The sequence below is a fragment of the Sparus aurata genome, chromosome 4 (assembly GCF_900880675.1).
Source record: "Sparus aurata chromosome 4, fSpaAur1.1, whole genome shotgun sequence".
Lineage (NCBI taxonomy): Eukaryota > Metazoa > Chordata > Actinopteri > Spariformes > Sparidae > Sparus > Sparus aurata.
In genome coordinates, this window is record NC_044190.1 from 38,763,020 (window position 1) to 38,826,420 (window position 63,401).

Consider the following 63,401-nt stretch of genomic DNA (forward strand, 5'->3'; position numbering starts at 1 on the left):
ACAATGTAGCTCACTGAGCACTTTAACACAAAACTACACAAGGTTTAAACTTTAATTACAACAAACTGAGACTTTATTCACTTGAAATATTATCTTTTAAACTGACAAACATCATCTGTACGATTCATGACACAATTCAAACAGGATCAATACATGATTTGTCTCTTCATTCACAAACATTCAGAGTTATTCTGAGGTCGTGACTTCACAGAGATGTCTGTAAAACACTTTTAACTGCAAAGAAGCTCAATTATGATTTTTGGATCCATGGAGGTTTTATGAAAAATCTGTGATATCATCTCAGTTCAAAGTGGTTTTAATCTAGTGACTATTCTGTATAATAATCTGTATATTGATCTGTATGAACATCATTGATTATCAGTTAAAGGGCTTCATCACCAGTGAACTTCAGACAGTCTTCCAAAGAATCATGCACTTTGTGATAAAAGCGTGAAATTTGGTAAACTTATAGCCAAAGACAGTCCAAAAAAAATGTGATATCGGGCCATCACATATTTTCAATATGGCGGCTGTGGCAGCCATTTTTCAAAATGGCCACCATTGACTACCATTTCCATGTGAATTTTCTTTTGTGTGTTGATTATAATATGATATTGATTATATAGTTAGCTACATGTATTTACCTTTTTGGAGTCTGCACATGAACGATACAAATACTTTATTTGTTATACTGTTATTTTTCAAGATGGCCGCCATGACCGGTTTGAAAATGATTACGGCTTCAAAGTTGCATGGATTCCTGTGATATGAATGATATTGGGGTAAATCACACATTTTTATGATTAGGAATTCACGTGGCAACTTTAGTATTTAGCCTATTTGGTAGTTCACAATGCAAGATAGGCCGAACTGACAATAGTAACTGTACAAACATGGGGTCAACCGAGGAAGACTCTCAGCAATCTCCTCCACAGTAACTGCTGTGCAGTCTAAGGCAGCTTTTTTGCACTTACACTGCTTAACACAACCCTTCTTACATTTGCAGGAGATAAGTTCATAGCTGGACTGACCTGCATCAGGCAGGCATGTCCAAAATGCTTCATAATGACCCTCAGATGACCAGCCCCATCTACAAGGAGAAGGAAGCTCTGGTGTCGACACCAGCATCTGACCCCATACATGACCTCCTTGATAGTCTGCCCTCTGAACATGCTCCTTTAGGGCAGCCTTTGTTGGAGGGATTGACTGCACATTGTGCCTCTTTGCAAATAACTTCTTCCTAGCTTGGTCTCTGTCTGTGGATGTGTTGGTTCGATCATAGAACAGGATTATAAACCTTTCAATAGTTGCCATTACCTCCTGTAGAATGTCATGTGGTTCAGAAGACAATTTATTTATTTTTTTTGGCCTTTTATGGCTTTATTGATAGTACAGCTGAAGATATGACAGTAAACAGGGTGAGAGAGAGAGGGGGAGTGACACGCAGCAAAGGGACCCGGGTCAGGAGTCGAACCCAGGTCCGCTGCAGAGCCTCGGCACATGGGACGCGCGCTCTACCAACTGAGCTAAACGGCACCCCGCAGAAGACAATTCTAATAGGGCATTTGTAAGCTCTGGAAAGACAGCCCACACAGCCCATGCAGTCTTTCCCCCTGGCCAGCAAAGCTGGATACTGTGTCACAGCCGGTCAAAGCATGAAACACTGGAAGAGCGCGTGCCTTCTCAGGCCCAAGTGCAGCTGGGATTTCATGGCCTGCTAGGTATGGTAAACTCTTTCCAGTACCAAATGCCAACCAAAGCTCTTCCTCTGCCTTTAGACCTCGAGCTGCTGCCACAGCTAGAACCACAACATCGGTATCAACAGTTTGGATCATAATTTTCTTGTGACCATTTCGTACTGCATGGGCCCCATGTCATAAAATGCGAGTGTCAGCTTCATCATGTGTGCATGGAGAAATTGCGGACAGATAAGCGAGGGGTGGCTTGCCGAGCATAGCAGTCCACCATTTGAAACGTTGTATTAGCATGTTAGCACGTTAACTATTTATGTGGAACAGGGTGTTAATGGGAAAATAATAATAAGTGTTTTTCTAAAATAAGTTTAATTTATCTATTTTCAAGCCCAAATACAGCAGACATGGTTCTGCGGTATCTTCCTACCAAGAAGTGTTATATTAACAGTAATCCACCATTTGAAACGTGCTATTACCACATTAGCACATTAACTATTTATGTGGAACAGGGTGTCAATGGGGGAAAAATAAGGGTTTTTCTGAAATCAGTTTTATTTATCTAGTTGTGAGCTAACTGTCATAACAAAATAAGATTTAAAATAAGTTTAATTTATCTAGTTGTAAGGCTACCTAGAGCCGAGTATATAACAAGAATGAACTCGAGGCATGTTGCAATGGTCAAGTCATATCTGATCTTTCCAATGAATTGAAGGACTTGAAGGTGACATCAACATGTCACTATTTTTGAGACTTAGATATTTGTGAAGTTTGAGCAAAAAGACTGAAATTAAACTAAATTCCCTTTAGCTGATTTTAACTAGCAGCACTTTACATTTGTGTGTGATATCTGCAAGTAAATGGTGGCCATCTTGAATTGTGAGAACAAAGGAAGATTCTGGGCTTATTACACATTGCAGATTTTATTTCTGCATGATAAAATGTATAATATATTTATGGACCATGAAACGTTATTAAAATTACAATGTTCATGGTGATCGTGGCAATCATCTTGAATTTTTATTGTATACATTTCCTTAAACTAGGTATGGTAAATACATTTATCTAACAAGATCATCAACATCATATTTTATACCATGCAAATAAGAAAATTGATCTGAACACCGTTGTCAGTGGCGGCCACTTTTAAAATGGCCATCACGGCCGCCATGTTGAAAATTCACGATGGCCCGATATCCAGTTTTTTTCAGACTGCCTTTGGCGTTAACTGTACCAAATTTCATGCTTTTATCACAAAGTGCACGATTTTTCAGCTCAGCCGCCCCACTAATAAAGAACTAAATCTTCATGACACTTTCTTGGTCTCGTTTCTACACGGTGAGACGTTGAAAGGAGCAGATGGCGACGTCTTGTTGGCCGTCGACTTCTCAAACTCTGTCAGGAGCTTCTTCGCCCGGGTCGAGTTTCCATCCAGACACATCTTCCTCTCACACACAGTTGTGACTCTGTCAGAAACACACATCGTTAGAGGCTCCCGCCACAACTGAGTTTCTCTTCTGTTCTCCCATCAATCATCTGACGAACCCCAGTTGTGACAGATGTGATTGAACTTAAACACCGTAAAATACCTGTAAACAATTAACTCCTGTTTAGTTTTTGGTTTTAAGGATGTTTACACATTTAGTAAACTGTAAGATCACCTAAAACATGGTTGAGCAGTGCTAAACTATGAAGTTATAATGCTACATTTTTATTATACAATTTAATATACATATATATTTAATATATATTTGATTAATATTTAATATGATAAAATGATTATCATTAATAAAACATTTAATTATGATTGAAATATATTTATAATCCTGCATTCCTGTATATGTGGTCATCATGTGTCGTTACAACATCTGCTCACACAGCAAGAAGTTGATAAAAACACTTTTATTCATCGTGTCTTTGATTAAAACTTCCAGGATTAAACTAAATATTTGTGAATGAACAAACAGATGTGGCTTCAGAACCAGAACTTCTGTAAGTGACACTAACTTGGTCTCTTTTAATAAATGTAGTTAAAGCTTCAAACCTGAAAGTAACAGAATCATACTTGACATGTAGATTCAACGTCTACTGTCGTAACTTTTCAAGGATATTTCTTATTGTTTCCAAAATTCAGGGAAAATTTGTAAACAGGAAAAAAAATTGTAAAGTGTCAGATTATTTTTTAAAGTGTAATTTTGACACTAAGTGGATTTTGCTGCCAATTCTTTTGCGCTGTAGTTTTTGGATGCACTGGTACTTTTACTATAATAAAAGATCTGAATACTTTAGTTTGAGTTTATTAAACGTTATAATAATAAGAATAATCAATGCACCGTCTGTTTATACTCACATGACTGCTGTGACTGGACACTTGCTGTGGCTCCTCACGACGTTCTGGATCCTTCCTCTGGGAATACGCACACTGGTGGCATTTGGACAGCAGGATTGGTTTATGGACCCTGGTCCGACCGGAGCTGTGAACACACATTTAACACTCAGGCTGCAGTTTGGATTGAGGCTCTCAGAGAATCAGAGCAGAGTGACTGACCGGCAGAGTTTTGATGCAGGAGGCCGATCAGAGCGAGCAGAGCGAAGGTCAGCAGAGTCTTCATGTTTCTGACAGAGACAGACGAGCTTCTGTTTGAAGGAAGGACTTTAATCTGCAGCTGATCCGAGTTCAGTGTTCTGTGCCCAGAGCTGATCTGAGCTTCCTTCTCTGCTTCTCTTACTGCTCACTCAAGGTCACTTAACATAGTTGATTGTTGAGTCTCATTCCCAGGACGTCTGTTTCAGTGTTACAAAAATTATCAGTGCATATTTGCTCACATAAAACACATTTGTTTCCATACATGGAAGAAAAGGGTGGAAGTGGTGGTAACTGTTCGCTGGCTTGGAGGCAAAATGAGACAGATAACCATGAATCACATGATTAATGACCGGCTTATCAAGGAGGCTTGTTTGACTAGAAAACAAAAAGCCATCTGGAACATGCAAACATTTACACACAGATTGAGTCAATTACATTTGAAAGTGATACTCATGTGTAATATTTTAAGCACAATCTTTGCTTCTACAAAGCTGCACTTAGTTTTCAGGGAGAGATCAGCAGTAACTCAAAATAAACTCCAATGTTAGAGTATTTTATTTAGCTTTATGGACAAAGTGACACAAATCTGAGATCAATTCTATGCACACCATAATTGCACACAATGTAAACAAGATTCAACTAAAGCACAGAACAAATGTGGGAACAAATATTTAAGACAAACAAAAATAAGGCACATGTCCCTAAAGAGAAGACTACAGCTTAAATAAAACCATGTAGTGAGAAAGTCTTCAAACTTTGAGAATTTTCTTGGAACTCTGTTGCAAACAACTTCTGATTGGAAGCTGTGCAGGTCTCCACGCCGACGCGACCGACGGTGCAGCAAACACGAACGATTAAAAGCAACAAAACCACAAAGATTGGATCAAAAATTATAAAAACATTTTATTAAAAAACTAGTCAAGTTTCTCCACAGTAATCATCTAAAAATAAAGTGCAAGTGAAGCGTCCTCTGGTAAAAGGCGAGTTGGCCTCAGGGATTGTTGAGCACAGCAGCCGCCATGTTCCTGACGATGGACGACTGCAGCTGAGGGATGAGGCTGATCTTCATCAGCTTGCTGCTCGAGTACTTTCTCTTCACAGCCTGCAGAGGAACAGAAACAAAGGTTTGAATTTGTGTTCAAATCAAAGTTTGAAGTCATTGTCCTTTTAGTTGATCCCCTCACCTGGAACTTTGTCTTCCCCTCGTTCACCGTCACAATGTTTTTGGCGATGTGCTGCATGATGGGCTTCAGATGGGCCTCGTCGTACGTCGAGTAGTGTTGCTGTGTGGCAGACTGCGACGAGACGGAACGGTTAGAAACTAACATGACAAAAATACAGCCATGAAACCAGACGCTTGAAGTCCAGCAACTCACCCACGGCAGTCCTTCGAGCAGCAGCTGGGAGAGACACAGGGCGGCAGCAGCGACCTCAGACGGCCGATAGTGAACCATGTTGTAGTCGATGAGGGTCAACTCCATCAGATACTTGGCCAGAGTGTGTCTCTCTACATCAGACTGAGACAGAAACAGACCACTGTTAGTCACTGTCACACAAAAAAGGTCAGATACGTTTGTGAGCACATGTCCTGGCAAATTAAAGATACATTTTGAAGTAAATAAAATATGAAATTCTGCTTGAGCAACATTTTGTTAGCAGATCATTGGACGTGACTAGGGATCGATTTTGACATCATAAGTCAGAGCCTGCCTGCGTGGCACTAATGTGACAGCAGTGGTACTTTGGTATAAAATGCCAAATAAACAGCATTCTGGACAATAAAGCCCGTGTTGTTTAGACAGATTGTTCAATGTACATTTCCTCCTTCGTTCATCATTTGACAAAACATCACAACTAGCACTGTTGAAGCTTCTTGCAGTTTAGGCTTTAAATAAAGTCAGAAGCAAAGTCTCAACATTAAACTGATCACTTCCCAAAAAATTCATGCTACAACTCACATCGGCCACTTTGGAAGCTCGTCTGAGGAAGTGCAGAGGAAGAGGACGCCCGAGCGCAAACTTGAGGGTCTTCAGAACCACCTGCTCCATCTCCAGAATCTGAGCCTTTGTAAAGGCGTTGTCAGTGATGTAGGCGAAGTCTCCGACCTCTGGAGCGTACATCTCCTCGTATTTACAGGCCACCAGCATGGCGGTCACACCGACGAGCTGCAGCTTCCTGCGAGAGACCGGCTGGACCTGCAGCACAGAGGGAAAGTTTTCACACAGCTCACAAAACCCAGAGACAGAAAAATCAAACTACTGAGACCGTTCTCACCTGGAGGAATCGATCCAGGACTGCAACTGTGAGGTACAGAGTCTCCTGCAGCAGCTGGAACCTGGAGTGAACCTGGACCAGCCAGTCGATCAGAAGCGCTCGCATGCGTTCAGTGATCTCATAACCCTGCATGTAGTTGGCTCGTACAGCCTGCTGCTCCTGTGGAGGCAGACAGCCATGAGAACAAAGTACAACACCGAGCAGAGAGAGAGTCTGAACGACGGAGGGGATGAACTACCTCCAGCACGTGGAGATATTTATAGATATCTTTGACGTATTGTGAGCAGAGCTGCGGCTGGTCTGCGTCCTGCTCGTCCACGTCCTGCACGGTGAGCAGCGCCTCAGAGAAAGCCTGGCACAGCGCCTCCTCCTCCTTCATGGACACGTCGGCCGACTCCTCTGAGACTGAGGGGAGAGGGTCTGCAGGAGCTGGGACCTGGACTACTGGATGCAGCACCTGGACCGAGATGGGTCTAGTGTTCTGGGCACAAGATGGTTTGGATGATGCTTTGGCTCGTCCCGGCCTCTGAGGAAACACGGCAGGAATGAACATTTGAGTTCACTGTCACTACAAGGTCAGAGGCATGTTAACAGTCCAACATTACACATGCAAACTGCACAGACAGTGAAAACATGAGCATTAATGTTCCTCTACAGTTTCCACTCTTCTGGAGAAAACAAGTATTTATCTTTATGCACTAAAGGTGTCCACATACTTTCGGCCACACATTCCTGCATGTGTCCAGAGTGAGTTGTGTAACTGTGACTCGCAGCACTGAGAACAGGTGAAACCTGACAGCAGCTGTCCTGTTGCTCCTCAGCTCACCTTCGTGTTGACTGCTGCTGCAGTGTAGTTGGTGATCTCTCCCAGAGCAGCTCTCCTCGGACCTGCTGCGGTGGTTTTAACCATCTTCACCGGGTTCTCTGCGGCTGGAAGCTGCTAAAAGACAACGACACGAAACTTTAAACCCTCAGAGAAGCTTGAGAAATGTTATCTGGTGTGAAGAGTCGTTATAAAAACCACAGGCGAACAAAACGCCGAGCGAGAAGCAGGCGGTGATGTTAGCCAACGATGCTAGCTGGTTAAGCTAACTTTAGCAGGCAGCTAACGCAGTGGCCGTGAAATAACTTCAGTTTACTCACCACACCGAGAACTTCCACAGACGACATGTTGAACTTCGACAGCAACGAGTCCAAACTGTGACTCAAAGAAACGACGCGGAGATTTATTCAGCGAGCAGCTCAGTTTAGACCAGATCCGTGAGCAGCGACGAGTCAGTGCAGGTAAACAACACGGAGACCTGCAGCTTTCAAATAGCGCTCCGTCAAATCTGATTGGCTGCAGCGCCTCAGGGACGCTCCTGATTGGCTGACAGGCGTGGGGTTAAAAGTTCAATTTACGGTCTTTAAAATCGAAGAATTATAATCAAATATATTATTATTATTATTATTATTATTATTATAACATGGAGATGATAAAAAGTTGATGATTATTTGTATTATTATTATTCTTTTTTTTTATAATAAATTAAATACATTTGCAGGAGTATCCACAATGTTTACTTTATTCTCCTGTTTCATCCATAGACATATAAACGTTTTTCTATATTTATGGATTCATCTTTTGCATGCATATGAGCTGTGATATTGGAGCAAACATAGCTTGTTTGTGCTAATTAGCCATTAGATGATGTTAGAAAAATGCACTTGCCTTTCAATTAAATTTAGATCAACGAGTAAAATGTTCAAGAAAATGTATGTCAGGAAGCAATCTTTGTAAATTCTTTTAATAGCTCATAATATTTCCATTGCATGACATTTTTTTTATCTGTTATGATTGAAAAACACGCAAAGAAAGAAAATAAATCACACAGTCAAAAGTCTAAGACTAAAATCACACTTACAAACTGTTTGGAATAAAGAAACCGCTCACATATAAATTGTGTTGTCGTCTTGTTATTGTAAGCATGAACCAAAATTCAAATCTAGAAGTTCTCGACACTTGATTTCCTCTTTAAATCCAGGATTTAGAATCACAGTCATACATTTGACCTCCAAAAACTTCCCAAAACCACCAAAAAATGTACTTTATTACATATTCAATTAGAAACAGACATGTGAATCTATGCATCTCTATTGAAAACTGGAAATATGGCAAATTCAATCCCTTTCAAGTTCTGTCAAAGCTCAAAATTGTCAAGTTTTTGGGGGAAGTCTGGTCGAAATTAAACACAACAAAGCTTAGAAGCTTTATTTAATAAAAAATAATCAGTATTTCCATCAACACTCGTTGAGTTCACACCCATTTCCTGGTGACATATTGCGGTTATCACATCTCAGCCATCATTTATAAAATGCAGAAGTAGTTGCCAGCATTCAGAACAAGCCGCTTTATTGATTATAAGAAACATCATACATGCAGTATGTATGTATGTTTTCCATTAACTAGGCCACTAAACACACAGCTCACCGTTTCCTGTATGAAATCATCATTCATCCATATTATCTGTTATGTTATTGCAGAAATGTAATTATCTTGTCAACAGATGACCAGTTTTATTTCTTTAAAGGAAACCAGTTGGAGTATCTTCCTCTCTGAAAGCCTTACGGCAGCTGTGTTCTAACAAACCGTGACATTAAATACATCAACAATACAAAAATACATGATCCTAATGGACGGTTGCATTATAAAAAGCTCCACATTAACAGAGGATTTAAGCAGTTTTATTTTCCCAGTGTGACGAGAAAGCAGCTGAGCAGATTTAAAGGAGACGTCGGGTCATTTTCTACATTTTCATGATCATCAACAAATCCCACGAAAAGACAAAAACCAACAATGATGCTTTTGTGATTTGTTGTTGTCTCACTAGAGCACCAAATGTGTGTTAATCCTCCTCTGAAAATAGTCCCAGAGAAAGCACTATTTCCTCTTGTTTGACTAACTTTTGTTAAAAACTACAGTGAGCAACTGCTACTGAACCCTTTTATTTACTTTTTTTTAGGTGAAACTTTTTATCGTGTGAGCTGTTTTGTAAAGTCACAGAGACGCCGACAGATTAACCGACTCATATCCTGGTTTTGGTCTTTCACAGGATTCGATGAAAACCACAAAAATACAGAATATCACCAGCCTCATCCTTTAAGATTGTATAAATCCAGCAAAACTTGAAAGAAGAATGATTCAAAAAACACTCAAAATTGATGAAAATGTGTAAAAAAAAAGTCTGAATTACCTAAAATGTTCCAGGCACACACACATCATTCATACAGTAAACATCAGTGGAATGAAACAGAGAATTTGATAATCGATCACTCAAACGTTGGTCAGATGTGATTTTAAATTGAATATTTGGGGGTTTTAGACTGTCGGTCGAATAAAACGAGCACCCTGAACACATCTCTTTGTGTTGTGACTAATTATAACTTGAATTTTTCAGTATTTTCTTCCAGCTTTAGCGTGTAAGATTTAGTTGAAGATTGCAACCAACTGAACACACCTCGTCTCAATCTCGCCTACAAAAAACTATGAAAGTTCCTCTCTACAGCTGTTTGGTTTGTCTGTAGAACATGGCCGACTCTGTAGATATAACAAGCTCATTCTAAAGTAGCGAAAACACAACTAATCTTAGTTTGTCATGAGTATTTTATTCTATTTGCGCCAGAAGATCCTCCTAAATCCTGCACACTGGACTTAGAATTGATGTTTTGTGGAAATGACCGGCAGATTAACTGATGTGGATAAACGTTAGCTGCAGTTTCTCCGGTGTCTTCAGCCAATCTGATCTCTCAATTTAGTTACAGACAGCTGACAGATCACAGGAAAAACTAGAAGTTCAGAAACAAAACAAAACATACACGTATTCATGCATTTGTGAATCAAATGCTGCGGCCTTCAGTCAAAACATCTCATCAACACGTGAGGAAACGTTTGATGAAGATGGTGTTTATCCCTCCAGGAGAGTTCAGAGATTTGGAGAAGAAACATTAAAAATTAAATCTTTAATTTGTAATTAATTGTAAACTCACACATGATCCTTCAACCGACTGGCATTATTACAGAGTTTCAATCGAAAGCATAATTCATGTAGAAAACCTGTGGAGACGCTGCTAGCAGAGCGCTAACAGAGCGCTAACAGAGACTCATTGGCTCTCATCATGAAACTTCACATCCTCTCCTGCACTCTTCAATTTTAACCGTCATTCTGAAATTCACCTTGAACAAAATGAGTCATTTGGAGTTTGATTTTTGTTGTTTTCTGATCCGAAACAGATAATCAGGAGACAAACGATGACCCAGCATCTCTGGCCTTAACATTTATTCTGCAGTACTCTGTAAGGTGGATGGTTTGGACAATTTGTAAAAAAAAAAAAAAAAAAACACACACTCAGTTGCCGTTTTGGTTCATCTGAAGATACTCATTGTGTAGCTTCTCCTGGGCCTCGTAGAGCTTACGCAGCTTCTTGGCCAGACCTTTGCTCAGCTCCTTCCCTTCAGCATCATGAGTGGGGAAACCCTGTGACAGCAACGCAACAAACAACAGGAACATTAACCTCAGCACAAGAAAAACAAATCTAAATCAATACACGTTTGGGCGTGAAGGAGAAATACAGTGAGTGAAAAGTACGTGAGAGATTTACCGTTTCATCAAATTGGGAGTACTTGTCAGTTTCTTTGCGAAACATTTCACATGGCGAGACCTTCATCTTCTCCAGTTTAGCCATCTGAAGAGGAGAAGAAGAGAGTGAGTGAACGTGTTCATCGTCTGAGAAACAGAAGAAGAGGATGAAACATCGCTACGTGGAAACATGTGATCGACCTCTTGTTCTTGTTTCTTCCTGGCAGCTTCTTCCTTTTTCTTTTTCTTTTCTTCTTCAATCTGAGAAAGAAGAAAACAAAAAGTTACAGATACGCGTTTTATTAGAAATGAGCAGAGGAGACGAACACAGAGCTCCTTCACTGGTGTCCAGTTTCTGTAGCTTTGATAACAGACGTTTTCTCCTCCTCCTCCTCACCTTCGTCTTCTCCTCTCGCTCCTTCAGTAATGTCTCCTTGTCCACCAGCTTCAACACAGTGGGCTGACCTGTCACACATCACGTTGTGTTGTTAAGAGTTTCAGATCTTATTTTCCTGAAACAAAACATATTATAACAACAGAATATTGACATGTTGTTACCTTCATGATCTTCCAGTCGGACTCCCAGCTCCGGTAATGTCTCGTCACGGACAACATCACACATCTGCAGCAACTCCATCACTACATAAGATTAGAATAAGGACTTTAATTAGACCGAGAAGCTAAACTCTTCAGGTAAAGTGTTACTGTAAATGGACAACATTATAAGCAGCTTTTATAGGACACCACTTCTTACCCTTCTGCTCTCGGGCGATTTTGCGGACTCCCTCTCTGAACTCCGACAGCACAGACAGGTACGGCATCACCGTGCTCTCCAGCTGAGAAACAACACCATCAATATTTTACTACGATGGGTTTAAATACTCACAGATTAAACATTTTAATCTGAGCATGAAGCATTTCGTGTTTTAATTTAGAGCAATTTGCTTTGTCCAGAAATGTTATAAATACACATTTATGGCTCGTCTGAATGTGCACAGACATGTTTGAAAACACAGACTTTATATTTTTGGTCACTAAAACACAGGAAATGTTTCAAAGGAAAATAAACTCCCTACACGCGGACAAAATGTTCCTCTCAGGTGTTTGTTGTATGATTGATGAGATTTTGTCGCCACCTACTGGCCCAACATGCTTGTGTGGGATAGTTCACGTGTTCTGATGATGTGGAGAGGATCTTATTTTCTAACAATGGGGCAAAATATCAGGTTTTAATAATACAGTGTGTTGAGAAGTCATTCAGTAAGAGGAAAATCTAAAAATCGGCGTGAAGCAGGAATCAGAGTTTATGTTGGCAAGAATAAATGACGCCAAAAATGAACTCATCTGCATTAATACTGGACATCATGAACGTGACACGTGTGTGTTTGATGTGAAGTCGAGTGACAAAAACAGTGAAAACACAGAAAGCGTCTCTTTACTTACGTCCACGTTCTGACTTTGTCCTCCCACTGGGAAACCGATGGACGCTGATTCTTCAATGGCACCAAATATCTACAAGACAACGACACACGTCACTGTACAGTCACTGCTCGTATAAAACATTACAGTTACAGGTGGCAGGGTCCGCCACATATAAACAAAGTAAAACAGTATAAATTGTGTTGTCCTTTAGGGTCAGAGGTGTCCAGCTTACACTGCCATCTAGTGGTGGCTACGTGATCTGCTCCCAGTGTGGTAACAATAAAGACATTAACACTTATTTTATACAGCGTGATGTGACTAAATAGAAGGAGTCCCTGCAAACATACCAACACTGCAACTTCAGATTATTTTCATTATCGATTCATCTGATTACTTTTAATAACATATGTGGATTAATTGTTTACTCTATGAAATGCAAAAGAAGAGAAAATGCTCTTCACAGTTTCCAGTGAAGGAATCTACTCAACTACAATTTTTTACTCTAGTATTTCCATTTCTGGTAGTTTATACTTCCACTCTACTACATTTTTACTCTACTACATTTACTTGTTAACTTTAGATATTAGTTACTTTGCAGATTACAAAGTACTTGTACCAAAGTAATATTGTAACATAATATCATTACTTTTACTTTTTGTATGACTTTTAGGTACTTTCTTTTCTTTAACACTGACAATTTTTTTTTACTTGTTCAAGATGGAACTGGACAATGTTTCACTTTCTAAAAAGTTTGACACAGTTAGTAATGACTTTTCTTTTGATCGACTGCAGCTTTAATACAGACAGTGGGTCATCATAATTCCTGTTATCTTTATCAATAATTGATGCTGCTGGTTTTAAGCTCAAAGTCTACTGTACAACTCTAAATCACAGCCAGTAGTACGTGTGTGTTTGGTGTGGCGAGAAGTTCATGTTGCTCAAAGTTGCCCTTTCGCTTTCACCAGTATTCCGTACAGAAGCACACGACCGTTTGTGGAGATCAACAGGAAGTTAAAGCAGGTAAAACTTCTGCTCACCTTCAGCATGTTGGTGAGATACACAGCGATACTCTCCACCAGCAGGCGGTTGGGTCTCAGCTTGGCGTTCTTCCTGCTGGCGATGTAGGTGTTGCTCTGACCGACCAGAACTCTCATCTCCTCCATGACGGTGCGCGTGTCCACGTTGTCACACAGAGCCTCGTGGATGGCAAACTTCCTGTCGTAGAAACTACACAACACAAGACACTCTTAACTTTTAGTGGACAATGTGACTGTTTTGGTATATTATCATCATCATCACACTCTTACCTGTTGTTGAGCTCCATCTCCTCCACCTCCCACTTCTCAAAGCGACCGGTGAGGTCAGTGGGAGCGCGCAGGATGTCTTTCACATTCAGGAAGAACTCCTGTTAGATGAGACGGAAACAAAACAGCAGATTATTTAAAAAGAAACACAGACAAACCTCAAGAATTATACCAAACTATCTGTCACAGCATCACCTACGTTCATGAACTTCTCGTACTGGACGGCTGACTCCATTGTGTTGGAAGAGTAGTCCAGGGTGTCTTTCCAGGAATGCATCAAGAAAGCCAGGCGGAGCTGACGAGCTGCAGGACGGTGAAAAGACGATGACAGTTAAACTCGCAACTACGACTGATAAATTATTGAGTTTTGATGGAGCGTTTCTAGCTTTTGTAGCACTGATTTAGTGGTGCAGGAAGTCCACTTGTATGTGATGTAAAACAGCTCAGGTGACTCTATTCAGCCAATCAAACCTGTGCATTCAGACACGCATGGGCTACTCGAGTTATTTTAAGAATTATTTCACGTCTCTACAACATTGATGACATCCGGCTGAAGCAGACGCGTCACCTGTGTTCTTTGCCAGAGCGTCTTTAATGGTGATGAAGTTCTTCAGAGATTTGGACATCTTGCAGCCGGCGATCGTCAGGTGACCGGTGTGGAGGAAGTATCGGACCCAGTAATCGTTCTCAAAGAAAGCCTGCGAGGAGAAGAACCAGCGGTGGTCAACATCTGGATTTTACTTTCTTTATGACTGGTTTTTAAATAAACTACAGTTAAATCGTTGTTTTGTGACTTGCTGCCTCCACGTGTCAAACTTATTATATTTTATTAAGTGACAAAGACAGACTTTGATTTCGTACCTCAGCCTGAGCCAACTCGTTGTCGTGATGGGGGAATCGGAGATCAAACCCTCCACCGTGGATGTCCATGGACTCACCCAGGACAGATCCAGCCATGGCCGAACATTCAATGTGCCAGCCAGGCCGTCCCTGTTACAACATTCAACAAATTATGTTGAGACAACCTTGTTCTCTACTTAAATAAATAAACCTCCATCCATCATCCTGTGGTAAAGTTCTGTTGGATATCAGTTGAACAAGGTCTCACCTTCCCCCAGGGAGAGTCCCATGAAGGCTCTCCAGGCTTGGAGGCTTTCCACAGGGCGAAGTCATTGGGAGACTTTTTCTCACTTAATCTGTCAGCAGAGATGCTCAGGTCACCTACGAGCACAGACAGGACACACAACAGGTTAAAAACAAAGGATGCATTAAAGCCCCTCTGTGCAGGATTTGAGCACCCAGGATTGTTTTACTTTTCTACACACAAAAACATAATCACCACTGAAACATCCTGCCTGGAGGTGTCTCGACTCAGAACAAAGTAAAACCGGTCGTTGAACTGTATAAAAACGAACCTTCTCCCTCTTGTAAAGCTTTCTGATCTCCGACGGCCTCTGGCACCAGTTTGGCGTACGAGTGCTGCGGATTGCCATCAAACTTGGAGGTGTTGAAGTACACAGAACCGTTTGACTCATACCTGTCAACAGCAGGAACACAACAGAGAGAAGATGATTTAAACTCTCCTGCAGTGACTGACAGTGTGGCTGTTTTATGAATTAAAACATTGCTTCTGTTTCTTACTCACCCGTAGCCGTTCGCGACAATCTTCTTCACAAAGTCGACAATCTCAGGGACGTATTCACTGACGCGAGTGAGAACATCCGGAGGAAGAACCTGTCGGCAAAAACAACAATAGAACAATAGTAATGTTATGTAATGGTTACTTTAATACAATTACTGTACAAACAAACACAACGCATGGAATCACAGCTGAGAAACATATTTTTAAAGTATAATATAATAATAATTTTATCCCCCTCTTTAGCTGCTTCCTGTTATTTGTGTCGGCGCTCGGCTTTCCTTCCACTTACGTTCAGGTCGTCCATGTCTTTGTGATATTCTCCCTCCCAATATTTTGGCAGAGTGGAGAAGATTGAATTCTCCGTGACTTCACTTCCAAACTGTTTGTCCAACCAGTCAGACAGCAGGTCCTTGGAGTTCTCCAACAGCACCTTCACAACAAAGACAGAACAGATAAAAAGCATTTTTGTAATAAGTAATAAATTCATTTATTTTTTCCGTACCATTGCTTTTACGACACGTTGACCGAATAAATTTACAGTGAAAATATAAATCAACAAATTAAAAAGACTGAAAATATTATGAGATTTTATGTATTTCAGTCCAAATAAATAAAAAAGAGATTAATTTCTCTGTGTGACTTTTAAATACTTCACTTTCTCGATGACCAGCAGCTCATTTCCTGGTGTAGAAAACTACATGAATTAAATGTGTTAGTGTGTTGACCAGTAACTTCCTTGAGTCTCTGTCTCTGTGCTAAGCTACGTTAGCTGGCTGCTGGTCGTGGTTGCTTCACATTAATCGAACACACCTGAGAGTGACATCAATATTACAGAGGAAAACTCCGACTCCAATGTGGATTTACAGTAAGTGAACATCATGTCTGCTCAGTCTCACCTGGGCCAGAGGTTGAACCACCTCAGCTGCTGCTTTGCTGTCCATGGCTGCCTGCAGCGGCTGCAGAGCCGCCGTCACAGCAGCATCCAGCCGCTCCAGCATCTGCTTCTTATCTGGATCTGTCGTCGCGGCCAAATGAGCCTGAAAAGGCTGAAAACATCAACATGAACACACGAGGATTAAAGACTGAAACATCCAGGTAACCTGATCATCATCATTATTATCATTATTACTGATTTCTACAGTTACAGTTGTTGATGCTCAGAGTTTTGTCTGATCTGGTTTTTGTTTGTTGTCTGAAACTTTAGTTCTCCACAGGGAAACTTGTCTGTGGTTCACAAGCTGCTGAACTCTGCAGAGCTTCGTTTTGGCTGCAAGGAACTAAATATGCAACAATTCATCGATTAATTGAATAGCTGTCAAATATTAAATCTTAATTTGTAATTATGAAACTCTTTTAAACTTAAAAAAAAGACACACAGATTGACACAAGCTGCAGTATCCTGTCTATTGAACATACAGCTGCTATCATCATGTATCCGAATCGGAATCAGAATCAGCTTTATTGGCCAAGTATGTGAACACATACAAGGAATTTGACATTGTTTGTTTCTTAGCACATGATGTACACAGACGTAAACATGAACATAAACATCAACATAACAAACATTCAGCTAGAAAGAACCAGAACAACAAAGAACAGATGGGAGGCTGACTGGAGGTTCTGTCTCACCTCGCGGGCGCTCAGCACATCCTGCAGGATCTGAGCCGCCTGTGGCTTCTTCTCCTTGTACTGCTCCAGGAGGAAGTTCTGCCGAGCCCTTTTAATGATCTGAAAGGAAAAGATAAAAACATTAAGACCCTACATATTCATAAAACGTATGACTAAGAGACCTAAACTGGATGATTTTGATGATAATCTCTGCTCTCCATCTGGTGGATTCAAGGACTCGACTGCAGATCAGACTGCACTAAACTAGAAACCAATATCATATCTTTAATGTCTCTTAAACATTTCATTCTGTCTCACACCTTTAAATTCAAATCCTTCCAATTACACAAGTGCTTTAGAGAGCAGGTTTACAAAATGAAGATATGAGAGAGAGATGTTGCAGTGAGCGTCTGTCCACAAACAAGAACACCTGATGACTGTCAAGTTTATTTATTCATCTAATTAAAAGACAAAATCAGCCTTTCTTATAATCGTACTCACTTTGTCATCGATGTCTGTGATGTTCATGCAATACAGGACGTCATACTTGAAGTAGTCTCTCAGTATCCTCCGCAGGATATCAAAGGATATGTAGGACCTGCACAGACGGATTATTACATGAAATAACTAAAGAAAACAGTTAAAGGAACGATGTTGAAGACTTTCTACTCGTGTACCTGGCGTGTCCCATGTGTGAGGCATCATACACTGTCGGTCCGCAGCAGTACCACGTTACTTTATTCCCTTTCTGAGGAACGAACAGCTCCTGAAACATAAAGATGACGACATTAAGAAGTTGATCAGAGAATAAAACAAATAACCTTTTTCACTTTGTCATTGTATCGTGTCCATCTGTCTGATCTCTGCAACACGTGGAGCTGTTAATCACTTTCTTTGATGGTTCACAGTCTGTGATGGTCACCACTGTTGAGTTTGACATTGTTTTTAACTTTTATTTGTCCTTCGTTAAACCCACTAAAGAAAAACAATCAGGTGTTGTGAAGGTTTAAATGACGCGACCAGAAAGAATGAATTCATCTGCTGTCTCATGACTGTATTTTATTCTACTCTGACACAGGACGCAGTTTTGAGAGTCTCTGAATTATCTGAGACGTTTCTGCTCACACAGCGATATCTTCACACCTCAACCACTTTAGTGTGATCTTACAAGCAGTCTGATTTTTAGAGGTGGAAACTGTTCATTCAAACATCCATTACAGGTGTTAATTTCACATCCTCTGTACAAGAATTACTGCCTCCTGCTTTTATACTTACAAGCAGCAGTCAGGTTGAGGTTTCATGTCCACCCAGGCTCATTTCATTTACAGTATGTAGCAGCGCATTGAGGGAATTTAATAATCAAATATCAATAATTAAATGAATAGGAGGCCCGAGCACTTATCGCGAGTGAATGCAGCATGTTCACAGGTACTGTTTAAAGAGACGGGTAGACAGACGCCCATTAGCTCAGATGGTAGAACGAACAAAGGCCCCAAAAACAAACTCATGTGAATCCTCAGTGACATCAGACACTCAGTCCATCTTAAAATTTAAGGGCGTCTTTGTTTGGAACTTTCTTCTTTCTGAAACAATTTATGGAGATCTCTTTCCACAAACAACCTGACAGGGACATCGTATATTAGATTTTAGATATTTGTCTCTGATGTACCTTCGATCTCGTCAGGCTGTTGTAGAGTCGAAGTTGGGGAACTTCTGTTCCTGCTGGTGGAGACCAGGCGGGCTGAACCCGCTTCCCTTTCACTGAAATAAAAGAAGAGAACAAAATGGATAAAATAATTTAAAAAATTACATTTTAAATAAATGAATTGCATGTTTTTAAATGTTTTCTGCCATCAGACACAATAAACAAAATGATTTTAAAGCCACAATGTGCAGGATTTTAAAACATCAGACTTAGTGGTGTTCTTAAAAATGTTCTACAGACAACTGCAACAATAATAATTAATTTAAATTATGTTATTTTCACATAAAATATTTGCACACAGGAGCTTTATGTTTGTTATCAGTACACATTTATAGCTAACAGCTAAAACAAAGATATAGAATTTGCCTTGTTAGCTAAAAGAAAAGGACCCAAGAACGAGAAAAAAGAGGAACACTGGGAGGAACATTAACATTAACATTAACACAACATTACTGAGATCAATGGCTGCAAATTTGGATTGTTTTTTATCATTAGTTAATATTTTCATCTGTAAAATATCAGAAAGTAGCAATCAAAGGCAGTTGTAATTTCCCAGATGGCAAATTTAAGTATTCAAATTTCTCATTCTGTCCGACCAACAGTCTAAAACACAAAGATATTCAATTCACCGTCTCACAAAACAAAGAAAAGCTGAAATTATTCAGATTTGAGAAGCTGGAACCAATTAAATCAGTTGGAAATCTTTGCTGATTAACAGACGATTTGTTTCACATGTATTATAATCAAAATGTATCTACAACTTCCAAGTCTGTACAGTCTGTTCTACTCTATCTCTATATAAGTTATTTTCCTTAAGCTGAACATCAGCCAAAGACACGGAGCATAATTTGTAAATCGAAGTAATATATTTGCTTTCAAACTCAGAATGCATCAAGCTTCAAACCAGCTGATTAGACAAAGAGAGGGTAACGCAGGTGAACACCAAAATACTTTCCTAATATCTGTTTGTCTCAACCTGCATCTGTGAAAAGATCTTAACATCAGCAGAATCATTAAAGACTTCCTCTCCTGTAGTGATGAATGTTTTCATTTATCACACAGTCATTTGACTAAAGAAGATTTGAAGGTCCTCAATGCAATAAAATGATTGTTTTCTGAACAGAATGTAAAGTTAAAGTGATTCTAGTAAGTTGATAGTTAAAGTCTTCGGTATATTTTGCCTCTATTGTCCCTGCCATGAGTTTGTGAGGCTCTAGGACGAATGAAGGGCTGAATGAGTTTGAAACAATCAAGTTATTTCTTTATAAGGAAGGTTTCTTTGTTTCCTCAGCACAAAAGAAGGAAGACACCACAAACTGTTCATTCAAAATCCTGTATCGGTCCAGAATTTTACAATCTGTGCATGCCAAGTGAGAAAAGAGCGAGCGAGAGGTTAGTGTGGTCAGATCAAACCCGACTGCTCAGGACAGGAGAGGAGAATCTGCTAACTGTTAACCAACAGCGCCGCAGGATCATCTCGTTTTAAAGAAATGCAGCTTCACATGTTCAGTTAAGGAACACGTTTACTTTAAACCCTGGAGACAATAAGCAGTCTAAGCCACAAACTGCATGCGCAAACACCAGCGAATTATGCATTCAAATGTTTCTGAAGACGTTGCAGGACAAAGCTGCGAGACACGACATCTAATTTCCCCCAGTGAACTAATTCTGTAAACTGTTTGAACATCATGTGTTCTTTGGGTGGATGTCGTGTCTGTGGGCAAACTAACAGGGAGTGTGGATTGTTCCAGCTGCCATCGTTCTGTTTAAACAGTGATAGACTAACTTTTCTCAGTGTCACTTGACAGGCGGACACACACTGTGCTGCTACGACAATCACCAGAAGTGAAACGTCAAACTGAATTCCCAGAAATGCCGGCGAAAGCTCTGGGTTCATGCATGTGAGCGTTTGCAGAGGTGCAGGTGAGAGGTGCTTTTAGTTTCATGTCTTTGGGAGCTCAGACAGCCTCAACATCCAGAGAGCCTGATCACGTCTCGCCTGTTCATGCCTTCATCTGTCTACTCACTGCTGCTGTCAGGGCTGTCGTCCTGCTGCAGGGCTGCTATGTGTCTGAACCAGCGCAGAGCGTGAACGTGTTGCGGGTCTGGGGGTCTGCGGAGGAGCTTAAAGGCTTTCTGGTCGGCCTGAGAGGGGCTGAACCCAGCCAGGTAGCTGCGTGAGGTTAGGTAGTCATTCAGGGCCGCCGCCAGCGCGGCCTCCTCATTAATCTGTAGCAAGAAGCCAAACTCAAAGGCTGCAGAAACAAGAGGGCAAATATGCGGAAAGAATTACCGACTAAGCTGCAACAGCCTGAGGAAACACTGATAACAAGCTGGAGAACCAACACGATCAGGCTCACAGCCAGGAGCAAATATAATCAACAGAAAGTCCAACTCAAACTATGGAACAAAAATGACAATAAAACTAAAATTAAATCCTGAAATCGTACAAAATAAACAACACAAACTCCTGGTGATCAGACAGGCACAGGAACATATTCTGTCTGTAATCTAGTAGCATATAAAAATGTGATCCTTTCAAATATTCTCATCTCAATATTGTCTTATTGTAACGTTGAGAAGGATATCTCGTATCACGCGTTGCAGCAGTGAACTGTTTTTAAGAGTCTTGTGGTATAAAAATGTTTATGATACCGTGTAAATCTGCTCATCTATGGTATTACATTTTATGGGATTCAAGTTAATAAAAAAAAAGTGATATGTCAAGTTTATTATCAAGCTTTACGACTGTTTCATGATAACATCAACACCATTATATTTCCTGAGATTGTGATCGTACCATGAAAATCTATTGCATCCATGTTTGTATTAATGCTGCATCAATTAATTAGTTTTATCCTGAACTACTTGACTTATATTTTGATAACAGATTAATTGGTTAATCTGAGTTTTACAAGTCAAATTCCAGCTTCTTAAATGTGAAGACTATGACAGTAAACTTAATATCTTTGGCTTGTGGAGCGAGCACGACCGTTATATCAGCCGGCTGACATCATCAGCCAATTGGCCAATCACAGATCAGTATCGGCATATATGTTGTCAGATATGTGCCAACATAAAAAACCTTTACTTTAAAGTGTGAGTGAGGTTTACTGTTTCAGCGCACCAAAGTAATTCAGCGGCCTCCATTACATTTCTTTATCACGACCCACATTTGAGGCATCAAAGCAAAAATGTGTGTTTATCTGCTGATGGATGATATCAGAATCTTTATATATCGGGCTCTAGTTCTGGACAAAACTTTTGAGGACACCATCTTTGGAATTTATAACAAACAACTGAAGAATAAATCAAGAAAATAATAAGTGAACTGAACTGAAAATGAAAATAACAGTCGCAGCCCTATTTTGAAAGCAGTGGGCTGATGTAATATTGCACCCATGAGTGAGTAAAATGAGAAGAGGAAATATTGTTATCATAGTACAGATGCTGGACGTTGCAAAAAGTGTCACAGCAATCATGACATTTTTAGTAACAATTCTCGATATCATATATCAGACTCACAAAGTCTTTCCTGTCTGTAACGACACCATTCACCAAAACTCAGAATGAAACTGAAATGGACCAGATGAATTTTCCAACAACACCGAGGAGCCGTCAGATAGAAACTTAAATTTGTTTTTCTCCCTCCACACAGGGTGCATTAAACACTCAGACTGAAAGTGTTGCCATAAAAGGGGTCTGAGCAGAAAGTGAAAGTCTGAAGATTTGAAGGAGAAGAAAAAAGAAGAGATGGCACAACTAAAAGAAAATGTCTTAACATTAAATCGAGTGAGTGTGGTTTGTTGGCATGCATGCAGCTTTGAAAGCAAACTCTCATCAACATGTGAATACAGTGGAGTTAAAATGAGGAGACAACAAAAGCTCCTAAAATCAGATTCAGAGCAGTGACACAGATGACAGGCTTTTGTTTTACATACAATGAAGCTGGGTCGGCCAATATATCAATATTATCTCATTATCCTGATGTGAGACTACATGTACATATGGGGTTAGAGTTTGGATATTGTTATATGGTAATATGACAGAAGTGTTGTTGTTTGCTGGTTTTAAAGTCTGCATTACATTAAAGTGATGTAATTTCATAAACTTATTTAGGCTGTTCCACTTGTTCTAATACTGATCTTTACACACTGAGTCATTATATTTATCCACATTTCTGATGATTTTGATCAGAAATGTCATTTTGTCAAAGTATCAACAGTCATCCCTACAATATTGTCACACATTTATAGTCATATTTGGTCAAAAATATTGTGATATTTGATTTTGTAACCTATTCCGAGCATTTATTAATAGTTTTGAGGATTTGAAAATATCAAAATATACATTTTGTACTGTGATCCTGCCTAAAAACAACAAATTGTTCTGAAAAACCATATTGTCCTACAGAACATGAACATTTCCAAAATGTTAGGTATAGTCCAGGTTTTAGACGCTTATCAAATTATATATAAAACCAAATTATTGTACAGGTGAGCAGGATGCTTGGAAAAGGTGCAGAGTTTTTTTTTTTTTTTTTTTAAATAGGCTGTACAATAATAACATTAATTATAATAAAAATAATAATTCAAAGAGGGTCTCAGGATCTTTTGCACACTGAAGAAATAAAATCTATGTGTGAAACAAAGTGAAATCATCAAATGGAAACTTAACGGAACAAACTAGATGATGCAACTCATCAAAACTGAAAGTAGAAACAAACATGACAATGAGATCTATTTCATTTGCCACACGTTTTCTTTGACAGACACCAAACAACATTCAAAATCCTGAGTGTTTATAACACTTGAAATGTTCGCTTTCTTAAAATAATGCTGCTGTATAAAATATGTCTACAGAACTGAAAAGCGTCTTCAATAAATTCAGAACAGCTGTTATATCGTATTTGTTGACTTGTGTTGATTTTTCACAAGATTCCGCTCCATTAACCAGCAGGTTAAATTGCCTGTTTTTTAGAGGGGGTTCGGCTTGTCAGTCACTGCCCGGTTACCTTTAGCTAAGCCACAGCTCTGCATAGCTCAAGCTAACGTTAGCTCATTGGCTGTGACAGCTCGTCAAAACGCATTAAATCGCACTATCACAGGTTATAACTGTATTTTCACCTGACGTGTCTATAAGGTGAAAAACAAACATTCCGGACTGTACCTGGCTCTCCTGAGGTCGACATCGCCGCAGTGCTGGATGGTTGGATGCTGATGCAACAATAACGTGTCCGGAAGAAGAACCCGAGTACTAAATGCTAACAGGAACCAATGTGCTGCTCGAACCTGAGAGCGGGGGGGACGGAAATGACCGACGGACCATCTTCGCGGAAGTTGCTTTAGTTTTGAAAAAACAGGTGCTAGAAGTCTAGAGGTGTTTCAAACTAACTAACTCCTCACATTAGCTGACATATTGTGAACACAGAGGCTAAATGAAGAGTGTGTTTGTCAGTGTGCAGTAAGTTGAAGCGGAAATGTCTCACTTTAAGGAGTACATCGATAAAGTGACGCGTTATTATGAGCGGTACACGGAGTATGTGAGAAGGAACCCAGCTGCGACCGCACAGCTGGAGAGCACCGTGCGGACACTGTCCTACCTGATCGCAGGTGAGTGTCTGCAGACTTTTACTGATATTATTAATACAGAATAAAATGTTACACAGTTCATAGGACGTGTGAAATCCCAACTTCAGTCCTGACTGCAGGTCACTGGACCAGAGATAAGTTTCACTTTCATTTATGAAAACATGACAGTTGTTTACATTAATCATTCAGCACAGCATCACACTGGAGTCACTGTGTTTACCTCATAATAAATGTCATGACTCTTGTGTTGCAGGTCGGTTTGCAGATTCCCATGAAATATCTGAACTAGGTAAGTAAAAGTTAAAGGTCACTCTTGCACTCACACCTGCCAATAAGTACCTTATAGTTAGGCCAATAAATCTCCCAGGCTGATAAATCAGTATGTGCTTAAACTATATTCACCTGTAAATTATACGAAGTTAATGCACAGAAATGAAAGAGGTAGCTAAGCAGCAGTCTCATCAGTATTTGGTCCACCAGAGAGTTCTGTCAAGTTTGTTTTTCAATCACAAAATGTCCAACAAAATCACATTTCAGAGATCCTGATCTGAAATGGTTTCTATGTTAGATGTTTTTGTAAAAGTAAATACATGAATGTAAGCTGATACTACATTATGAGACTATTATTTAAGCTCTAAAAAGAACATTTCACCCCCCATAAAAGTCCTCCTCTCCTCCTCCTGATGATATGAAGTCAGGTGAAGTCTTCCACAAAACATTTCTGGAGCTTCACAGCAAAACAGCGTCGCAGTATTCTGCTAAACAGCTGAAGAAGCTGGAGACTTGATTTATAACATAGTGAATTACGGGAAAAAAAGCCTCAGAAGCCTCTGAGATCCCAAACTGAATTTTAAAGCTGAATTCTTTACTGTAGCTGCTGAGATAAAAGCGTTATCACATCACATCTGAAGTGGGAGCACAGACTCGGCCTGTGTCAAGAGTAGGGCTGGGTATCACCAGGTACCTCGCGATACGATACTATCACGATATTTTGCCCACGATAACGATAATATCACGATACAGCGATTCTGCGATAATCGGCATATTGCAAGAAATTTCATCCACGATACATCACGATATCTGTGTCACTGAAGAAATTCAGAATTTATTGACTGCACTGAATCCATTTCACAGGAATTACAAAACATTGTCAATCAATTTCACATGAGTGACCGCCAAGTAAACAAAGAGTATATTGCACAGTGTCTCTTCTTAACACACACACTGACTACAACTATCATTAAATATCTATATGTGTGGGTTTCAGAGCTGCTTAAACCATTTTTTAAATTTTATTTGGTTGTATACCTATGTTTGAATAAAGATAAAGCTGTCCTCCGAAGAGGGGTGGTGGTGGGCCAAAAAAAAAAATATATACTGTATATATATATATTTTTTTTTTTACATTTTTAAATATCGATATTTGGCACCAGTGTATCGATAATGTACCTCAAGACGAAATATCGCGATCTATCGTAGTATCGATATTTTGGCACACCCCTAGTCAAGAGTGTAAATAAGTTTAAAACCAATTTTGAGTAGATAATGACTGAATTTTAAATTTTGCTGAACTTATCCTTTAAGCTCTTAATTGATATTGATATTGGTGTCTGCCTTAAATATAGTAGCACTGATTTGTGTTGAAAAGTTATAACTAATAGCAGATTTATTTATTGATCAATCAATCAATCAACAACTGTTATGATAATCTACAAGTCATTTCGAATTAATTGTCCGTAACAACTGTCAGCTTCAAGCCTCTCAAACAGACGGTTTGGTCATTGAGCATTATTATTAAATATATTTGGATTTCTGATTATACACACATTGCAATAGTAAAATATTCTGTTATATGGTTACATTGATGTACAATAAATGGTGCATAATCAACACATTTCCTGATAATCTCCCTCTCCCTGGCGGTGTGTCTGTTTCAGTGTACTCTGCCTCAAACCTTCTGGTGCTCTTCAATGACAGCATTCTGCGCAAAGGGCTGAAATGTGCCTTCACTGTGGTGAGGAACCAGATACTACGATTACAGTATTTGTGATTTGGATATTGTGATTTTAATGATATTATGATTAATTGTGCAGCAGGAATGCAAACTTAAAATTCTTCACAAAACAAGATGGCTGTGAGAACATAATCCAGTGTTTTCTATCTTTGAAGAAACCAGCCGCAGTTGTAGAAGAATAACCATAAAGATCCTCAGCGGTAGTTTTCAGTTGAGTGTTATGTTTTCTGCGCTGTAGTCTGACGGTGAACCTGCTGACTCGTGTGTTGTGGTGCGTCCAGTCTCTCTCTCAGCAGAGACTCCTGACGTGGCTCTCTGTGTTGGAGTACGTGGAGGTGTTTCTGGAGATGGGAGCCTGCAAGCTGTGGGGCGACGTCGGCCGCTGGCTGGTGATCGGACTCATTCAGATTATCAAGTATGGATTTATTTTAATGTTTAGAATGGAAATTAAAAATATCAAAGTTTGGAATAATGAGAGAAACCGTGGAATTTCTGTTGGACTGAATTCAGCTTTTTTTGTTTCTCAGTTTGACTTTAAATAAAAATAATCAGTAAATAAACAAAATATGTGTCCAGAAAGGAAAAGGTTTTCCCAGTTTGATGTAGAAGAATTTACCTGATCTGCACCTGAACCACATCCAACACCTGAACTGGATGAACTGGTACACTGACTGTGAGGCAGACCCCGTCAGTGTTGGACCTCACTGATGCTTTTGTGTCTGAATGTTAGTAAATCTCATCAGCAGGTTATAAAATCAATTGATCGATTAGAGTGGAGGCTGTTGGAGCAGTGTACTTAAATACGTTCATATAATAGGGGAGGAACTTTTGAGTGTCCACATACTTTTGGCCATGTAATGTATAAACATCAACATCAATTTTAAATACACAAAAGAGAGTTTCCCAGTTTAAGTGTGCTTTGATATGATTTATTTGAAAAATGTCTTGTTTTTGTGCGATTGGTTCAGAAGTTAATAGAAACTCCACATGTTGTCACATCTGTAAAACTGTGTAATAACCCTTTAAGACTGAGTGAATGATTATAAAGGAAATACATAAATAGCGTTCTAGATATCCCACTGTGACATTTCCTGTCCTCTCTTGTGTCTCTGACAATGTTTTCTTCTCACTTTCATCTTCAGGGCAATTTTTCGCCTCGTTCTTCTTCTCCGGTACAAATCTGGCATCCAGACTTCTCCTCCCATAATCCCCCTCGACAGAGGTGCAGATTTTGCTGGTGAAGGTCAGTTATCCACCTGTAGAGATTCGTCTTAAATGTTTCTCCTTGTTTTTAAATGAGAAAGAGCAAGTTGTTTTTTTTTCCTCTTTTAGCTCGTTGTTTTGGTTTTGTGGCACATTTACTGCTTTAGTTCAATCTCAGTGCTCCTATCCAACTGCCTGGTCGATACTGAGCATGTGCAACAGCATGTGTCAATCCTCAACTTCCATCAGCAGCTCTAGAAACAAAAAGATGTGTCTATTTTCAGAGGATTATTGATTAAGAGATTTTAAAACAAGATGAATGTTGTCTGGGTGTTTTCTGATGAGTTACGATCGGCGGCTTTCTGCTGTTTCTGCTGCTATTCGGCACAAAAATAAACAGAAAGTCAAACTTGTTTCTTGGAAATGTGAAAGGAGTCAAACGTCTGTTTGTGGGTTTATCGCAGGTTTTTATCATGTGCATTGAGAAAGTGATGTATAAGAACTAGATGGGACTGTTTCCCTCCTCTTTTCCACAGATGACGATACCGGGGAGCAGCAGGACGACCCAGCATTTGTGGGCCAGAGGTCTGGACGGGTCATCAGGCCGATGGGCACCAGTAAGACCAGTTAAAACTCTGTTATTGTGATTGTGATTCCTTCAACTCTTCCTTCACCTAAAGGACAGTTGAGTTGTTAATGTTATGAGTGACACATGTGCTTTTCCTTTTCCCCAAAATGTCTGCTATGAAGAATCAAAATTAGGACTTTTTAAAAATGAAAACATACCAGCTGTTCTGTAGATTAACCTAAATATGTTATCATACGGGACTCTGTGGTGTTTCAGCTCCCTCCCTGCAGAGTCGTCTGTGGGGAGCACCGAGTCAGAAGAAGAGCAGGAGAGGATTAAACGGGGAGAAGCTGCACAGCAGACCGACACACCTGAACCTCCAGCAGACCCTCGCTGAGTCTGTGTACATCGGAAAGCCGCTCGTACACTGTATCCTTCACTTACTGTTATTACTGTGTGACACACATATAAGAACATGTAACCTTCTTTAAAGACAAAGTGAATATTACTCCCAGTGGATAAGATCATCTTGTAGTTTGTCCCACTCGAGACGTTTCTATCACACAGTTGTTCCTTGAACAAACCCTCCTGACTTCAGTACTCTGCCTCGCACTCTGTGGGAAACAGTCCTGGAAGCCGTGGCTCGTCTCCGGAGCCCTCGACCTTTCCAGGTAAACAACCTTTGTGAAAGTCATTCACATTCATCTTAAACAGATTATTACACTCACACATTTAAAACGTTTATTTGTATGTAATTATTTTACAAAGAAATCCATGTAGTTCTCTTTGAAAGAAACCCTCCTCCAACAAGATATTTTTTACTTCTTATTCATGAATACGTAAGTGGCAAAGAAAAAACAATGAGATGATTTTTTATTTTATTGGTTTACTTGAAAGCCTCATCTTCTGTTAGGCTTTTAAGGAATAAAACAAATGTTTAAAAATGTGATTTAAAAATAAGTAAAATAATTTCAAATAGTCATTAATTGTGAAACAGAACAGGTTTGATAGACAGATGTACGACCAACAGCTGCTTTGTCTCGTGTCATCTGAGGTGAAACTTTGTTCCTCTGAGTCATTCAGGTCTTGTTTTACTTCAGGATGTCGTCTCATCTTTGTCCCTCAACACAATCACAGCACAAGAAGTTATTTCTGTTATTTGTCCTTCTTCCTTCAGCTTCGCTGTCCTCAGCGAAAGAAAATTTCAGAACAGCTGGGAGAGGTCTGAGATGAAGAGGAGAACCTTCCTCCTGCTGTACTACCTTCTCCGTTCGCCTTTCTATGACAAATACTCAGAGTGAGTATCTCTGGATGTCTTCAAGAATATGTAATCTGTCCTGTCAGGGATGAAACTAACAACTGTTTTATTAACATTTAATCTGCAGAAAATATTTTCCATCGATTGCTTCATTAAAGATATTCAATATATGATAATATAAGTGTTTGGTAGTTTTACTCTGAACTTAAATCATGTTTCTTTATCTCCAGACAAAAGATTCTGTTCCTGCTCAGACTTCTGGCTGATCATATTCCAGGGATCGGCCTTGTGGCTCGTAAGTACTGAAGTCATACTGCGTTTAAAAGCTGCTTAAATTATTTCTATACAACATTAAATATTCATGACTCACAGTGGCCAAAGTTAAAGAGGCAATATGTACGATATGGCACGAATGAAGGAATGAGGTGATGGTCTGAGAGCCGCTGTAGGTTCAGCTGGCTGCTTTTAGCCTAAAAAATCTTAAACTCAATATCAAGAAAGGAAATATTTGTACTCAGGAAATAAAACCTAACATCGTCTGAATTCAAGTTTCTCTCTTTGATTGAATTAAAACAAGCTTAATCTCCTCGTTAACACATCGTGAAACTCACCTCATCCAAACTGGACCTGATCTAAATCAAAGTCAGCAGAACTGTGTTGGTTTGTCTCCAGTCACCTCTGCCTCTGGTTCGGTCCAAATAAATCCTCAGTTCACAGTAACATGAAAATACTCCGGCTCTACACTGGATGTAATTGTAAATCAACCTGAATGTTCCAGTTTCACTTCTGCTCTTCATCGCTCGTTCTATCATATAACAATGGCCCAAATAAAACTGACTGGTAGCAACTTGGTATGAGAGTAAATATTTTATTTTATGAACAGCAAAATAGAATAGAATAGATCACCTCTGTCAGTGTGAACCTGCTCTATATGGTTCATTCAGTTAGATTCTCACAGTTCAGTCATTCAGTTCTAGAACGTTCAGATTTGTGACGAGATCAGCTAAAGAGACGACTCGGTGACATGTCGGTGCTTGTATTGATCCTGTTGTGTTTCTCTGCTCAGGCCCTCTGATGGATTACCTCCCAACCTGGCAGAAGATCTACTTCTACAACTGGGGATAAGACCTGCGCGATGAACTCTGACCTTTGATAATCGCAAATCAACTTAACGGGGCGATGAGAGAGGAACTGTCAGGCCCAGAGACAGAAACACTGACTCGCTATAATTCCCTCAAAGATCTGATAGAATGACGTGGCAACGATTACCACTTCTGACCATCAGCGAGGACCTTCTAATCAACAAAATGTGTTCAGATTTAAAGAAGGTGAATTAATGTATAAAACCAAGACGAGTATGACTTTAATTTCAGTAACCAGGAAACAGATTCTTCTTTTTTGCTTCAGGTTTTATTACCAATCACCAGTTTGACTGATGGTGAAGACAAAGACTCCCTCACATGTCTGAGGCACGTCGGAGAGCTTCATTCTTTGAGTTCATAATTGTATTAAAGGTTTGTGTGATTTACAGCAGGATGTGTGCCAGCAGTGCCATCTTATCAGGAGCATATGCAGTGATGTTTGTTCACTGCAGGGCAGAAATATCTCCAGAGGCACATGAAGGTTGAGCTAAACAAATCTCCACTCCTCACTTCCACCAGCAGGCGCTGAACATCCAGCTGTGAGCTACTGTAACATGATAGATGCTGAGTGTGTTTGTGAACGAGACAAGGAGCAGAACAACACAGATGTTTTCAATCTTTAATAACATACTGAATAAGTTTCTTTTTGTAGCCTACAAATAAATAGTTGACTGTTTCATCCTTTCGGTCCACATGTTTGTTACTTTTTGGAGAGTGTATGATGGGTGGGACATAAACAGGCATGGCCACGCGAGGAAAAATTTGACACCCTTGATCTGTCGAAGAAAATTACAAACCGGTTTCCACACTTCTCATCTACATGTTGTCAAGTCTGCCTGGAACCTAAAGTCCTGCAGGTTGTCAGGTGTCACACCACGATAAATACATCTGATCCTGTCACAGAGGTTCATACTGGATTGATCTTGATGGAAATACTTGCATGCTTCCTGCTCCTGGAATAAAATTTGTCAGCTTAAAAAAAGTTAAAATATTGGAAATCATTTAGTCTCGTCGTCGGTTTGAGGCGACGTGGTTCACAACCTCAAATGTCAGGAATATTTTCCAGCAGCCAACATGTCTGAGAGTGAACAGATAACAATGTAAACTGAAGACGTCCGCCTCCCAAAAGAAAAGGTTCAACTGTGAGAGAACAAAAAGGCAGCAAAACATTAAAGGAACAGTTCACTCAAATGTGAATCAGGTCATCCGGTCATCCTCTCCTCCCTCCATGCTGACGTCAAGTTTCATAGTCCACAACACATTTCTGGAGCTTCACATTAAGCGTTGCAATATTCTCCTAAATAACTGAAGCAGCTGGAGACTTGATTTAAAATGTAAAAGAACAACTGAGAAACATAAATTGGCTCCATGAAGCTCATCCAGTGTAATCCAAGTCTCCAGCTGCTTCAGTTGTTTAGCAGAATGTTGCAACTGTTTTACTGTGAAGCTCCAGAAATGTTCTGGACACTTCACCTGACTTTAAATCGTCAGGAGGGAGGAGATGATGACTGCGTTCACATTTTTGAGTGAACTGCTCCTTTAGGCAGGCTTCAGATTCACACAGCAACACATCGAAGTGAAGCTTCTTTGAAGGTCGTAAAATGGAGATGCATAGTCAAGAAGTATCGTAGTTTTATGAGCTGGGAGTTTGCACGTTCTATCTGACGTCTGTATCCAAACAGACTTATTCTCTGCATACTTTAAATTGCACTCAATGCTGATTTGTTCTGTCAAATATTGTTTGGTTTCATTTAAAATCCAATTACCCTGCGCTGTGTTTTATGCTTCCAAACCAGAGGTATTTGTCTCTATGTGCTCCCTGGATTTAAACATTTAAAAAAAAAAAAATTAGAAAATAAATAACATTAGCAGCTAGGACATCAAATATCTGATGCTCCAGTGATTAAGAATATTTACTTTCACCCAGACAGAAATGTTTAATTCCAAGCTCACAAACCTTCAGAAGTTGTAAAGACAGTTGGCTGTCAGTGCTTTATGTAAATGAATAAAAAAAAAAGAAACTAAACAAACTCTACAGTGAGTGAATCGAACACTGAATGCAAACATGGTGGATTCTTGTTCAAATTAACACTTTAAGTTGAAAATATATCCTGCACGTTTTTTTAATATCACAATAAAACAAAATAAAAGACTTAAGCATGAAGTATTTGATAATATGAATCAAAAAAACAACACTTTGATTTTTACGTAGAAGGAATAAAATATAGTAGAATTAACTCTGATGTCATTTTGAAAATCTAAGACCGAAAAATTCTCGACAGTAAATTACAACATAACTCTCGGTTTAGAAAAGAGTACACCCTTTGATGGTTTCCATTATGAAAATAAAACTCAAGAGTCTGCAAATGAGAATGAGAGAAGAAAATACTGTCTCACTCCTGGAAAAAAGTCTCTAGAGGAGGACGGGCGAGAGTTTCTTTTCCCCATGCAATCCTTCTCTCTCCCTCCCTCCCTCCCTCTCGTCCAATCGACTCTGCCCAAATGCTCGTGTCAGTGAGGAGGCTGGTTGGCTCTACACAGGCGTTAGTTAGTATGTCTTCCACAGGTTGGTGCTAGTTTCTCAGGGCTGATCAGTAGGAGCCGTAGCGATCCTGAGGAAACACGAGCAAAGACAGAAAAATTAGCAAACATCCGTGTGGAGGCTGGAGATGATATCCAGACGCTTCAGGGTGACTGACGTCTCACCTGGATTGTGTTCATGACACCGTTGGCGAGGACGGCCATCTTGCCCGCTACGGTCTTCACTCCTTGTTTGAACTGTGCGATGTCCGGACCGGAGGGGAGCACGCTGTCAAAGCCCGAGGCCCGGCCTGAGAGGAACACAGGAAGCATTGTCCAATTTCATGCATTTCATAATGTTTGTTTTCTGTCACCTGGTGTGAGGGCGAAATATAAAACATGATCGTAATATATGAACCATTTTTTAAACAACAGTTTGATCCGGGACAGAATATATGAAGGGAGTATGATTTGAGTTAATCAACAAATCGTAAGTTTTGTGTCCTATCAACCGGCATCGACATTTTACTAATCATCTTTGAAAAGATCGGGTGTTTTAGAGCAGCTTTCAATCAATCTGAGTTCAATCAAAAACACCTGAATTATATTTGTGTTGGTCAATATTTCTGGCTGATAAACTGGCATCAGTGTTTATGTTGTCGATATCGGCCAATTACGATACATTTCTGATTTTAAAGAACAGGATGCAGAAAATGATGCCTGGACTGATTTAATATTGTTACATTTCAAGTGAAGTTTACTGTTTTAGTTCAATGAAGTCATTCTAGCTTTCGTTACACCGCAAAATATTCTGCCTCCATTACAGATTTTTGTATCACAACTGTTTGCCAACATCATTCGAGGGACAAAAAACGTGTGTCCTGTATATCAGCTGATATAGAGATTCTTTAATCCCTAACATTAAGCATCCACTGCAAAATCTGCACATCAGATGAAAAGATGTTTGTTTTTCAAAACATCTTCTGCCACAGAGCTCCATTAAAAACACATCAGTGAGCGTGACGGTCACTCACAAGCACACCGAATGTGAATGAGTCAGCCAACTAAAAACTACACAAAAATACAAGATGTACGTCTTCACAGGAAGAAATGGGCTTTAGACTCTCACATCAATTGTCACGGTCTCTTCATGACTGTTGTTGACCAATAGAGGATATTAGCAGCACACACATAGACAAAACAAACAGGTTTTACCTTTATCACTGCCGTCCCCGAACAGGTCGGCTGAACTGATGGAGGTGCTGCCAGACATGTTCTCCAGTCTCGTCTTTGCATCGTACTGAGAGAAGATGAAATTAAAGTAAAAATCTGAGTAAGAACACGACACAGTTCTGAAACTTTTATAAAACACACAGCTGCCGGACAGAAGTGGTTCTGGAGCTCAGTTATTTGAAGTTTCTCACCTCTGCGCTGGTCTCGCGACCAAAGAACATGTCCGAAGAGATCGCCTTCGCATTTGCAAACTTCTGTCTGGCCTCGCTCGACTCTGACACCGGAGCCGACACCTCGGCTTTTCTTCTGCTGGGAAGTCTGGATCAAACACGGGACAGCACATCAGAGCTGATCACAGTCCAGTCAACACTGTCGACGTGTCTTAAAGAATAAAAGGCAGAGTGGGTGTAAATACCTCTCTCCAATGGGCTGAATACTAGAGATGGTGACCTCTTCTTTGGGGTCCTCTTTCTCCAGAGCCCAGGAGGTGGTAAAGGAGGCGGTCCCTCCCTCAGTGTCCCACCGGGATCCAAAACTGTCTCCCACTGTGAACGGGTTGTCCTTATATCTAAAACATCCAGTACAACTGATTAATGAGAATGTGGGCAAAGCACAAAATCAAACAGGGTCAACTCATTTATAAAGAAGCAGACAAAAAAAAAAAGCAGGTGTCATACGTACTTTGGGGGTCCAGAGGTGAAACCCGGCTCATCAAACATGTCCAGTTTGGAGCGAGAGGAGGACTTTGCTCCGATGGGAGATTCCTGCTCAATCACCTGCATCTCTGACATCACTGAGTGAGACACGGCGCTGCAACAGGAAACACACACACAGTAATTAAGAGATGAAACAAACATCACACAGATACAGCACACAGTATCTTTTTATTTCTGTTCTGATCTCAGGACAGAAACAACATTAGTGTTGTGACGTTACCTCCTGGAGCCGAAGCCCATGCCCAGTCTCTCGGCCTGCTCTCTCTTCTTGCCTTCCATGTTCTGAATCTTCTTTTCCTCCATCTTCCTGTCGATCTCCAGCTCTTTGTAGGCCAAACGCATCGAGGCCACACTGCAAAATCCAGACCAGTGACGTCAGACCAGAAGTTCAGAAAATTACACTTTTTCTTGTAGCCTCAGTTTGTTTTACCTCTTAATAAAACAGAGTAGAAATTACAAAAACAATTTTTTTTATGGAATTATTTAAACAGCATTTTTTATGGAGACCTGCACTAGTGAAAATAAGAGATAAAATAATATTTCTTTGCTCCTTACATGGACTCCTCAGCTTGTTTCTTCACCTCAGCAGCCTGCTCCTCCCTCATCTTCTCGGCCACCTGCGCCTGTTTCTCCACCTCCGAGAAACTCTTACTGCTCACCTTCTGGGCACCGAGACCTTTCTTTGCTCCGAGCTGCATCAGTGAGAAACGAGGTACACATGTTAGATCCAGCTTAAATATTCCACTCCAAACATGTTGAGTTTGTTGCTCCTTGACTGTAATGTTTGACCCTCATTAGGTTCATTCAACAAAAATGTTCAAAAGATAACGTTCACTTACACAGATATATATTCTTTTAGATCACTTAAATACATCTTTCTGTCTGTGCTGTTTAGCAGTACAACGCTCCCCTTCTCCACACAGGGAGAGCTGACGGTCATCTACTGCAGGTAGACTAGAGATAAGTACCTCATACAACCCCAAATCAAAAGACCACAACTATCACGTTTAGCAGGATGAGGAGCAGCCACAGAGGTCTGGTGAGCTCACTTATTTCTACCTCCACTCCCACAGATTTGTTCTTTAAGTTTCAAACTTATAGTTTCACACTCAAGCTCGTTCAGGAGGCCAAAATACTTTCAGCAACTTGTTCACATGAGCAGTATTTCTCCACAGCACTTGTTATCACACTTTAATGTGTGAAATTGCTGAAGAGGTGAATCCAACTCGTGGAGTTTTTAGTCCAAGTACGACTGCTCCTGAAACACAACATGAGCGGTTTGTTGAAAACATGACTCACCCCTTTCTTGGCAGCCATGGGCTTCTTTTTTCCAATGATGGAGGTCTTTACTTCTGTAACATAAGTGACAATCTGTTAAAAGACTGCAAGACATTCTTATTTTTAAGTCTTCAGTTAGCATTAGAGAAGGAGTTTAACCCTGTCGGCATGACATCAAAGCAAGTAAAAAAACACACCAGCTCTGAAAAACAAGCTGAGATTGCAGAGAAACAGACTGAGAACAAACACGGCTTTAGTCGGCTTTTGTTGTTAATTCACAAACGTGGGCCACAAAACGGAAACACTCATAACACTGATGTTAGTCAGTCAGTTTGCCCTCAGAGGCATTTGTATCGTGAGAGAATTAACACAAAGAGGAATTAAATCTCTCAGACTATTGTGACAAAAACTATAATTAGACTCCTTTAATCTCTTCTGTCAGGGAGACGTTACCTTCTGAGTTGTGACGCCACGCCAAACATGTGAAGTGCTTGCAGCAAAATACAAATCCCATTCAGCTTGACAATGACGGTTCTCTTTTTACACAATAGAGGTGTCTTCAATAATCCTTCTGAGTGAGAATGTTCTTCAGATCACAGCAGGTACTCTACAGAAATAGCACACGACTGTCGTGAGCTCTGCACAGTGAGCTGCATCCATTGCGTGACAAGCAGAGAAGGAGAATGTGAGGCGGCTGATCGGATGTCAATTGAGCAACACAACCATGCGTCTGAGGTGTAAACCAGCCACCGCACACAACAGCTCACACTGATCACCTTTACGTGTCTGTCCTTCTCGTGATGACAGACGCATGGAGTCCTCTACATCACAGGACAAACCAGTGACCACAGTCATGATCAAAACACAGAGGGAGATGAAATTAGGCTACTTAATGCAGTGCAGGCTGGACATGTTAATGTAGAATTCCAGCACTTTTAAACCTGAGCCTTCCGATTACATGTTTGAGGGTTAAATGTACAGAAATTATTCCTTCAGCGAGACGTGTTTGTTAAATAATGAGATGCTTTTTATATCCAGAAATACAAAGAGAGGTCTCACTCTGAGACGTGAGCTGTTGCAGAAGGATGACGGTGGAAACGTGAGTCGGGAGTCGGGCCAAATCCTAATGAGTAGTCAATAAATCAATTATTGGATCAACACAAACTAACTTTTGTGTAGCTTCTTCAGTGGAATCATTTGGTGTTTTTCTCTGTTTAAAATCGTTAAGATGTCCTTTAGTTTTGGTTTTTGCTTTCTCAATTTTTTCTTGAAGCTTTCCTCCCGTTTTTTTTACATTCTTGTTTCTTACATCTTTCGTGAAGCACATTGTTTAAATAATTTTTGTATGAGACATGCCGTGTAATGTAACTTTTATTCTTCAAAAAAATATCACAATAATATAATAATCAGATGAATTGATAATGAAAGTAATGGTCTTCTGAGGACATTTGGAAATGAGATACAAAAACATCTTCATGGGTCCAAAGAGGAACAAAACAACATGCACACTGTTTGCTTCATGAAATTAAAAAGGAGCAACGTGTGCAGATATTTCTTCTGTTATTGTACAGCTAATTACCAGGCTGCATAACTAGAAGATGAGTGTGGGACTCTTAGTTTGTTTGTTTCTGTCATACAAAGTCTTGTTTTACTCAGAGGATAACATCTAACTGGGATATGTTTAGTGGTTACACACAGTGACTGAGAGATAAGACACTATAGAGTAAGACTGGGGACAGTGTGTATCCTCTGAATAAGCACAAACGTCAAACCCGAGCAGGGTAATTGCAGATGACATTGTGGTGGCGTGACGGCAGAGCAGAGAAACGTTTGTGCCTTTCCTCTCAGAGGCTGAATCAAGCTAACAGACTCACCGATGGAAGCTTTCGGTGATGTGCTCAGACCGTCGATGCTCGGTCCGTCCTCTGGTTCTATAAAACATCAGAAGAAAAAATTTCACACAACAAATTATCATCAGGGTAATAAGTGACGTTATAGAAGTGTTGTCACGGGCTTAACTGACTTTCATGTGTAAAACCGTATTCCCTTTTTAATTTGAGTATAATGTGTGAGTTTGTTTTACTGACGGTTTTCATCCTGGATTTTAGCCGTTGAGTTTGTCAGCTGCATGTTGACAGCGGCTCCATTCTGCTCCAGCTCAGAAGGCAGCGCCATGTTCCAGTCATTAGCAGGCTGAAGACATGAAGAAGAGCACAATAATCCATAAAGTCAGGTCCTTTTTTTATGATTCTCTTCGTAGGTCCAGCAGCATTCCTCAACACAAACTCAAAATGAAACATTTTGCACCGGATGTGTCTGAAGGGTAACGGCTTAGTTAGCAATGTGTGAACTTAATGATGTAGAAGACTTTCACTTGCATGCAACACTCCCTCACTCCAGCTGTAGGTTACAATAAATAATAAAGTTTCAGATGTACTGTTATAGTTTCTATTTTATTTGGTATCTTGGTCACAGCTGTTTAATTCAACACAACAGAACTGGTGCGCTCAATAGGAAAGTCTTAGTGTAATGGGTGCCCAATGAAAAATCACTAAATAAAGTTTTCTGCACTGGCAAGTTAGTTAATAATCCTTTCTAATAAAAGCACAGCAGCGGAAAGACATAAATGTCATAGTGACGCTGACGAAGGCCGAGGGCTGAAAAGTTTCTTGCTGCTTTGCATTATTATGTCTTAAACAACTTTATTTCACAACTGTCTGATTATCAAATTAAAGAGGCCCTTATCAATAACATTTGTTTGAATTATGTTTCTACATATTTAAAAAACTGTTTTTATCTGTCAAATATCTAAATTGGCCTTAAATAATCCAGCACTGATAAAATAATGAAAAAGAAAAATACTTCCTTTCCACAAAAAACAGGGAAAAAAACACTTATGTATAATCAGAAAACATTTTCCTCACAGACTGTTTGTGTTGAACTTGGCAGCAGGGCACAATTTTACAAAGAAATATCAAACCTGTGTAAGTTCTGCAAAAAAGTCGGCCTCTTTCTTCTCGGGAGCTGCAGGAGTGCTTCCTGCAGAGGAGTCGAACCAGAGCTGTGACAAAGAGACGAAGAGACGCTCTAATCAGTTCTAATAATTATGTTCCAAGAAGAGGTTTATTGCCGGTGATGTGATCATCATGTACACACTACTCGTGGACTCTGAACCGGATCTGCTAACATAACTGAGACACTGATAATCACTTAGGATAACCACTGTTACGTAACGTGTCTGTGATCCGCAAGACATCGATTCATTTCTGTTATTTTGACTGTGAGTGTTCCAGGGTTAAGCAATGTTTCATTATAATAAATGTGAGTGTGTCCTCTGTAATAATGTGTTATTTTTCCAGTTAGGAGTAATGAAGTCTGGCAGGTTCTTTCAGATTACTTCTGTAATCATCTGAGTTTAAAACAGACAGAAATCACTGAAGAATGAGGAATCTTTAACCGGCGCAGAACACAAGATAAATATGCAGTTTTATGATGTTTGGACACAAAAACAGATGACAAGGCAACAGTACTCAAGCGTTAAGCCTGCTGGACTCCTTCTGACTGCATCAGTAAAATATAAATCTGTCATGATTTAGGCTACATGATATGTTTTACTCCCCAAACAGTTTTCATCTGTCCGATACTCACATCTGTGCCATATTTAGACAGAGCAGCATTAGCTTGCTGCCGAATCTTCTCTCTGTACATCTGGGCTGCACGGCTGTTATACTTGGCGTTAGTGTCATTTGTGGAGCAGCCATGCTGGCGGAAGAATGCCGTCTTCAGACAGAAGGAGAAGGAAGTTATTGAATCACATTGCAGGAATCTACATGGGATATTACTATAGATTCATGAGTGCCACATCCGACTTACCGCGTTGGCATTGCCTCCAACCTGCATACATCTGAGCTGAAACCAGTTCCAGTTGGAGTCTAACTCAGTGGACCTGAAGGGAAAAAGAAGGGAAGTAAATACTCAAGCAAACCTCATCGTGAAAGGACAGGTCACTAAGTGTCTGTGAAGATTTTCATTTATTTACAGTCTGTGGTCAAAAAACTAAAGTATTCACAGAACACATTCCTCCAACCACTGATGGTTTAGATGCACTCACTCACGCTCTTCTCTCAGACCACTCAGCCAAACTGTCACAGATGCACGCACCATGATTACCTTTGACAGCTATGATTACTGTTGTGGAGCTGAAGCCTACCTGATGAAGCTGAGATGCACACCCAGGGAGCGGTGGATGCCAGAGCAGTCGATGCACAAGAACACGCCATATGAGATACTCGCCCAGCTGGGGTTTTTAGCGGCACAATCAAAACATACCTGCACACAAACAGAGCCTCCATTTCATGTAACAACTTTAATGAGATCTCAGTGGCAAACATTAGGGTGCTAATTACACTGTTCTGCAGCATTACAACCACCATGACATGTGATATTTTCTCAATTATCTATACAGTAAATGCCTATCATGACTTCCGAAAGCCCAAGGATACAAATTCAAACACAAGGTTCAACAATAAAGATCGCCGGGGGGCAAGTCAAACACCAAGTAGGGCTCGTAAATGCAGGAACTTTCATGAAGTCTCTGCTCCAACAATTATTGCAATGAAAGGCTGCAGGTACACCTGTCTTAAACTGGACAAAACGCATTCCCTGGTTATGTGCCATCTATGTATGACTCTGCACCTTCCAGTTTAGAAACCACTGCAGCAGACTGTAAGCAATGAGTTGGCAGAACAAATTGTTGATGGCCACAACCATGTGGTAACATCATTAAGCACTGGAAAGACTGAAGGCAGAACCCACAAAACAGAGATGTTCTGAGTCATGCTGGATTTTCAGCTATGACGAAATACTGGTTAGTCTCGAGTAGAGATGGAATGAACAGTAAATATGATTTATTATTGAGTGTTTTCTTAACTGACTGATCATATAAATCACATGTCAAGCAAAATATTATTTTTCAAATGTGAGAATGTTCAGAGAAGGTTGAGTGCTGGCTAACGGCGAGCTGTAATTTTAATTTTTTTCTTTTTTCTTTTACTAATTATACTTTGGTGTGGGTTATATGTGTATCAGAAATATGTGCTGTATGTTGATAGAGTATGGCATTAGTGTTTCTGGGATGTTTACACTATTGTATTTCAATATCTACTGTGTGTTTGTTTATAATTCTGACTACTGACAGCTGTGTATTTTTATTAAGCTGTACATGAAAAAGCCAGAGTATGGGACGAGAGTTAAAGTAACAATAGTTATAAAATCTGTATTGGAGCTATGTATAGTTGCATCATCGCCATTACATAATACTCAAATCAGTAAAATCTGTTTTGGACTGTGTGTCAGGCAAAACAAGACAGTGACATCATGTGACAGTAAGAAACAGGAAATACAACTGATAAACATGAGCAAAGACTAAAACTACCCAATATATAACCAACTATTTTGAAAATGAATTAATGATGATAATGAGTCAATCTTAAATCTAAATTGCCAAGTTATTATTTTTTTTGCAGCTTCTCAATTTGCTGCTTTTCACTTGTAGATCTAACTATTACTGTTAGTCAGGCAATACGAGACATTGACAAGTTCTCAACTTGGACTCACTGGCGATTTTTCAATGTCATGTTTTGTTTTTACATTTCAGAGATGAAACAAATAACAGATTACACTGGAAACTTATAAACTGACATATCACTGAAGTCAGTTTCAGCCCTTGTCATCTGTAAGGAAAACAGATACTGAAAAGGGGAACAGGTGATTGACTCTATAGATCCAGGTTTAATCTTTAAGATGAAAACAATAATGAGAAACAAGAGATGCCAGTCTGATTCACATTTGCTGAACCATACATCCTGGTCTAGCATAGCCACAGGACTACAGTGTGACAATCATATAACATACGCTTGTATTGAAGCTAGCTCAGTTTCAAGTGTTAATGAATATAAAAGTGAGCATGTGGCTGTGACAGGCAAGCTGCCATACATAACATAAGCTGTTACTGTACATTAGACACTGCTAGCTTTAGCGACATATGGTTCAATACTGTCCAACGTTACGACTTCAAATGTGTAACGTCTTTACTAAACTGCGTGCCTCATCTTAATACATATTAGGTTCAGTTAGGTTTATAGATTAACATATTTTCCTTTCATTTCCAAAACGTAACGTAACCTACGTGCTTAGTTTCATCAGCGAACACAAAATGTATACGTGGCCTTTATGTTTGACTGCTTTACCGGTAAGCTAGCCGCCGTTAGCTTCTCTCTGCGGTCTGACCGTGGGCCTAGCTAGCTACGAGCTAGAAAACAGTTAGCCAAGAAGCTAACCGCTTCCGACCCGAATAGACGAGGCTAACCGACGAACTGCCAACACGAACCGAGCCGACAGAAAGACACACGAACCGTGGCCTGTCGTCACTTTACCTTGTTTGTTGGGATAGATCTCAGTCTTTTGAAAATCGTGAGGATTTCAGTCTTATTTGGTTCCGTAGCCATCTTGCCACTGTGACAATTTCCATAAACTGACGTCAGTACGGGTCGCCGTGTGGCTCAAATCTAACGAAGGCTATAATGTCCTTGATCGTCCCTGTTTACACACAGAAACTAAAACAATTTATTGAATAAATAAAAACATCAACATAAAAAAACTTTAAAGTGTAATAAGCCTTCGAATAATGTTTTACACTTCTTCTCAATTTCCCCTCTCATCCAATCACATTTATTTATCCAGCAGTTACCTGCTCTGCTCAACCAATCAGCGTTAAGCACTTAATGGGTTCAGAAAGCAAGATTAGTGAAGTTGGTCTGAAGGACTATTTTATCTTTACAAGAGGCTTTATAGATTTGTCTTATTTACAGTTATAATGTTAGCAAAATGCAACTAAATTGTGACTTTCATCATGAAATATCTTACTTCTTACAGTTTTGATATGGAATTATAATAATCAGATTAGGATTTGGTATAAACACAAATCAAACAATCAGTCTTCATTTATATAGCATCGCTTCACAACAGAAGAAATCTCATGACACTTTCCAAACTGAGCAGGTCTAGACCTTCCTCTTTGATAAATGTATTTAAATCTTGTTCCAAAACAACATTACAGTGGTGGATTAATCATTAATCAGAGATTTATTTATTTATTTATTTATTTACTGAGGAGGAGCTTTCTTGCAAATTACTCTTCAGTACCTCCTGCTGGTTCACAAAGGTTTTGGTTTGTCTCTTTTATCCCAGTGTACATTAATCTACCTTTTTTTAAAATTTATTTATGTATTCATTCACATCCCTGTTGTTGGCTCTCACCTAATCATTATCTAACAAACACAATTAGAAAGGTGTCTTTTATTAATGCATTACACATAAAATGTATTATTTTCTAAAAATCTCCTTAAACAATTATTTTTTGTCTGGTTTGTAATAACTTTTGTGCTTTTTCCAGCAGCCATATGTGTAAACGTTTTTCTTAGATGATGACAAAAATGTGAGACCTCAGCTGTATATTTTCAATATTGTCATTTACATGAATGCATTTATGGGTAAATTTATGGGTTAAATTTGCAAAGAAGGACATTCAAAAATTCAGACACTCTGCATCATGAGGACTGCGTAGGACTGCAGGTTCAGTAACATCCAGGTGACATGAGCCCACAGCCTGCAGCTGCCATTATAATTCAGATTGCAAATACGACTGTTATATGTGATTATTTTCTAATTGCGCCCAGCCTGCATCAAAGTAATGGAAGGAGCATAAAGACACAAATACAGAAATCTATCTTGTCAAAATAAGCAAAACTGTTCAGACTTTGGCTGAAAACAATGAGCCTCATCTGTCAAATCAAAATAAAGACAAAAAAAACAAAAAACAGATTCACAGAGCCTTAAATCTAAACATTTCAATAACTAGAACAATTTTCCTCAAGTTAATTAATAATCATAGCTTTGGTTACTCAGTGGTTTAAAGATTTCACACAAAAAACTAATAAACACATAAAATATGACACATAAAACCACAGGTAAGTATGTAATTTTATTATAGTCAAGATTAGCTCACGATGATGCAGATGTTATGAGGTATTCTTGATATTAGTACTTTTCACGCTGCCTGCTCTTAGCCCTGAGCTAACGATAGCCCTGAGCTAATGATAGCCCTGAGCTAATGATAGCCCTGAGCTAACGATAGCCCGGAGCTAATGATAGCTCTGAGCTAACGATAGCCCTGAGCTAACGATAGCCCGGAGCTAACGATAGCCCTGAGCTAACGATAGCCCTGAGCTAATGATAGCCCTGAGCTAACGATAGCCCTGAGCTAATGATAGCCCTGAGCTAACGATAGCCCTGAGCTAATGATAGCCCTGAGCTAACGATAGCCCGGAGCTAATGATAGCTCTGAGCTAACGATAGCCCTGAGCTAACGATAGCCCGGAGCTAATGATTTAAAGTTTTAGTTTATTTGAAAACAGGGAGAGTGCACATTAATAACATTACTGTAAGCACGCAGATGGTTGAGTGGTTAGAGCGCATGCCATATACGCAGCTGACCCCGGTTCGATTCCGGCCGGAGGTCCTTTGCTGCATGTCACATCTCCCTCTCTCTCCCGTATTTCCTATCTGTCTACTGCTTAATAAAGGTGTCTATGCCAGAAAAAAAAATCTTAAAAAAAAAAAAATCTTAAAAAAAAAACATTACTGTAAATGCGCCAGAATTAGCCAAGAGGCTATTTTTCATCTGTAGTCCCTAGACAGATGTTAAAGTCACCCTAAAAACAGAACAGAATATAGAAAATAGAAAAATTATAGCTCTGAGCTAACGATAGCTCTGAGCTAACGATAGCTCTGAGCTAACGATAGCTGGCGTGATTGAGACACTTTTTCACACGGCGCTCGTTGACCCGGGTTAAACCTAAACAAACCCAGAGCTACACTATTCACACTGCACTTCTAATAGCCCCGGGTTAAACACACGCGTGCTCTGACGCTCAGCTGAAGCTTCTAAGGTTGTGTTACTACACTAGCACTTCTCTTCATTGATTTCAGAGCAGGGCCAGCAAGCCCGGAGCGGAAGTTCAGGTAAGTCTCCTGTGGAATGTGCCAGCGTGAACACTTTCTTAGCCCGGAGCTAAGTGCAGTGTGAACAGCACTACAGTGTGGTTAAAGATTGGAAATAAAGATTTCCAATTGGAAATAATGATTTAGAACTGTTTGAAATGATTTTTATCCCCTCCAGTTAGGGTACAGCCTCCTGACTTGCTAACTTTAAGCCAAAGCAAAGTGAATGGAAGTCCGTACAGTGGTTTCTAAATGTTTGTGCTCACGGCAGAACAAAGAGCCGCCCAAAATCTTAAGGCACACCTGTATTCATACCTGTGCATAATAGCCCCTATATTCGTGTTATCTAATCACTCTATACAAGTTATCTTTTATCTACTAATGCTAAAAGATAATTTGACAGATAAATAACTCACAAATTCATTTAATATTTTGTAAAATTGTGTTATCAGTGAAATACTGGAGGTTTCTGGAAGATTTTTTAAGGATTTTTTTCTCCGTATCAGGAAATGAATGCATAGTTGTTTATTGTAATACTAATGTAACACAATCTCACAGCACACCTGGACACCTGCTGTGACCCACTGCTGTATCAAACAAATGCACAAAAGTTATCTCAACATGATCATCTCATCAACGTGTGGTGTGCCCTGTTTCCAAAAACATAATAAATAGTTAGAGTTCAGCACAGATCTGGTCGGTCCTGTTGGGTGAACTCTAGAGGAGCCGCCTCTCCGACGTGTGAGAAAGAAACTGACTGAACGAGCTTTCACACGAACAGATTCTGAAAGACATCATGGAGGCTGGCGCAACTCTGCTGCTGCTGCTGCTGTTCTCGTTACTGAGTCCTGCTTCCACGCTCAGCTTTTACGGAGACAGCATCAGTTTCACGCCTTTAAAGAAGCAGAGTGATGGAACAATTAAGGTACACACATGTTCATATACATCTTATTTTGTTAAACGGGATTTATTTTGTTTAATTTGATGCTGTTTGAAAAAGAATTCTGCCTGAGAACGGGCTAAAGACGTCAGCTAAACACAGGAAAAAATGCTGCTTCAAAAATAAGTAAAAAACAATAATTACAAGATGCTTTGAGTAGAAAAATTAACAAATAGATCTGATAAGATTCTTCTTTTTGCGGTGTACCTTGATCACAAAGCACCTGGGATGCTGCTCTTAAAAAAACTTGCATGAACTAAAATTTCAACACGTTAAAATAAATTCATATCACATGTGAACTGGACAACAACTGGACAGAATATGAATAATAAAATCACATTAAATTAGCATTTTTCACATGAGACTTTCACACATTTTCACATGCGATTGGCTACGTTTACATGTGAGGCAAGTGTAAATAAATAATTAATATTACATGTTTACTCACAAATATTTGGCTTTTTTCACATATGAATGAAAAATGTCCACATACGGCGTCACATGTCCAACGTTGACCTACACGTGTTTATGCGTAATTATCTTTAATCCACCTGTGGAAACAACCCTGATGAAAAGAAGCACATGTAAATTCAATATGTCACATGTGGAGGGAAACATTTCATGTGTCCAAAAACCAAATGTGTTTTGAGTTCATTGGGATGTAAAAGATAAATAAGACAGATAATTTGCTCTTCCCTTTGACAAATACTCAATGTAAAGCAGTGCAATGACTTGACCTCATCAGCTTCATTGAGTTTTGTAAATATAAATATATTTATTGATATGATTCAAACTAGTTGAAGAGGGTGAGGAGAAGCACTGCTTGTCTTGCAAAAGATTTGCAGACATTCACACCTCCGACTGTCTAATGGGATACTGTGTGGAATTAGAACAACCTGCTGTGATCGAAGAAGTAAAGAACAAAAATCCTAACTGATACGGAGGTTCCTTGTTTTCTGTATGTCAGTGAGGAAACTCTTCCTACACGCCGTCTTGTAATTTTATTTCACCGTACTGTGTAGGTGACCGTTCATCACAGACTGAATGGCAGAGGCGACTGTCCGAGGCAGTCCTCCCTCTCCTGTGAGGCCGGAGTGTGTACGAGCTTTAACAGGTCGAGTGTTCTGGACACGGACGAGGACGGCTCGGGGCAGGACAGGTGGTGCCAGTCTGAAGGGAAGACGACAGCAACCATCTCCCCCACGAAAAACAGCTTTTCTCTGAGGTAAGACCAGCTCAGGGGGACTTTCATGTGTTGTCTGTTTTCATTCAGGGTATTTTGGGATAGTGAAGAAAAGAAAGTTCTGCAGAAATGGCAGGAAATAATAATAGCATTGTTTTCAATGTGAAACGCAGCTTCACAGGCTCAGTTTGTTGTCGAAATGGCTGGTAAGCAGAATCAGAATTGGTAATTCAGTGGAACGGAAGGAGGTGAAAACATATTGTATTCTGCAGGCTTTTAAACCCTGTGTGGGAGTGTGCTTTCAGAGTCCTCAGTGCCACTTGTGGGTCGACCCACAACAACCCACAAGTGTCCTTAATGACTCTATAAGGACACTCCCACACAGAGTTTAAAAGCCTGCAGCTCCAGTTAGTCAGAACTGAAGAAGCCTCTTGGATGAGAGGTGAAACTGAAACGAGTCCAGTTGTCTACAATACAGCACTTTAAAAATACCACGACCTGGATGACTGACAACCTTCAGCATCACATTGTAATTTGATGAGTCTCCATCTTTATCAGTTCCCAGATGGCAGGGGGATGAGGAGTGGGAGGTGGAGGGCATCAATATATTCATGAGTGATAGAAACGCATTGGACCTTCTTCCTCTCAGGGACTCGGGCTGCTGCTGGGCGTCTAATGTCAACGGGAAAACCAACTGGACGTCTGACGCAGAGCTGAACCTGGGAACTCGCTCCGACTCGCACACCCTCAACAGCTGCCCAGTGACCACGACCGTGTCGTCTCTACGGTGCAAACGTTTTCCTATCAAACGCATTCAAACATGAAAATCACACAATAGAGTTAAAGCAGATAATAAACCAGTCAGTGCACACAGAATAACAGGCTGAGCAGCTGTGACACACATATTGTTGCCATTATCGTTTATATTCTTGCTGCAGCAATTCAACATTAATTCTCTGTTCAAAACATTTTGTGTTTGTTCTTTGTTGGGGTCGATAAATTATTTCATTTCTGTCAATTTTTGCGTTTCGCTTTTATTCCTTGTATTAGTAGTTAATCATATTCACTCTTTGTGTTTTTACATTTTCTGCGCTGCCATCTTGTTTCAACTCAGTGTTTATTCTGTAATATCGTCTTCCAGAGTTTCTTGCTTTTGCTTGAATGTTAAAATACTTTGTAATCTCCGCTTTTAAAAGTGCTATAGAAATAAATAAAGTTTATCATTATTATTCGAAACAACCAGTGACGATGAAACCTAAGTACAATTTCCAGGTACTTCACTTGTGTACTTTGTTTTTCTGCTGCTCTTTGCCACTACATTAATTTGACACCTTCAGTCACTAGTTACTTTGCAGATTCAGATTATTCAGCGTTTATTGGCTTCTCATTATGATGCGTTACCAATCAGATTATGTTGTGGACGGGACGTTGCATCATATATTAATATGTTCCAAGTTTCTATCAAACTTACAGCAGACACATGAACTTATATGTTTATATTTAATTCAGATATTTGTGTGTTTTCATGCAGAGTGCCTCAGAACTGTTTCTCCAGACTTCGTCTTCTGGCACACGATCCTGACGGAGATCACGTCAGATGCAAGTTTACATCAGAAGCTACAGTTTCCCCAAACTTTGCTCTGGATGAGGTAATCTATTACTATTTGTAAAAACACATTACAGCAGATCATTCATTCCACACCAAGCATTCAAACAGTAATATTAATTGTTGAGCTTTCATTGTGCATGTTTACATGTGTCCAGTCACAGTGTGTCTTCACCTTCTGTCCAGCTGTGTCTCTTTGCATTTAACAGATGATTTATTACATTAAACCTGTACACTAATGATAACTATTGATGTTAAGAAATAAGATCAATATCCAAAGTGTTTTAATCGTCTCCTGTCCTCTCAGGCTACATGCACACTGACGAGCACAGGTCAGGTCGGCGTCGGCGTCCACGTGTTTGAGATGACGCTGCAGGACTTTCCAAAGACAAACATCACTCTGACGTACGCAGATGGAACGACAGAATCTCGGGCGGCCTCGGACGTGACGGCGTCACCTCTGTGCAAAGTGAAGCTGCAGTTCTCAATGGAGGGTGAGTCGGTCAAACACATCAAATGTGCAGAGAGACAGCAGATCAAGCTGCTCTTCACAGTGTCCAACCCTCCTCACAGTGCTACAAGATGTTATATTAACAGAATGTGGTTGTAATTTTATGAGGAAAAATGTCACAAAGTTGTAATACAAGCAAAAACAAGTTTTATATAAGGTCATTTGAAATCGGTAACAGTGGCACCGTAAAGTCAAAACCTTTCCCTCAAAATATTGTGACTTTATTTCTATGATATCAACACTTTTTCCCCAAAAATATCAACTTCATTCTCGTAAAATTCAGACTTTTTCCCCTCCAAGAGCTCCACATGACATATTTCCTAGAACATTAGCTGTAGTAAGTAAATCCTTTAAAATGTAAAAAGATTTGTACTCAACTTGATCAAAAATGTAATAAAATGTCTTGCAATATATTTTTCTACCTATATGTAACAGCTTATTATATGACATCATCAGCTTTGCAAAAAACATAAAATAAGATTCATCTGAACTGTATTTTATTATCATATAATACGTGACGATAATCACAATATAATCAGGACATTTTATTGCATTATTGGGTTTATCACATTTTCAGTCAGTTTACACAGTTTTACAGCATCGTCGTGTGCGACGTGTCTTGATGATGTTCGTCTGTGTTTCAGTCCTTCCTGCGATACCAAAATGTGAGGCGGGTCACGTGCAGCCCATGTTCCTGTCGACGACTCCTTCACATGGCGATGTCCTTTACGCCACCGTGGGCCAGAACTTCCTGCTGAAGGCCGAGGCCCAGGCTCAACACTCCAGGTAGTCACTGATCAAACTGTTTAACTGTGCCACTGACTCAGCTAAAGAAACATCCTTGAGTGAGTAATTATTTCTCGTTTCTTCCTGAAGCATTCACGACTTCCAGGTCAGCGGCCCCGACAACATGACCAAAGTGTTCAGTGACGAGGAGAACGGAAAGGCTGAGCTGACTCTGAGCTGGACTCCTCAGCAGGGAGACCTGTACAGATTTGTCCCGGTCTGCTTCACTGCAGAGACGAATGAAACGTGAGCGGTTTTATGAACAGCTGCTGGAAGAAATGTGTGTTAAATAATCCTGCTTACGGCTGCAAGAAGCCTCGATCGATTCATTTCAGAGATTTGGGTATTTTCTTGTCTCTGTAGCACTTCAGCACATAAACACTGTGACTTCACATCTCATGAACAGAAAAATGTCTTCTCCATTAAAGTCAGATATTCAAAAAGAATCGGCTACATGTGTGATAAACAGTTGTTATCATATACTTTATAACCACGTTAGACATTGTGATTATTCTTACTGTTTTATCTGTTTTGCATTTTGCACTGAAACCTGTTTTATTTGTTTTTGTCATTCAGCCAATCAGATATGAGGTGTGTTGTTGTCCTGGTGACCCAGGCGTCTTTCATTCAAGGTTTGTGAATCGACGAGATACCTGTTTTAAAAAAATGTGTTTCTACAGTCGAAACTGTGAACTCATCTGGCCATGTGAATACTTTCTTCACGGAGGAAACGCAGACGCAGAGTTATTTTAGCTAAAGCTGCTTGTTGCTCTTTATTTAAAGGTCCAGTGTGCAGAATTTGTTGTTTGACCAGAAATCATACTTGAGTAAAAGTAAAGATGGCTTGTTCAAAAGTCTTTAAGTATCCGGTAACAAATTTACTTCACTATCAAAAGTACAAGCAGATTATATATAAATGGACATGTATGTTGTTTATATACTTTATAAAATGGGTAGACCAATTACCTGCATCACCATTTTTCTTTTTTATATTGAAATAGAATTAAAAAATCCAATTGCTGACAAGATAAATATATTTCAAATGGCCACTTTGCCGCTGGTGCAGCATCTAATCTGTAAAGTAACTAGTATCTTAAGTTAAATATAATGAAGTATATAAAGTAGCAGGAAATTAAAATACTCATGTAAAGTACCTCAAAGGTACTTAGTTACTTTCCGTCACTGATTGCAGGTGTAAATGAAAGCAGAACATCTGAATCTGAAGTCGTTTTTCTCACTGCTCAGTTTGTATTGGGGGATGATAAAGCAGAGGAAGCTTCATGTCGGAGCCACATTACAGTCTGTGAGTTACAGTCTGATGTTGATGAAGAAGTTCATATGAAATGTGATTCACAGGCAAAGCCATTGTTGAGTGCTCCCCCAACAAGATGGTGGTGTCCCTGGAGAAAGCCTCCATGCCCGACATCGATAAGAACTTCCTCCGGCTGCGAGACGGGTCGTGCTCTCTCACCTCCAACAGCACTCACATCACCGGCAGCATGTCGTTCAGCACCTGCGGCACCAAGTTCGAGGTGTGGAGGGACATTTACATGTTCATCTGAATGAGATTTCACTGGTGGTTAGTGTGAAATCTGCAGCGATGTGGCTTCTCTGTGTTTTACACCGCTGTTATTGTCTCCAATGCAGGATAAAGGCGACTTTATCGTTTTCAACAACGAGATCAACTCCTTCGAGCTGCCCAACGAGGTTATCGTCCGAAGAAAGACCGTGAAGATCGCTTTCTCTTGCCAGTTTCCCAAAACCATCAGCGTCTCCAGTTACTACACCCTCAAAAAGTCTGAATACATTTTCACCGAGTCCAGCTTCGGCAGCTTCGGCTACTCTTTTGAGATATACCGAGACAGCAACTTTACCAATAAGGTGGAGGCCAGCGCCTATCCAGTGCAGGTGAAGCTGATGGAACCACTTTACATCGGAATTCAAGCTCAGTCCGACCTGCCAGATGTGAGACTGTTTGTGGAGTCGTGCAAAGGAACTCCTGATGACAACCCTGAAAACGCCCTCTCCTACGACCTCATCAGGAACGGGTGAGTGCTCGTGAATGAGTTCAGCAGTAAGAGGATCAGATATCATCTTTCATACGCAGCTCCGTCATCGGTACGTGTGTGTTACAATTCACGTCTCTCGCAGGTGCATCCGGGACGAGACACTTAAAGTTCACACATCCAGCAACGATTCCTTCAACTTTGAGGTTCAAGCCTTCAAATTTACTGGAAAGTTTGACCAGGTGATTAAAAAAAATCAATATTATGTCACATTTAACTTAAATCGAAACATTATTCAGGCAGGTGGGACCTTTTATCTTTGGATATTTACACTTTTATCAAGGAGTGCTGCAATGTGAAGCGTTTGTTGTGGCACGAACACACACACACACACACTCACTCTCACCTGCCGCCTCACAGGTGTACATCACCTGCTCCGTCATCCTGTGTGAGCCCGGCAGTCCCTTCTCCAGATGTGCTCAGGGCTGCCTGAAAACCGCATCCAGGCGCAAGAGAGATCTGAGCAAAGAGACCGGCAGCCATTACATCATCCAGGGTCCTCTGCAGGTCGTCGGGCAGGACGTCCCCAACACCGCCGTGGACAGTCACATGAAAGATGTTGTGATGAGTGACAATGAGACGCCCAGAGAAGGTTCATATCTGATCTATAAATTTATTGATGTATCTGCATGTCTGTCTGTCTGTCAATAAAACTACTGAACTGTTCTGTGTTTCAGTGATTTCTCCAGCAGTTCCTTCCGATATGGAACCAAGCGGAGGAAGTAAGAGATTCAGGGAGATCCTCAGCAGCAACATCAGCACCGCGGTGTTCGCCGTCGGCTTCTTGGTCTCGCTGGTGTTGATGGCTGTGCTCGTTCGTTACTTCAGCAGGAAGAGAAGAGCCGAAGACCGCAGTTCTCTTATCGTCTCTGGCTGGGACAACTAGACCCAGATAATCTCAGCTGATCTCAGACATCTTTCTTGTTATTGTTTATTATTACAAAGGATATGTTCACAGTTATTAAAAGTCTGTCTTCTAAATGATACTCTCGTGGCTGCACAGTGAAATGTTTTTTGCTTCTCTGCTGCAAAAAAATATATTTCAAAGTTTATCTCTGATCAGCTTCAGATAAACTTTGAAAGATAGTTTGGCACAGAAAGAGGTCTGGATTTGGTAAACCATCACACAATGCCAGCATCAGGCCTCAAATACAAAATCAGGCGTTGCAATCGAAAAAAAAAAACCAGTCCTTCCAGCCTGTAAAAAACATGTGCTGCTGTGGTCACCAATCATATCAGCTAACAATCTCACCAGCTGCTGCTGTTCAACCTGTTGACACTAAATGTAGTTTTAATAAGAGAATTATAGTCAAGTATCAGCAGATGTTGCTCCCAAGCTGACAGCTGAAAACTTCCACAGACCAAACCACAATACTCTCCCTGTTGTATCAATTCTTAAAAGAAAAAGTTCACCTAAAAAATGAAAAGTTTTGTAGTCCACTAAACATTTCACAGAAAAACAGCATCGCAGCATTCTGCTCAACAACTGAAGCAGCTGGAGAATTGATTTAAATGTAAAATACCACCCAAAAATACACAAAATGGTTCCTTAAAACTATAATCTCAGTCTCTTGAAGCCCCGAGATCCTAAAATGATGTCAAATGTTATTTGCACCATTTTTGAGGCCAAAGTCTTCACTGTAGCTGTTGAGCTAAAAGCGTTAGCATGCACAAACTCGACTGTACATTGAGGATGTAAATTATGTCTTTCTCAACTCAGTTTGAATCTCAGGGCTTCTGGAGACTTGGATCACAGTGGACGAGCTGTATGGAGCCATTTTTTGGTTGTGTTTCACATTTTAAATCAAGTCTCCGGCTGCTTTATTTGTTTAGCAGAATGCTGCAACTCTGTCTTTAAAGTGAAGCTCCAGAAATGTTTTGTGAACTACGACACTTCACCTGACTTTCCATCAAGATGGAGGGAGGAGATGAAGCTTCTTTTTTTTGGGTGAATTTATCCTTTACCGGCCAACAGCAATTAAAATAATCATAGCAATCTTAAGATGAAGCATTTTGTTTCATACTGAAAGTGTTTGTTCATGCTGCAGCTCAAAGTTCACTCAACCAGTTTGAGACGAGTGATGGAATTTTAACAGCAACAATCATCTGCTGTAAAAACAAAATCCACTCCGTCTGGTTGTGCAGGATGTTTTCGATGCTTCTGTCTTGTTCTGCGTGCAGATTCCCAGCAGTTATCTTCAGGCACTGGAAGAGTTAAAATCATACATAACAAATGAGCATTTTATTTTGTTATATACACCAGTCATGATTATAAATTGTTTACATCTTTAATTTACAGCCAATTCTGATGTAAACAAACATCTACACTCTACATGTGTAGCTTAAACACGTGTCGCAGTTAGACGTGCAGTTCTGGTGAGGAATATATGTAATGGTGAAAAAATATGATTGTGGGATTTGACTTTTTTTATTAAATGGTAAATGTGCAATATATCTGTTTCAATTGAAGTCTTAATCACATAATAAACACAGCCTGGTGTGTTTGTGTCTGTGTGGTTTGTTTTGTGAGTTTAGTTAATTGTTAGAATTACTGGACAGAAGGAAAAATCTCAGCTCATGTTGAGAATATTGATCTGCACTGATGATCAGGTGCTGTAGATCTGGAGAAGGCGGTTACATTAGTAAGTTGTCTAACCGAAATGGACTCGACTGAAGGCACTGATTTAAACTCAATGTAAGATCTTTTCTTAGATGTAACCGAGTGGTTTTAATGTCTAAACCTGAGCAAACTGCAACAGTTCTCCAACATCAAGTTTAGCCCAGAAATCATAAAATATGTGTCATGTTCCATACGTACGCTAAATTAACGTCACATGATAAAATGATGCTCGAGTGAAGCTTAAGGTGACAAGGCTGCTGTGTTCGGTGATCAGGAGCGAGAACGTGTTGGCTCAGTAGTTTTCTGAAGTAACGAAACAATCAAAGGAAGAACTCTTGACCTATTTTGGACAGATTAGCGCCATCATGTGGCCATTTACAGAACACATTCACTTATTGGTGTAGAAACAAACACATATAGATTCTTTATTTTTCCTGATGTCCTTTGGTTTATACATTTGGCCATGGGTGTTTATTCTCAGGAGGGTCTGTAAAAAACACAAAAAATGTCGAATGTCTGTCGTGTGGTTTGTGTGATGTGTGCTGGGTTATAAATATATGAGAATATGTGGCCTTCATGGATTGATACTGTTCATGTTTCACAAAGTGTACCACGAATGTATAGAAATCCACAGAGGGTGAGAATGTGCTTACTGGTGCACATCTTTAACACCATGCACGCAGTCGTTTCAGTCTGATTAGTGTGATGATACGAGTTGGCAAAAAATGGAAATAAAAGTGTTAATTAATTTTATTCAGGGCTGTTTTTGACGTGAAATTGTGTTCACATTACATTAATAGTTAAAAATAAAAAAACATCATTATGATTGCACAGTGATGCATTGTTTCCCCTCTCTTCTGTAAATGTGTTTGCATTATTGTAATTTTAATGAGAATAATCTTTGTATAAGTAAAGGTGATCAGTCTTCCAAACCTCCATTTTGAAGTTTTTTTCTACCATGTTGATTACAAGAGTTACACGATGTTAAATTAAATTCGTCCTGGGTTTGTCTGCTAGCTGTGTGTCTGTGTCTGTGTGAATCCATCACCTTGTTGTACAACATGTTAATTACATGTATTATTAGCCTGCAATATCCTGGAAAGCTCTGAATGAAGCACAGTGAGCTAACTGCAGCCCCATGTGTTGTGTTTAATAATGTCTGAGCAGTGTGTTGCCTCGTCACATATCATATTTGTTAATGGATATTGGACAGACATTCACCCAGCGGCATCTCTTCCTCAGTTTCACCCAGTGTTGGCAGCAGAAGTGCGTTCAGCTGCCTCCCAGAACCTGCACGTTTGACTTGGCTTCCACAGCTTCCACAGCTTCCACGTGACCCAGTGACGCCACCCAATGCTGAACTGTATCACCACACAGACCACATAGAACAAGCCTGTTTTTATTAGATTTTACTGCTTCTTGTTTTCTATATCACTAGTAAATCATAACATAAAAACTCAAGACACGCAAACCTCTACAGAGCACACAACAAACTGCACAATGACGCAAAATCTAAAAAAAAGTTATACAAAGCCACTTCAAAGAGACAGATAACAACCACAGACCACAACCTCTGGTTAGTTTCAGGCACAGACACTACTTGGTGAGGTGAGGAAATAAATCTCTTAACCAAAGTGATTTAAAATGCCCTGCAGCGTCAAGGCTCTCGACCAGGCTGTGACAACAGGTTGTGACATTAATTACAGAAACAGGAACAATTGCTGCTTTGTTTCAGATAATCACGACATTTTATTCAGCAGGTTGGAAATCCAAAACAAAGCTTTGTTCATTATGGCAGACTGAGTCATTGACAGACTTAATATCAGTGATGAAATATGATAAGTGTGCTGTACTTCCCTTCATGTCAGTCATCTGAAGAAGGAAGAAACGATTTCCCATAGCAGCTGTAGCTGTCGGCCAAACCCAGGAACGAAACCCAGTGTCATGTTAACTGACTGGGCTGTCTACCAACGCTGTCTGGGCCAAAACAATGTGTTGGCTTCTTCCACATCTTCTGTTAATTCTGGCTACAAATTGAGGTTGAGACTGCATAAATGTTCCTGATTCATAGCAAGGGCATCACGTTAGCTTGACGTCTTATCACCTGGATCTCCAGAGATCAGTTTTTTGTTGTCAGACTTTTGATTTGTCATTAACATCGGTGCGATCCCATGTGATCGACAGAAAAATCAACGCTGCAGATTTTTACTTAATTGCTTATTTCTGCTAACTTATTAACTCTCTGTAAGAAATGTGAATTCTCAATGCAGTGCCAGAAACAGGGTGTCACACTAAAGGCCTAAAAGGTGTGAAAATGTCTCAAAAATCCAACAAATCGAAATACAGGAGAATTGTAACCCTGAAAGAAATCAGTAGAGGGCAATGAAAACCAGGACTCTCCCAGGAAAATCTTGAGGTTTTGCACATGTGTGAAGAGCACAACTTCATCAGCAGTGAAAGTAATTGGATGTTTACAGTTGAATTCTTTTATTTGAAAGCCTGAACAATGTTTTTTGTCCCACAGTGATGTGAGATTCCTGTTCTTCTGCATGCTTTTCACGTTGCAACACATCGGTCTCGCAGGTGTTGACAGACAGGAAACGATGCTGTCATTAAATCAGAACACGCAGATCTTGGCCGTGCAGAAATGTTCTCCAACTTGCTTCAAGCAGTTTAAGAAATCATTTCTATCTCTAATGTTTTGGGTTCAAAATATTTCTTACACCTCCATCCTCACAACTCACAATATGATAAATACTCTGCATTCCATGCAATATAATGGAATACTTTAATTTTAGTTTTAATCACAATGATTCACTAAGTATTTTGCATTTGGCAGGGTGATACCATCGTTTAACAGCCGCACATGATTTGAATTGAAACACATTTTAGTTTGTCCCTCTGAATGCTCTTTTTCTTTCCCTGAAGGCTGATATTAATTTACTCACTTTAAGTCTGACTCAGCTGCAAGATATCAAATTACAGAAACAAACAAAGCATGACAAGGAAGATTTAGTGTGAGTCACCCTTTGACCACTTTACATATCACATACACATTTTATTTTAATAAACTTCCCTGTGTTTTCTATAATTTGCAGTCTGATGATGAACAAGTACAATGGGACACATTTCTGCAAACCAGCTGTATTGATAAAGATCTGTAATACATGAGTGAGTGATAAATTCATGGAGATGAGTTACACAGCTCCATGCTTTAGCAATTCAACTCTTTGAGTGATGATGCAGAAAAGTTGAAGTTAACAACTCTTGTGGCATTTTTTTCAGGTCATTCTGACCCGTTCAGACTTCTACCTCTTCCTCAGGTTGAGGCAGGTCAGTGGTCGTCATGTTGACAGTGATGATGACGTTAATGCTGCCGTGGACCATTCGGAGGTCAAGGATGTCCATCTGTGATCCTATGACTGCTGGACTATGTGTGTGTGTGTGTGTGCTCGTTTTTTTTAAAAATTGATACTTCTGAACTTATCAATAACCCCAGTAAATTCCTCCTCCTCCAACAAAGGTATGATTGTAGATAACTATACATTTCCTCATTGTTGTGCTTGTCTCATATCTCTAGATCAACCTGCATCGCCTGCCCTCAAGCACAAACTGTTTCCCAGAAGTTACATCTTCATGTGACAAAAATGTGACAAGTAAGAATGTCAGATATGACACTGATTTACTGGAAGATGAATCAGAAAGTAGTTCATCAGTAAAAACAAGAAATCACAGTAGCAGCTCCTTGATGTCAGTAAGATGTGGGCACAGTGAAAGCCTCTCAACCGTGACTGAAAACCACTGCGGTTGATTGGCAGCGTTTTTTTTAATTCATTGAATTGCAAGTTCAGCTGCCGTGATTGTGGCCACTGGGTGTGTCCGCCTAGTTACCAACCCAGTGTACCATGGGTGTGACACTAAGACACAAACATACTTAATAAGGCATCAAGCACTGGAAGAACAAATTATCTTTGTTATTATTAAGGGTTATGTTACCAAATTTAACTTTTTGCATTTGCATCGAGGTGAAAGCAACAGGATGATGATGATAATAAGGTTGGCATCTTCACATTATTGTTTAACATCAGGAAAACACCATCCATCAACTTTGACTTTGTGTAGGCACAACACATCAGTGATGTGGTGCATGGCGGTTATCATGGATCTTTCTTCCTCTCCTCCCTTGGGTGGTGCAGCTGGTCAGGCTGGATGGTTGAAAATGTGCAGTGAGCAGAGATTGTATCAGAGTCTGCTGCTCTTAATCCCAAACCCACACTTTCTTCTCCACTACTAATTAATGTATTTCTGTCAGAGGTAAAAAAAGAAAACACCTCTGGTTTCTCTTTAACGCTGATAAAAATTACGTTTAATGCATAATGATGTGCCCCGAAGAGGGTTACATGTCGTCCTCCGGCACCCTTTTCCCTTGTTTGTACTATCTTGGCACAGGCCATAAAATGATCCTAAACATCGATCTTTAGATAAAGTACATTTGTGGTTGTTTCAATTCATGTCACACTGCAATTGTTTGTCAGTACAAATAAACGTCTACTCCTGTATTAGACCAGTGGTTAAATGTAAAGACGTTTGACTAAAGGGTTCAAGATGTGAATCTCAATTTTTAGCATGGACTAAATTATGATGAAAATAATATTGCACATTTCTCAGTACACTGTCTCACACGGGGCACCATTATACTATGCAGTGCACCACACAAGGCACAATTATGTAGTATGATTATCAGGGATAATTATTAATAATGATAAATACTGTGATCCATTCTACATTAGATTACCTCGGTGCACCACCCTTGAAGTAGGGAAAACTTACTAAATTTACCAAATCGGTCTCATAAAAATGTTTATAACTCCGATTAATACTTAACTTAATAACTACAACCAAATTAACCATAACAGCTATAATGGTTAAAGTATTTTGGAGTTGTGAAAGAGATGAAAGTACAAAATTTAACATGTACTATATACAAGTGTGTGTGTCTGGTAGAACAAAGAAATAATTGTGACCAATAGTAGCTCAAAGCTCAAACAATTTTTCACCTTGCTGTGAAGAATGGGGAATTCTGTGACACTGAGTTCAGTTCAGAGTCCATTTTGAAATCTACAATGACTTCATCTGTGCAATCAACCGTACAGTAACTTTGTCTTTGTGAGATAGATGAATTTAATACAACAATCATTCTGGGAGTTAGTCACAGGTCCAGTTCTTCACACAACAATGGCACTCAGTTGATGAATGATGATACTTTCACATAATGACTTCTTAACCTCCTCTTTCCCATCACAGAGAAGTAATGTAATACTGTATTGTTTGAGGCCAACATGACTAGAAGATCTGCGTGGATCAATCAGTTTAGTTTTTCCTTGATGCCCACATTTCTGCATGTTGACTGGTCAAACAGGCAACTCTTCATGTCTTGTTGGAAATGTAATTTAACCAGTAAATGTTTGTTTCCTTGGCTTGTGAAAGCCTCAGTGTGACTCACCAAACCTTATTTCTGTGTCAAAAAGATCTATTGTTTGTCCACAGTGAGCAGACAGGAGGAGGCAGCACCTGGAGGTCCACGGCCGCTCTCATTCTGCTTTTGCTGCAACTGCTGGTTCTGATCTCAAGTGTGTTTGTAAGATATCTGCATGAAAACGACTTAAAATGACAAGAATGTTCAAACCATGAGAAATGTGTCAATTTAATTAAGGTAAAAGCGTGTTTCATTTGGTCGACTCCCTCTATAACAGACTGAGGAAAGAAGTTGGCACATTAGACCAAACATACTCTGATTAAAACTTTAAAACATTACCTCATCCGTTAACACTTGTACCTAAGTCACGTAGATAAACTGTCATTGGGAATGTGGTTGTTTAACAATAAAAACGACTCCCGTGATCCCAAAACAATGGTCTCCTCAAAGAAAACCTGCGTTTGTGAGTCTCTAGAAGATTCATTCATTTAGCTGTTGTTCTGTAATCAACTTTGGCAATTTTTAGCTATTGTGCTAAAGGTTCAAAGACAACTGGGCATGAGAGACAGCAACATAATAAACACTGCGTTAACAAAAGTGATTTTCACTGATTGAGGTAAAATATGTTTTTTTCTGTGACTATACTTTGGTTCGTTTGGACTTCACACCACAGTAGTTAATATGAACCTTACCCATCTGTGGTGCAACCAATCATCGACAGAACTCCTGTATCAAACTAACTAGTTTCAGCATATTGTTTAGTGTGAATTTTGCAAACTAAAGATAGAACTTCTGTATATTTTCTGCAATGGGCCACCGAGCTTTGCAACACACCTGTGGTCTTTACATCATGGTGGTTTTCCTGATTTTTCTCTTTTCAGGCGGACATACACCATCACAGAGAAGGGCTGTGGTGCTTTCACCTTCCAGTTTAAGAGTTTGACATTGAGATGGTGACATCTTACAAGTACCTGGGAGTTCACCTGAACAATTAACTGGACTGGACTGATCACACTATAGCAACCTATAAGAAAAGTCAGAACAGACTCCATCTGCTGAGAAATCTCAGGTCCTGCAGGGGGGACTCGTGATGGCTTTGGTGGCATCCCCAGATTTTCTGAGTCTTGTGGTATATTTTCTATGGAGTAGTCTGCTGGGGCAGCAGCATCTCGGCAGCAGGCAGGAGTAGACTTGATAAACTTATCAAGAAGGCCAGCTCCATCCTGGGATCCAAGTGTGTGAAGGAGAGGTATCACAGGTCCAAGTGTGTGAAGGAGAGGTATCACAGGTCCAGGTGTGTGAAGGAGAGGTGTCACAGGTCCAAGTGTGTGAAGGAGAGGTATCACAGGTCCAAGTGTGTGAAGGAGAGGTATCACAGGTCCAAGTGTGTGAAGGAGAGGTATCACAGGTCCAGGTGTGTGAAGGAGAGGTGTCACAGGTCCAAGTGTGTGAAGGAGAGGTATCACAGGTCCAAGTGTGTGAAGGAGAGGTATCACAGGTCCAGGTGTGTGAAGGAGAAGTATCACAGGTCCAGGTGTGTGAAGGAGAGGTGTCACAGGTCCAAGTGTGTGAAGGAGAGGTATCACAGGTCCAGGTGTGTGAAGGAGAGGTGTCACAGGTCCAAGTGTGTGAAGGAGAGGTATCACAGGTCCAGGTGTGTGAAGGAGAGGTATCACAGGTCCAGGTGTGTGAAGGAGAGGTACCGCAGGTCCAAGTGTGTGAAGGAGAGGTACCGCAGGTCCAAGTGTGTGAAGGAGAGGTACCGCAGGTCCAAGTGTGTGAAGGAGAGGTACCGCAGGTCCAAGTGTGTTAAGGAGAGGTACCGCAGGTCCAAGAGTGTGAAGGAGAGGTATCGCAGGTCCAAGTGTGTGAAGGAGAGGTGTCACAGGTCCAAGTGTGTGAAGGAGAGGTATCACAGGTCCAAGCGTGTGAAGGAGAGGTATCACAGGTCCAAGTGTGTGAAGGAGAGGTGTCACAGGTCCAAGTGTGTGAAGGAGAGGTATCACAGGTCCAAGCGTGTGAAGGAGAGGTAATGCCGTTCCAAGCGTGTGAAGGAGAGGAACCGCCGTTCCAAGTGTGTGAAGGAGAGGTACCACCGGTCCAAGTGTGTGAAGGAGAGGTATCACAGGTCCAGGTGCGTGAAGAAGAGGTATCACAGGTCCAGGTGTGTGAAGGAGAGGTACCACCGTTCCAAGTGTGTGAAGGAGAGGTATCACAGGTCCAGGTGCGTGAAGAAGAGGTATCACAGGTCCAGGTGTGTAAAGGAGAGGTATCACAGGTCCAGGTGTGTGAAGGAGAGGTGTCACAGGTCCAGGTGTGTGAAGGAGAGGTGTCACAGGTCCAGGTGTGTGAAGGAGAGGTACCACCGTTCCAAGTGTGTGAAGGAGAGGTATCACAGGTCCAGGTGTGTAAAGGAGAGGTACCACCATTCCAAGTGTGTGAAGGAGAGGTATCACAGGTCCAGGTGTGTGAAGAAGAGGTATCACAGGTCCAGGTGTGTGAAGGAGAGGTGTCACAGGTCCAAGTGTGTGAAGGAGAGGTACCGCAGGTCCAAGTGTGTGAAGGAGAGGTATCACAGGTCCAAGTGTGTGAAGGAGAGGTACCACCGGTCCAAGTGTGTGAAGGAGAGGTATCACAGGTCCAGGTGTGTGAAGAAGAGGTATCACAGGTCCAGGTGTGTAAAGGAGAGGTATCACAGGTCCAGGTGTGTGAAGGAGAGGTGTCACAGGTCCAGGTGTGTGAAGGAGAGGTGTCACAGGTCCAGGTGTGTGAAGGAGAGGT

At 40.2% G+C, this 63,401-nt stretch overlaps 5 protein-coding genes across 8 annotated transcripts; 2 read left to right on the forward strand and 3 right to left on the reverse strand.

Moving 5' to 3' along the window:
• Positions 1 to 5,156: 5,156 nt before the first annotated feature.
• Positions 5,157 to 7,861, reverse strand: LOC115579771 (G2/mitotic-specific cyclin-B2-like). 2 transcript variants are annotated; one of them, XM_030413439.1, is made up of 8 exons: positions 7,696 to 7,861; positions 7,379 to 7,489; positions 6,791 to 7,078; positions 6,553 to 6,711; positions 6,237 to 6,473; positions 5,655 to 5,795; positions 5,463 to 5,573; positions 5,157 to 5,380 (listed from the first exon to the last, which is right to left on the reverse strand). In XM_030413439.1, exons 1-8 carry the CDS (start codon positions 7,720 to 7,722, stop codon positions 5,270 to 5,272), a joined length of 1,185 nt encoding a protein of 394 aa, XP_030269299.1. In that variant the 5' UTR covers positions 7,723 to 7,861; the 3' UTR covers positions 5,157 to 5,269. The 2 variants fall into 2 exon arrangements, with proteins under 2 accessions (XP_030269299.1, XP_030269298.1); XM_030413438.1 differs by having other exon boundaries at positions 7,379 to 7,492.
• A 462-nt stretch (positions 7,862 to 8,323) lies between these two features.
• On the reverse strand, positions 8,324 to 24,136 carry cars1 (cysteinyl-tRNA synthetase 1). Of its 2 annotated transcripts, XM_030413428.1 has the most exons (23): positions 24,019 to 24,123; positions 20,877 to 21,104; positions 18,814 to 18,905; positions 17,822 to 17,910; positions 17,646 to 17,742; positions 17,166 to 17,264; positions 16,433 to 16,582; positions 15,826 to 15,966; positions 15,540 to 15,628; positions 15,310 to 15,431; positions 15,003 to 15,115; positions 14,756 to 14,884; positions 14,463 to 14,592; positions 14,094 to 14,197; positions 13,898 to 13,995; positions 13,628 to 13,817; positions 12,612 to 12,680; positions 11,923 to 12,004; positions 11,727 to 11,807; positions 11,566 to 11,633; positions 11,370 to 11,429; positions 11,191 to 11,274; positions 8,324 to 11,066 (listed from the first exon to the last, which is right to left on the reverse strand). In XM_030413428.1, the coding sequence occupies exons 1-23, from the start codon at positions 24,038 to 24,040 to the stop codon at positions 10,938 to 10,940; spliced, it is 2,466 nt and encodes an 821-aa protein (XP_030269288.1). In that variant the 5' UTR covers positions 24,041 to 24,123; the 3' UTR covers positions 8,324 to 10,937. The 2 variants fall into 2 exon arrangements, with proteins under 2 accessions (XP_030269288.1, XP_030269289.1); XM_030413429.1 differs by lacking the exon at positions 20,877 to 21,104 and having other exon boundaries at positions 24,019 to 24,136.
• On the forward strand, positions 24,135 to 31,301 carry pex16 (peroxisomal biogenesis factor 16). The gene is made up of 11 exons (XM_030413432.1): positions 24,135 to 24,461; positions 24,694 to 24,729; positions 26,378 to 26,454; positions 26,736 to 26,869; positions 27,597 to 27,697; positions 28,194 to 28,274; positions 28,502 to 28,654; positions 28,824 to 28,896; positions 29,403 to 29,522; positions 29,714 to 29,778; positions 30,550 to 31,301. The coding sequence occupies exons 1-11, from the start codon at positions 24,329 to 24,331 to the stop codon at positions 30,606 to 30,608; spliced, it is 1,032 nt and encodes a 343-aa protein (XP_030269292.1). The 5' UTR covers positions 24,135 to 24,328; the 3' UTR covers positions 30,609 to 31,301.
• arfgap2 (ADP-ribosylation factor GTPase activating protein 2) lies at positions 31,231 to 42,945 on the reverse strand. Of its 2 annotated transcripts, XM_030413430.1 has the most exons (17): positions 42,807 to 42,945; positions 40,583 to 40,701; positions 40,246 to 40,318; positions 40,021 to 40,152; positions 39,353 to 39,433; positions 38,460 to 38,565; positions 38,247 to 38,303; positions 37,149 to 37,193; positions 36,394 to 36,446; positions 35,650 to 35,786; positions 35,315 to 35,446; positions 35,060 to 35,188; positions 34,794 to 34,946; positions 34,570 to 34,696; positions 34,361 to 34,445; positions 33,332 to 33,456; positions 31,231 to 33,237 (listed from the first exon to the last, which is right to left on the reverse strand). In XM_030413430.1, the coding sequence occupies exons 1-17, from the start codon at positions 42,876 to 42,878 to the stop codon at positions 33,217 to 33,219; spliced, it is 1,647 nt and encodes a 548-aa protein (XP_030269290.1). In that variant the 5' UTR covers positions 42,879 to 42,945; the 3' UTR covers positions 31,231 to 33,216. The 2 variants fall into 2 exon arrangements, with proteins under 2 accessions (XP_030269290.1, XP_030269291.1); XM_030413431.1 differs by lacking the exon at positions 37,149 to 37,193.
• Positions 42,946 to 46,217: 3,272 nt separating this feature from the next.
• On the forward strand, positions 46,218 to 53,699 carry LOC115579805 (uncharacterized). The gene is made up of 13 exons (XM_030413484.1): positions 46,218 to 46,357; positions 47,395 to 47,597; positions 48,205 to 48,342; positions 49,087 to 49,204; positions 49,469 to 49,655; positions 50,317 to 50,458; positions 50,549 to 50,704; positions 51,035 to 51,090; positions 51,815 to 51,990; positions 52,106 to 52,506; positions 52,610 to 52,706; positions 52,885 to 53,116; positions 53,202 to 53,699. Exons 1-13 carry the CDS (start codon positions 46,229 to 46,231, stop codon positions 53,408 to 53,410), a joined length of 2,244 nt encoding a protein of 747 aa, XP_030269344.1. The 5' UTR covers positions 46,218 to 46,228; the 3' UTR covers positions 53,411 to 53,699.
• The last annotated feature ends 9,702 nt before the right edge of the window (positions 53,700 to 63,401 follow it).

Excerpts from the sequence above, each read along its gene's own strand:
- LOC115579805 (XM_030413484.1), top strand. The coding sequence starts at position 46,229 with ATGGAGGCTGGCGCAACTCTGCTGCTGCTGCTGCTGTTCTCGTTACTG. Across the intron at positions 49,205-49,468 it reads CAAACTTTGCTCTGGATGAG|GCTACATGCACACTGACGAG; the intron begins GTAATCTATTAC and ends CTGTCCTCTCAG. Across the intron at positions 51,091-51,814 it reads CCAGGCGTCTTTCATTCAAG|GCAAAGCCATTGTTGAGTGC; the intron begins GTTTGTGAATCG and ends TGTGATTCACAG.
- arfgap2 (XM_030413430.1), bottom strand. The coding sequence starts at position 42,878 with ATGGCTACGGAACCAAATAAGACTGAAATCCTCACGATTTTCAAAAGA. Across the intron at positions 40,153-40,245 it reads TTGGAGGCAATGCCAACGCG|ACGGCATTCTTCCGCCAGCA; the intron begins GTAAGTCGGATG and ends TTCTGTCTGAAG. Across the intron at positions 33,457-34,360 it reads CGGGGACGGCAGTGATAAAG|GCCGGGCCTCGGGCTTTGAC; the intron begins GTAAAACCTGTT and ends TGTTCCTCTCAG.
- pex16 (XM_030413432.1), top strand. The coding sequence starts at position 24,329 with ATGTCTCACTTTAAGGAGTACATCGATAAAGTGACGCGTTATTATGAG. Across the intron at positions 24,462-24,693 it reads ACTGTCCTACCTGATCGCAG|GTCGGTTTGCAGATTCCCAT; the intron begins GTGAGTGTCTGC and ends CTTGTGTTGCAG. Across the intron at positions 28,655-28,823 it reads CGGAAAGCCGCTCGTACACT|TACTCTGCCTCGCACTCTGT; the intron begins GTATCCTTCACT and ends TCCTGACTTCAG.
- LOC115579771 (XM_030413438.1), bottom strand. The coding sequence starts at position 7,722 with ATGTCGTCTGTGGAAGTTCTCGGTGTG. Across the intron at positions 7,493-7,695 it reads CTGTGGAAGTTCTCGGTGTG|CAGCTTCCAGCCGCAGAGAA; the intron begins GTGAGTAAACTG and ends GTTGTCTTTTAG. Across the intron at positions 6,474-6,552 it reads TCCTGGATCGATTCCTCCAG|GTCCAGCCGGTCTCTCGCAG; the intron begins GTGAGAACGGTC and ends TCTGTGCTGCAG.
- cars1 (XM_030413428.1), bottom strand. The coding sequence starts at position 24,040 with ATGTCGACCTCAGGAGAGCCAG. Across the intron at positions 15,432-15,539 it reads ATTGTCGCGAACGGCTACGG|GTATGAGTCAAACGGTTCTG; the intron begins GTGAGTAAGAAA and ends TGCTGTTGACAG. Across the intron at positions 14,885-15,002 it reads GGGACTCTCCCTGGGGGAAG|GGACGGCCTGGCTGGCACAT; the intron begins GTGAGACCTTGT and ends ATGTTGTAACAG.